The sequence below is a fragment of the Narcine bancroftii genome, chromosome 1 (assembly GCF_036971445.1).
Source record: "Narcine bancroftii isolate sNarBan1 chromosome 1, sNarBan1.hap1, whole genome shotgun sequence".
In the NCBI taxonomy this organism is placed as follows: Eukaryota; Metazoa; Chordata; class Chondrichthyes; order Torpediniformes; family Narcinidae; genus Narcine; species Narcine bancroftii.
In genome coordinates this window covers 387,747,906-387,819,994 of record NC_091469.1, presented here as the reverse complement: position 1 = coordinate 387,819,994, position 72,089 = coordinate 387,747,906, and the positions used below count along the sequence as shown (strand labels likewise).

Below are 72,089 nucleotides of genomic sequence, written 5' to 3'. Positions count from 1 at the left end.
TTCTGAATAATCTCCTATTCCAAATGGTAAAATTTCACTTTTATCTCAATTAACTTTATATCCTGACAATTCTCCAGATTTTGACAAACACTCTTGTAACTATTTCAATGACTGTTCTGTTTCTGTCAAATATATCAATACATCATCTGCAAATAAATTAATCTTATATTCTTCATTCATAGCCTTCACACCTCTAATTTCATCATTTTGTCTAATAGTCTAAACTAATGGTTCAATAGCCAACACAAATAAAGCTGGTGACAATGGACAACCCTACCGAGTTGAACGAGTCAATCTAAATGGTAAATAGATCTGACCATTTGTCACCACCCTAGCAATCGGGTTCGTATATAAAGTTTTAACCCAACCAATAAAAAAAGGGCCGATTTAAAATTTTCTAACACCTTAAATAAAAAATCCCACTCAACCCTATCAAAAGCCTTTTCTGCATCTAGTGCAACCACCATAGTTAGGCTGCTTTCGGTATGCATTGACCAAAGTAATTAATCGAAGAATATTATCTGATGCATTTCTGTTCTTAATAAAACCTGTTTGATCAGTATGTATCAACTTAGGTAAATACATAGCAAGTTTATTAGCTAATACCTTGGCTATAATTTTATAATCTACATTTAATAAAGAAATAGGTCTATATGAAGACACTTTTAATGGATCTCTATCTTTTTTTTGGAATAACAGTTATTAAAGCACTTGATCAAGATTCCGGCAACTTCTGTTCTTCAGTAACTTGTTTTAACACATCTCCAAATACATTAGATAAATCATTGTAAAAAAACATAAAATTCCACAGGAAATCCATCATCCCCTGGGGACTTTCCATTTGGCATTTCCTGTATAGCTTCCTTAATTTCAAAATCTGCAAATAGAGATTGCAATTCCTGAACATCTTTTTCATCTAGTACCAGTAACGTTAATTTAGGTAAATAAGATCCAATAGAACCATTATCCTGCTTCTCCCTCAGAAGTATATAATTTTTGATAGAATGAATAAAACTGATCATTAATTTCCTGAGGCTTATAGGTAATTATTGAATTATTTTTAACAGCATTAATAGTCCAAGATGCCCTTTAGCTTTCAAATGCCAAGCAAGTACTTTATGAGCTCTTTCTCCCAACTCATAATAACATTGTTTAGTTCAATTAATTAAACGCTCAAACGGATAAGTTTGTAAAGTATTATAGCGTAATTTCAATTTCGCTAATGCAGCTTTTTTGTCTTCGGTCACATCCTTCTGAAAATCTTTCTCTAACTCAGCAATCTGATCTTCCAACTTTAAACTTTCTGCCATATGTTGTTTCTTAACTTTCGTAGAATAACTAATACCCTGTCCCCTCAAATAAGCTTTTAATGCATCCCATATACAAAATGACTATCAACAGAATTAATATTCTCAGTCAAAAATAAAGAGATATGCTCTTTAATAAAAGTAACAAACTCTGTTTTTTTCAATATCATTGCATTAAACCTCCATCTTTATGACAAACGTACCACTTCTGAACTTTCACAGGAAAAAAAGTAATAATGAATGGTCTGATAGAACTCTACTTTTATATTCAACTTGCAGTGCTCCACTCTGTAGGTGTCCTGATATATTTTAAAAATCCTAGAATACGAATCATGTCATGATGAATAAAAGAAAAATCTTTCTCTGTAGGATAAACCTTCCTCCAAACATTTACCAGATTTATATATTTCATCAACCCTTTGATCAGTATTGCCATCTTTGATTTCCTTATACTCTTTGGGTTTCTATCCAATAAAGGTTCCAAAACACAATTAAAATCTCCCCAACTAAAATATTTTCATTAGCTTGAGTTAACAATAAAAAAAGCTTCTGAAATAAACTGCTCATCTTCTCCATTAGGCACATAAAGATTAAGCAAAGTCCAACATTCAGCAAAAATTTTATAATTCACCCATAAAAGTCGACCTACATTTCCCTCTGAAGATTCCAATTCAAATGATAAATTTTTATGAATCAAAATCGCCACCCTTCTTGTCTTAGAATTAAAAGAAAAAAAAACACATGTCCAACCCAATTTCTTTTCAATTTCAACTGTTCCTTTTTGGTCAAATGTGTTTCTTGTAAAAAGGCAATATCAATTTTCTTTTTTTTTTAATATAAGCCAATACCCTCTTTCGCTTAATTGGATTATTTAATCCCTGAATATTAAAAGTGGCAAAATTCAAAGTAGACATTTTTACTAAGTACTAATATATTTACACTCTATAAAATAACGCTCCCCTTTATAATCCTTCAAAAACACAAAAAAACAAAACCCACCCCTCAATATTTTTTTAAACCCCCTCAAAATATAAAAACCACCCAAAGGTAGTAACACCCTAAAAATCTGGGTGTGGTAAGCTTTGACAGTCAAAGCTTTCAGTGTCATCCAACCCCAACCCCCCAGCCAAATACATATTCATTATGTAATCAAAAACAATCAAATATAGTAAATATATTCAACCCAATGATTCCAAGCCCAGTGATTGTTCTGGATCTTCAATGTCAAGAAGACTTCATGTCAGCTCTTCTTTCCTTCCATTCTTTCCATACCCATTCCCATTCCCATTTCCATTTCCGTTTACCCTCCTCTTAGGAGACGATGGTGAAGACTGCCCATTTCTTCGCAATTCTAGCAATAAATTAGCAAAAACCAAGGCATCATGATCGTTCTCAAAAAATTGAGATTGAAAGTTTCCGTAAAAAACCTTCAAAATTTCAGGATAACGTAAAGCAAACTTATAGCCCTTTTGCCATAAGACATCCTTAGCTGAATTAAATTCCCGTCATCTTCTAATAACCTCTTAACTCAAATCGGCATAAAAAAGCATTATTATTTTGAATCATCAACAGGAATTGACTCTGCCGCGCTTTCTGTACCGCCATTCGTAGAATCATTTCTCTATCTTGATATTTCAAACAACGAATCAAGACCGCCCTCGGTGTTTGTCCTGGAAGTGGTTTTATCCTCAATGCTCTATGGGCCCGATCCAGTTCCAAACCTTCACGAAAAAGCACTTTACCCAATACCTCTGGGATCCAATGTTTAAAAATTTTTTATTGGATCAGAACCTTCAAAGTTCTCTGGAAGACCAACTATTTTCACATTATTTCTCTGGCTTTGATTTTCCAATGAATCAATTTTCATCAATAAATACCTTCTTTGAATCCCCCAGTCTACAAAAGAACCTTTTACTTTTTCAAATTTTTCTTTATTGCGTTCCACCTGATTTTGACATTCAGAAAAGGCTGTTTCAATTTTTTTTAATTATCTTGTACAATATCAACAGATTTTATACATCTGTTAATATCACTCTTAACTAGTCATTTCTTGTTTCATAGTTGACATTTCTTCACACAAAGTATTCAATTTTGTTTTCACCTCCATAAATCCTTGAGTCATTTGAGTTGACATTTGTTTTGACATATCCCTTCCCAAACAGTGAATACTAAATCCAATCCAGATTCCATAGCCACTTTATGAGGTCTACCTTCTTGAACTGCAGGCTCCTCTTCCTGGGCAAATTCCAATAGGTAAGTTCCTCTTCGCCTTCAGTCACGATAGGTCCTTTAACTGTGCAGCTGCGGGTTTGGACACCCGACGCCACAGCCCTGACTTTGTTGGGGTACCAGCACTCGGGATCCCCCACAGCCCACACTTTTTCCAAAAGGTCACAGACCCGGGATACTCTGTGCATGACCGGCAGAACCGCCAGACACGCAGCAGCATCCTCCGACGCTACACTGCGCGTCCCTGGGCCACCCAGCAATGTCACGGGCCCACGGGCCCCTTTGTCAGTTGGGCCGCCCATGCACATGGCTTCACATGCACACGGGTTGGCTCCGACCGAACTCACAAAAGTGCCGGTGCCATCTTACGACTGCAGGATTGGCGCCGAGGTCAAGCTTGAATGGGCAGGAGTCCTCTGAGGCTTGGAGAATCCCAACAACAACTCCATGGATTCAGCTGTGCGGGTAGGCCTCAGATCATCTATACTTTTATATGGTAATTTCTTCTGAAGTTGAGTTTTAGATTTCTTCACATTGGCAGCCATGATGAATCACTGTTATTCAAAAAACTGTAAATATTATTTTTAACCACTTTTTACTTTTTAAAATCGGGTATTTAATAATCCAGCTGGAGAAAGGTGGAACACACGACTTTATTCTATGCCATCTTGCCATGCCCCCGTCACTATTATCTATTCCTGTTAACATGCAAAGATCTTACCTGACCTTAGCTTACCTGAAAGAAGCTCATCTTCAGCCTCTACTCACCGAAGCCTCAGAGTCCCACTCCTTCACTAGGCCACTCAAAACCTTAAAGGCCTTGGCAACAGAAATGGTAATGCAGCATAGCATGCTTGCTCTCATCGATCAGGGCATTGCACATTAAATAATGAACACGAGTCAGCACACAGGAGGGAGATTGAAAGCTTGGCTGAATGGTGCACCAACAACAACCTGCACTCAATGTCACCAAAACTAAGGGGCTGATTGTTGACTTCAGGAAGGGAAAGCCAGGGGTGTACAATCCTGTGATCATAGGGAGATCAGGGGTGAGATGGTGAGCAAGTTTAAGTTCCTGGGAGTCAATATCTCTGAGGATCTTTCCTAGACCCAACACACTAATGGCATCACGAAGAAAGCACATTAGCATTTCTACTTCCTCTGGAGTTTGCGAAGGTTTGGTATGACAACGGAAACCCTGGCAAATCTCGACAGACATGTGGTAGAAAGTGTGCTGACTGGCTGCATCATGTTTTTGGTATGATGACTCCAATACCCCTGAGCATAAAGCCCTGAAAAAAGTAGTGGACACAGCCCAGGACATCACAGGCAATACTCTCCCCACTATCGAGAATATCTAGAGGGGACATTGCCTTTGGAGAGCAGCAGCAATCATCCAGGATCCACACCACCCAGCAAGCACTCTGTTCTTGCTGCTGCCGTCAGGAAAGAGACTCACACCACCAGGTTCAGGAATAGCAGCTACCCCTTCACTATCAGACTCCTCAACAGCAACTCAATCGAGACTCATTTAAGGAATCTTACTTGTGCACTTTATTGATTTTTTTAATTGTTCTCTATTTCACAGTTAGCTTATTTACATTCATCAGCTATTTGCAGTTCATTATTTGTTTACATGTATAAGTTGCATATGGTTTTTTTGCACTACCCAGTACCAATAAATGGTAATTCTGCCTTGCCCACAGAATAAAAGGGATCTCAGGGTTGCATGTGTTGTCATGTATGTACAGGTACACGGTCCTTCATCCGGACATCTAAAATCTGGAAATCTCCAAAATCCAGAAACTGGGGAGAGAGACGACAGCGCAAGTCAGGTGGGCGAGAGGGAAGGGGGGAGACCAGCAGCGTGAGTCAGGCGAGCGAGTGAGGGTTAAGAGACCGGCAGCGTGAGTTGGGTGGGCAAGGGACTGGCAGCGCAAGCCGGGCGGTCGAGGGGGGGAAGACTGGCAGCGTGATTGGAAGGGGGTAGGAGTGGATACGGCAGCGCGAGCCGAAGAGGCCTGTTTCTGTGCTGTAATATTTTATGGTTCTATGGAATGGCTCCATTTGTTGATTGGCTGCAGCACATTACATTTATAACTGGACAACAGAGAATGGTTTAAAATTGCATTCTATGCTTTGGAGATATGAACTTCTCTGAAGATTCTCCTGCTGGCAATATGATTGTCAAATTAAATGGTCTGATCACTTAGTAAGTACCCAATGTACTGACACTTGAAAGCAAAAATAGCATTTGTTTTGACATGAAGAACTTCTGAAGAGTTCCTGTACGAATGTAAAAAAAAGTAATTTATCCCTATCTTCCTAAAATGCTGAGGAAATCAGCAATTCAAATTTCCACTGCTGGTTTGCAGCCAGGTGACAAACAGGATCTTTGCAATGATGAGGCGTGTGAGGTGCTGAAATGTGAGTTGGCCATTCTATGCATGCTGGAGAGGATAAGTCCAGTGCAAAACCAGGCCAGAAAATTACTGGCCTTGACCTCCCGTCCAACTTCTTCCCATTGTTGCTTTGAGTCTGTTCAGTGTGATTTCCCAAGCCCCAGTGCACTGTCAATGATCCCCACATGAATTTAAAGATCACCCAAGAAGAGACAAGTGTCATCTGCTATTCCTGGCCTGATATAATTTCTCGAAGAGATTCTCAAGATGTATAATGACCTTGATCACCTGCTCTTGAAAAGATAGAGGAATAACTTCAATCAAGATTTGTTCAACAGATATGCAATGCATCACTTCTGAAACCACTGCCCATTATTGTTTGCCAATAAGAAAAGATAACCACCAACACCAATTAAATATAAGTCATGCAGAAACTCATGTGCAGTTAAAACAAAAAATTGGCCTTGGTTCCACTTTTCACAACAGCTACATAAAAAAATGTTCATCCACATTTGATCCATCTATTGTCAGAAAAATCTTTTTAAGTTTGCAGAAGTCATCTGATCAGAACTGTCCATCTCCATGGCAAAGTGGAGATTCCAGATAAGAATGGAAACAACAAAGGATACACAACAGTGGTGGCATTTCCTAAATGAAGCAACCAATTACAAAACCAAATTTGGAGCAGTAGGAGACAGCAAAGCATCTCTCCCAGAAATGCCCAGTTTGACCACCAAAAGAAGGATGAACCATTGTGCACCCCCATGTCCACTGATAATCCTCTGCTGTCAGTATCCAAGGATGACATATGGGCTTCCTTCAGGAGAATGAATACAAGGAAATCATCCGGACCAGACAAAGTACTGAAAACCTGTGCTGACCAACTTGGCAATATATATCTATATATAGATAGATATATATCTATAACAGTTTACCACAGCAGGGTGTGATACTCACCTGTTTCAAACAGGCCCAATCATACCTGTGCTCAAGAAGAGTGCAGTAATCTACCTAAATGACTAGCAACAATGATGAAGTATTTTGAGAGACTTGTGTTGAAGAATTTAACTCTTGTCTAAGTGGCAACATGCATCCATTCCAATTTGCTGTCTAAAGCAACAGGTCTATGACGGGTCCCATCTCACTGGCTCTACTCAAAGCCTTGGAGCACCTCGACAGCAAAGACATATGCATCAGGGTGCTCTTTATTGACTACAGGTCAGCATTTAACAACATCATCCCCTCAATTTGTTGTCCACATCCTTAGCTACTATTTGGAGGTCTGTATATTATCAGCCAACAGTGTCTTTTTACCTTTGCCTTTTCTTAACTCAATCCACAATGATTCCCCAAATCTTCTGATACTATGTCATCCTTTTCTAATAATTTGTTTTTGTTCTTTACCAACAAAGCCACACCACCCCCTCTGCATTCATGCTTATCCTTTCAATATTCTGTGTATCCTGGGGCATTGGGCTCCCAATGACATAATCGTTTAGCTATAACTCCACGGTGGCCACACATACAGTGTACCTGCCAATCTGTAGCTCTATTACAAGGTCATCAACTTATGCTGCATGCCAAACCTTTAGCCATTTATTTCTTACATCTGACTCTGTGTCCCTGCTGCATTGCAATTCATCCCACATTTCAGCTTGAGCCCTTCTTCAAGGTATGACCAAAATATAGGCAGGGCAGGACTTGAACAAAATGGTTGTACGCCAACCACTTCTTCCTCTAATTCTTCACTTTGGTTCTTACCCCCCTCTGAATATAGTTTAACAGGATTAGCAAACCTCCCTGCCAGTATATTAGTTTCCCTCATGTTCAGGTGCAACACATCCTACTTGTAAAGGTCACCCTTCCCCAGAAAAGATTTGAATGATCCAAGAACTTGAAACCTTTCCCTCTGCACCATCTCCTCAGCCACACACTATCTGCACTATCTTCCTTTTCTAACCTTCCCTAGCTTGTGGCACTGAGAGTAATCCAGAAATTGGAGGCTCTTCAGCCTCTTTCCTAACTTCCAAAATATACTTTTCAGGACCTCTACCACACTCCTGCCGATGTCATTGGTTTCCAATATGTAGCACAACTTCTAGCTGCTCACCCTCCCCCTTAAGAATATTCTGCACCTGCTCAGAATGGCCACAGAGGTACCCTTATCTACATGCCTGTCCCCTTTCCCTCTCCTGACTGTCACCTACTTCCTCCTGCCATCCCTATAACTCCTGTCTATCACCCACTCAGTCTCCCAAATGATCTGGAGTTCATTCAATTCCAGCTCCAATTCTTTAACATAGTCTGTCACATTTCCACAGATTAAGTTGTCAGGGATAGTGTTGTCTTTCCTAACTATCCACATTCTGCAAGAGGAGCAAGTCTCTGCCCTGGCCACAGAGGTACCCTTAACTACATGCCTGTCCCCTTTCCCTCTCCTGACTGTCACCTACTTCCTCCTGCCATCCCTATAACTCCTGTCTATCACCCACTCAGTCTCCCAAATGATCTGGAGTTCATTCAATTCCAGCTCCAATTCCTTAACATAGTCTGTCACATTTCCACAGATTAAGTTGTCAGGGATAGTGTTGTCTTTCCTAACTATCCACATTCTGCAAGAGGAGCAAGTCTCTGCCCTGGCTGCCATACCCACTATCTATTCAATAGGTTAAAAAAAGTTAGAAAAATCTGTCCTAACCTTGCCTCAGCCTCTGATCTCTGAAGCCTCATGAGCCAAAGCCTCAAATTCCCACTCCTACACTGAGCCACTCACACACCAGCTGCTCTACACTGGCATTGCCACTTGAGCTTCCCCTGTACTCTGACAATAAATATGAAGACAGAGATGTCTTGGACCCAACTTCATTTGATCTCCAGAAGTCAACAAATCAACATAGGGCATCAAGTTTTCAGAATTTCTTCCACCCAGAACAGACACCCAAGAATTGGATCCACTCAGCTCATTAGAGTCAGTTGTAATTTTTTAACTAATTGTTTTAAATTGTGCTAAAACAAATATAATGGATATCATTGGTATAATTATTATTTAAACAGCTTTGTCACATGCCAGTATGAAGTTGATCTTTCTGCTTCCTGAACCAAAACTATAAAAGTGTACCATTCACTAATGGAAGGTTATGATCCCATACAAGCCTAGATTGCCTATCAAACAATTGCAACAATACCCAGTTCCTCAAAGATTTTGTTAAACTTCCTTATTTTGTTAATTTTCTTTAAATTTTAAATTAAGACATACAGTACGGTAACAGGCCATTTTGGCCCATAAGTTCTTGCCATCCAATTTACACCCAATTAACCTACAGCCCTGGTATGTTTTGAATGGTGGGAGGAAACCAGAGCCCCCGAAGAAATCCCACGCAGACACGGAGAGAACATACAAGCTACTTACCGACAGGACAGGATTCAACCCCCGGACCTGATCTCTGGCGCTGTAAAGATGTTGTGCTAACTGCTACGCCAACTGTGGAACACAATTTGCAATGAAAACAAATATTTTCCACTGCTTCTGCAGGATAATTCCTATTTGAAAATCCAGTCTAATGCTGACCTGAAACTATAACTGACCATTTCTACCCATGGATGCTGCCTGATCTGCTGAGTGCCTCCCGCAGCTCATTGTTGGCTCAAGGTTCCAGCAACTGCAGGTTTTAGTTCTTTAATCCCTTTGCCCATTTGACATGCAACCATTCTGATCTATTTTCACTGTATGATAATAATATTTTTCTCTCTCTTTTCTGAATTTCTTCTTTTCAAATTATAACTGTGCTAATTTAATCTGCCACGAACTCATATAAGCTCTGATTAATTCTCTGCATATCTGAGCCTCAGGATAGGAGCAGATTCTACTTTTCATTTAATTGACAGAATGGATACAATAGTGCAATATTCTACACATTACTGAAATACATACGATAAAATATTATCAGAATCAGAATTTATTGTCAAAAACAAGTCACGAATTTGGTATTTTGTGACAACATCATAGTGAAAACATACATATTATCACCATCTTACAACATTACTATATAAAAAATAAAATTAAAATAATAGTGCATGAAAAGTAAAGTAGTGTCTTTTATTCATTGATTATTCAGGAATCTGATGGCAGCGGGGAAGAAGCTGTCCTTGTGCCGTTGAATGCTTACCTTTTCCCCGATGGTAACAGAGCGAAGAGGGCATGGCCTGGGTGGGGAGGGGGGGTCTTTGAGGATAGAGGCTGCTTTTTTAAGACACCGCCTCATGTAAATGTCCTCAATGGCGTGAAGTCTGATGCCTGTGATGCCGCAGGCTGAGTTAACAACCCTCTGGAGTTTATTTTTGTCCTGAGAGTTGGCGCCTCCATACCAGGCAGTTTTGCAACCAGCCAGAATGCTCTCCACAATGCCCCTGTATTCTCCCTTAAATATACAGTGGAGTTAAAAAAATATACCTTCACAAACCTCTCCTTATGTTTTATTCTGACTCACTAACCTTTCTTTGTCTGCTGCTATCTTTATGAATATCTTCCAATAATCACAGTTTCAGAGTTGAATATTAAATATTCAAAGCTTAAAAGAAAAAAAACTGAAAAGACTAGACATTTGTGGAAGAGAAGCAGCATTAAAATTTCAAGTCAAAAACCTTTTATCAGAGCAGTATTCATTGTTAAAGTGAAACCAGAATCAAGGCTGCTAAGGAAAGATCTAGAAGCATCTTGAATAATTTGGGTGGAGGCTACAATACAGATACCTTTGTATCAACATGCTCGTTCTAAAACTTGGAAGCACAATCAACAATATTGAATTGAGATCGAGTATTTCCTGATTCTACATCCATAAAGTCACAATTTCCATTCTGCCTCAATCAATTTTACTGCTGACTTTTTTGTCCAAACCTTGGCATCTCCAGAATGGACAATACCAACCAATTTCTGATTGACTCCAACATTTAGCACAGCTGCATTTCTGCTGTCCTTATTCAAAACCCTATTACCTCAGCTGACCTCATCTTCCCTTGCTGATAGGCTTTGACTTTTGGACCTTCTGTACCTCAATGTTAAAGCGTGAGGAAGATCATTTTATGTCTTTGTCATGTTTGTTGTATCCTCCTCTTAGCCTGCAGGAGCAGGAATGTCATGGTGCAACTGTACACGACATTGGTGAGACCACACTTGGATGGAATGGGTGAAGAGAAGATTCACAAGAATGTTTTTGGGATGGGTGTGAGGGGGATCTGGCTGTGACATCTATCACCCCATTGATCGCTAGGGATAATTTGGTTGATCTGGCTGGCTAGGCAGGTGTCACCCTTCCATCACAGCACCATATGCATCCCTCCCGAAGCTCAGCGCTCAGTTGTAGAGGATGGCCCCTTACAAGAGGACCGCTCTGCTGGTTTAGGATATATGACATAGCTACTCTCCTGCTAGTTTAAACCTCAAAGAATATTGCTGGGACTCATAGACTTGAATTATAGGAAGAGGCTGGATAAGCTAGGACTTGTGTACAGGAAGATATCAGCTGAATGTAGCTTATCTATGCCCCCTGTGCCCTTATAATGAGGGACATTAATAAGATAAAAAGGGTAGGGGAATCTAAAACTGGAGGGTATAACTTTAAAGTGAGAGGGGAAATATGTAAAAGGGACCTGAAGGGCACTTTTTTCACAGAAGGAATTGGGTTTATGGAACAAGTGACAGAGCAAGTGAAAGGTACAGGCACAATAACAATATTTAAAAGACATTTAGACAGGAACATGAATAGGTAATTTTCAGTAAAATATGGGCTGAATGCAGTCAAGTAAAGCTAGTTTGGATAAACAATTTGGTCAGCATGGACATAGTGGGTTGAATGGTCTGTTTCTGCTCCATAAACTCTGTGCTTCCAATTTTCTCTACCTCTTTCAGTGGCTTTGTGCTCATGTATTCCTTTCCTTCCACCATTGGAGCCTTGGAATCTACAATTTCAGCTGCCTCAAACCCACATCATGAATACCCTTCCCCAAACCCTCCACAACTCCATCTTCACTTTCCTCACTGAAACCCTCTTCTCTGCTCAGATTTTCCATTGCCAACCCTCTCCCCCTGATATTTCACTTGTAAGCTGAAGTTATGTCGGTGATAACCCTTGGGATGTTTCCCGGTGTTAAAGCTTCTATCTAAGCATGCAAAGATGGTGTCAAAATTAATGCTACTATGTTCCCAGGTACCCAATAGAAAAGAAAACAAAGGCATTGGGGGTTAAACTTGAGTTTGTGCTGAAGAAAGGGCTGCCTAAAAATGCTCAGATTGGTTGTTCGCTGAGGTCAGCAATGAACCTGTCAACCTATACTGTATGGAAGTAATGTCCAGCTGGCTATTGACCTTTGCAGTTAAAATGGGCAAGACAGCAAAGGACCAAAATTCTGAACAGCACACCACCTTTAAGAACAGAAAGCACACATGGTTAATGTTAGGATTTTTAACAGTGTGGAAGAACAAAGGGACCTTGGTGTCCAAATCCATAGATCTCTCAAGGTTGCTGAGCAGGTTGATACAGTAGTTGAGAAAGCTTATGGTATGCTGGCCTAAATTAGTCAAGTGATTGAGTTCAAGAGTCAAGAGGTAATGTTGCAGCTCTATAAAATTTGGGTGAGATCACACTTGGAATATTGTGTTCAGTTCTGCTTGCCTCACTACAGGAAGGATGTGGAGGGAGAAGGTCCAGAGGAGATTTACCAGCATGTTCCCTGGATTGGAGAACATGTCTTATGAGGCAGGTTTAGCAGAGCTGGGGCTTTTGTCTTTGGAGCAAAAAAGGATGAGAAGTCAAAAAAGTTATGAGAGACAGATGGAATTTAATGCAGACATGTGTCAGGTGTTGCATTTTGAAAGGACAAACCAAGGTAGGACATACATAGTAAATGGAAGGGCACTGAGGAGTGTGGAAGAACAAAGGGATCTGGGAATTTGGATACATCATTCCCTGAAATAGCGTCACTGGTGGACAAGGGTATGAAGAAATCCTTTGGCATCTTAGCCTTCATAAATCAAAGTATTAAGTACAGGAGTTGGGATGTTATATAAGACATTGGTGAGACTAAATTTGGAGCATTGTGTGCAGTTCTTGTTGCTTAACTACAGGAAGGATATCAGTAAGATTGAAAGAGTGCAGAGAAGATTTACTTGGATGTTGCTGGATTACAGGGAAAGATTAAATAGGTTGGGAGATTTGATAAAGGTTTACAAAATTATGAGGGGAATAGACAGTAAATGTGAGCAAGTTCTTTCCACTTAGATTGAGAAAGAAAAATACCAGAGGACATGGCTTTAGGGTGAAAGGTTTAGGCAGAACATTTGGGGGAACTTCTTCACTCAGATAGTGGTAGGAGCTTGGAATGAGCTGCCATTTAGCATGATACTTGTAGGCTCACTCTTAAGTTTTAAGAATAAATTGGATAGATATATGGATGGGAGAGGTCTGGAGGGTTATGGAATGGATGCAGGTCAGTGGGACTAGAGGAATGATGTTTTGATACAGGCTAGAAGGGCCAAATGGCCTGTATTCTGTGCTGTAGTATTCTATAGGTCTAGGCATAGATAGGGTGGACAGCTAGCAAGCATCTTTTTCCCATGATGAGAGTACCATCACGAGAGGAGATCTGTACAAAGTAAGGGGAGGAAAGTTCAGGCAAGACATCAGGGTTAAGTATTTAATGAAAGAAAAATAGAGGATTATGAGGTTGATCAGGTATAGTTTTCTGAGTAGCTTTATTTGTCAGCATAACATTGTGGGCTGAAGCGTCAATACTCTACTGTAATGTTTGTTCTATGTAAAAGAGAAAATGTGAATGAAGCACAACGTACTTCATTCATTGATCTAAAACTTTCCTATACAGATCAGCTGAAGCAATTGGACGTGACCATGATGTAATTCCCCAAAGAGGCTGCAGATGGATTACTTGCATTTAGATATCTTAGTGCTACTTTCTTTATAATATTACAATTTGTTGAGCTGTAATGATATAGTAAAGTGCAAAAGATTCCTCCTTCTAAATACAAAAAAAATTGTTTTGATGCCTGATACTGCCAGAAATATCTACTAAAGGAAGTGTATTAAATTGCGAGCAAAGGAAATGTCATGACAGTTTTTGTACTTGAAATTGCCTCTGCTCAGAGAAAATAAAAAACGCATCAGTGTCAATGTCTGAAATTAATCAGTGGACCTCACTGAATTGTCCCATCTTTTTCACATAGTGCAGCACCATCTAGTGCATGGCAAGGAGAATATCAGGACATATATGAAAGGAAATAGTATTATTTATAATTAAATTGCTCAAAAATGATCAACCATGTTGCATTTCTCAGAAGATTTTGGGTTTCATGGTTTGTTTTCACGTTGGAAGGATTGTTACATGAAAATAGTAGAAAAGAAACCCAATGAACTACCATATTAAAGTTCCTGTAAAGGCTGATCTTCCAGGACCTTCAAAAAACACTTAAGGTCAGCATCATAAGGGTTCAAACACCAAGTAGAAATTGCTAAAATTTGAAAGCAACAATAAAATGAAATGTTTCACTATAATTTTGATGGTCTAGTTTGGGTTTTGCCAGGTCCATTCTGCTCCAGATCTCATTACAAACTTGGTCCAAACCAGAGAGTTGAATTGATGAGGTAAAAAGAGTTTGACTGTCCTTGACATCATTTGAATGTTGTATCAAGAATCCCTGATAATGCAAAAGCCATGGAGCTTTAAGGGAAAACATCCCACTTGTTGGAATCATTCTTCTCACAGAGGATAGTTACTGGAGGTCAATGTCTCAGGGCCAAAGGTTTTCATCAATGACCTTCCTTCCATCATAAAGTTGTGAGTGGAAATATTTGCTGATGCTCAATCCCTTTCTGAACTCATTAGCAAATGCATGCAGCAAACTTAAGGCTACATTCAGGTACGGGCCAACAAGTGGCAAATAACATTTATGCCGCAAGGTGCCAGACAATGATGATGTCCAACAAGAAAGTGTGCACCACTGTAGTCAATAAAATGACATTTGAAAGAACATGACAAGATAAGATAATGACAAGATAATGCAATTCTAGACATTTCAGACATTACAAAGAGAATAAACTCTCTTGTTCTAATGATAGCAACATTTTTTGAACATTTTAGTTAAAGTTCCATACATGCAGTAACCATACTTGTTATAATAATACAGCTGTTTAAAAAAAATTGATTATATACTTAATGATTTTCACCCCACTCCATAAAACTCCTCCCACCCCCAAAATAATTTCAAAATGAAAAAAAATAACTTTATAGGTAAAAAAAGAAAAGAAAACTTTGGATTGCAGAGAAAGATGTTGCCCACTACAAATCACCAGATACAACATAAAGACAAAGTGGAAAATCCCACAGGTCTAGATACTTAAGAAGGATATCGTTACAAATGTAATCCCATTATTTGGGTATATGGATGCCAAATTTGTAAAAACATAGGATGCTTATTCCTTAAATTATAAGTAATTTTTTTCTAACGGAATATAACTTTGAATTTCAGCATACCACCTTGGCATATTCAAAGATGTATCAGATATCCAAGTAATTGCAATATATTTTCTTGCTACTGCCAATGCTCATTTAACAAATCCCAATTGATAAATTGATAATTTTAATTTAGATCATGTAATTTCAATGTTCCCTAATAGGAATAAATCAGGACTTTACAGAAAAACAATTCCTGTAACTTGGTAACTTGTTCCAAAAAAATTACATATAGCTGCCCAAAAGGGCCTGGCATGAGGACAAGACCACATTGAATTTATAAAAGATCCCACATCTCCACCACACCTAAAACAATGATCTGATAAATCTGATTTCAATCTATTCAGCTTCTGTGGTGTAAGATATAGTTGGTGTAAAAAAATATATGGAACTAATCAAATCTTACATTAATAGTATTAGTCATACAATCCCTACATAAATTTTCCCACATTTGCTGATCAGTTATAATATTGACGTCTGTTTCCCATCTCTGTTTAGATTTGTGTAATCCTAATTCAGAAGATCCTGTTTGTAACAATGAATATATCAAATAAGTAATGTTTTTAAATATCCCATTCCTAATAGGAAGTTCTACTTCAGTACTAGACAGTATTCCTCAAATATGCTCTTAACTGAAAATAAAAAAGTGTTATATAGTATAACATTTCTTTGATTGTTTACATTTATCTCTTTTATATACATCTCTATTTCTCGAGTACACTTTATACTACTAATAAGTAGTTCTACCTTGCCAGCAGTACAACCCTGATTTTCTAAAATAGGATTATCCGAAATCCTCATCTATCAAAAAAAATCCCAAAGCCAAAATGATGTCTTTTCGCCTTGAAAAATTTTCAGACAAATGAAGATATCCATAACAATCAGAAATCCTCAGTTCCCCGAATTTTCTTTGGTGCCATACTGACGTCGCAAATTGAAAAAATGTTGGTATTTTGGAAAAACCTCTGAGTAGAGTTTTGAGTTTTTGGTGTTGGATTCATCTTACTTTGTTCAGATTGGTTTTTTTTTAGTGAGAATTAAACATTATTTTGTGCTTTAAAAATCCTTCCTTTGTGATTTGTTATTGTTTAAACACTGTTACAAGTGATTTGCTGTTGTTACTGGGCTGTTATTAAAAATGAAATAGGCCCAGTCCTGACAATTTTAGATTATCAGAGTTGAACTATATGTGATGTCATGTATGTACTCTGACAATAAATCTGAACTTTGAACTTAAAAACTTTTTTTTAACTCTAGTTAAAATAAAACTGCTAGCAAACATATTGCAATATTTCAAACTTCATCCAAATACATGTGATATTTATATAAAAATGAAAAAAGTAAAGAAATTAAAAAAGAAAAAACCCTATAAATCCCTAACTCCCTACAAACTGAATGAAAAAGAAAAAGAAATGAGACCAAAAAAACCCACAACAGGAGTACTTCACTTTCCAATACCTTAAAATGTATAACTATATATAGCGACCTATAAAAGAAAGAGAAAGTTTGAGATTTGTTTAAATTTTCATACCAACAGTTTGTAAATATGGGCTCCACATTTCACAGAATATATGACGTTTATCTCTTAAATTATAAGTAATTTTCTCAAGCGGAATACAACTCCACGTGCCATCTATCCATTCCCAGATCAGTATCTGACTTCCATGTTATAGCAATACATTTTCTAGCTATAGCCAAAGCAATTTGAACAAATCTAACTTGATACATATTCAGTTTTAATTTAGGTTTAACCCCTCTAATATCTCCCAGTTAAAATAACATTGGATCCTGTGGGAATTTTACTCCCGTTAATTATTCTAATAAATTACTCATTTCAAGCCAAAACAGTTTAATTGTGGAACACTGCCAAGATGAATGCAAAAATGTACCAATTTCTTGTCCACATCTAAAACATAAATTTGAATTAGTATAGTTCATATTATGTAACTTTTGTGGTGCTAAATATAATTGATGAATAAAATTATATTATATTATATTATAAAATTATATTGAACCCCTATCTCACATTTATTGTTTTTCATACTCACTCAATGTATCTGAATTCATCTGAGTTCATCTATTTGCTTATTTAAATCTATCTCCCATTTATGTCTTGATTTATGAACTCCTTTTTGATCCTTCTTTTTTAATAATTTATACATCTCTGAAATGAATTTATTTCAGAGAAATAAATAAATGAATTTATTTACATCCTTAGTACTTCTTTCTCCACTGGTAATACTAAATCTTGACCAAACATTTCACAAAAAAATCTCTTAATTTAATAATAACAAAATTTTGTATTTTCCAATATCTTAAACTTTTCCTTCCTTCTACTAAAAGTAATAAATTTCCTGGCTTTGAAACAATCTTTAATTTTCTTAATACCACAATTTTGCCAAATTTTTAAAAGTGTATTTTCTATTTGAAAAGGAAAAAAATCTATTTTGAAATAAAGGTGTTCTTCCAGACATTAAACCTCTCTTTAACAACTTTATTCTGAAATTCAATTAAATGTTTCAGCATGGGTGTTTCTTTATTTGCTATTAACAATCTTGCATTCTATTTGAATATAAAATGTTGTGGATCTGCTGCTCCTATTTTATCAAGTTCTACATTTAACCATGCTGGAACATTATTTAACTCATACCTTACATTAATAAATCTCAACAGTGCTACTTATAATCAATAAAATTGTTGAGCTATAAACCTCGTAAATCATATTTCCATGTCAATTTCTCCAAAAAAACCCTACCCATTTTCACTTTCCATAAAAATTTTCTAACAGACATTTAATTCCTTAGAAAAATTTGGGGGAATTGAAATTTTTATTTAATTCTTGAAAAAATTTTTGAGGCAATAAAATTGGTAATCCCTGGAAAAGATAGTGTATCCTTAGAAATATATTCATCTTTATACAATTCACTCTTCCAACTAAAGTAATAGGTAGATTTATCCACTTTTTAAATCTTCCTCCATCTTTTTGTAAAGATTGTCTGTCACGATAAATAATTCCATATATATAAATTATTCAAATTACTGTCCATACATATACCTAAATACATATACCTTTTTTGACCATTTAAACTGCATATCCTTTTGACATTGAGTATAATTACCTACAGTTAATGGCATAATATCAATTTTATCCCATTTTATGTTATATCCCAAGACTTTTCCAAATTCTTCCAATTGGACATATAGTCTTCATCTACAAATAAACTAATCTTATGTTCCTCTTGACCTCCCTTAAAGCCTTTAATTTGTAAATCAGAGTGGATTACCTGTGCAACTGGTTCTATAGCTAAAATAAATAAGGCTGGTGATAAAGGATAACCTTGTCTGCTTTATCTCATTAATTTAAATGGCATAGATACTTGTCCATTAGTCACTACTTCAGCTTTATAGCTATTATATAATATAGGAATCAATAAATCCTTAAATTCTTTACAAAACTCCAGTGGAAAACCATCTTCTCCTGGAGATTTGATACTTTGTAATGAGTTCATTGCTTCATTAAATGAAGCATTAAGTTCAGTCTGTTATTCCATACTTAATCTAGGCAATATTGTCTGTGTTAGATCATTATTTATTTTAGCTTCATCTCCTAAAGACTCTGAAGTATTTCATTTAAAGATGTCTAAAAGATTCATTTATTTCTTGCAGTTTATATGTGATTACATTAGTATCTTTTTTAATTGCATTAATTGTTCATGAAGACTGTTCCACTTTTAATTGCCAAGCTAGTACTTTATGTAATTTTTCACCTAATTCAGAATATTTTTGTTTTGTTCTAATAATTGCTTTCTCAGTTCTATGTTTGTAATGTATTATAATAATTTTTTTGATTGATCATATTTACAGATATTAATCTAAAGTTAAAGAATTAAGATTTATTTTGATGGGTTTCTAGTGTAATAAATAAGTTATTCTGTAAATACCTCTTGTTAGGATAATTTTGCCTCTCTGATTTTGGGTTATCAATATTCCATTTTTTAAAATGAAAACTGAAGTGTCTTTTGTAAAAAATATACTTTAAAAAATTAATCACGATTGTAATGTTAAACAAAGATGGATATTTTAGCCTTAGTCAAATGCAAAATTCAACATAAAAAGGATTCACTTGTTTGAATTTATGACTTTTGACTATATGAATTGAGATTAAAATTTTAATGTTCATATTAAAGATCTTTCACAGAATCTTAACTATCCTTTCAAGATGATTTTATACTCAGCTTGTTTTGTGAATCTTGGAGAAAATTCTAGAGGGAAAATGATGCAGACAGTGTGCACGATAGAAACTCAAACACTAAAGCCACAGTAACAGACCAGAGACTGGACCAACATATAAATTATAATGAATGACTAATCAACTGTTTATGATTAAAAACTTGAACATAAGAAGAATAGTGCTCCCGTTACTGGAAAAGTGATTGAATTCAAAGTAAGGTAAAGCAAGAAGCCTTGATCATTACTTATAAAGAGTATAATGAGGCAGTTACTTGTTTTCAAGTGATCTGATTCTGTAATAGAGCTTTTGAATTTTGAGCTGAATTTGACAGTGTCCGCACCAACATACAGCATTAAAGTTATAAATTGTACCTTTAGTTTCAGGCTCTCCAATGATTAAATATATTTTTCTTTCCCCATCCTTGATGTTTCTCTGACTGTACCCCATATCTGCTCGATCACTGGTCAGTTTTTGATCTGTAGAGTGAGTCTGTGAACAGAAAGTTAACTTTAAGAAAGGTCACAGTAGGACATAAATTTTATTTGTAATCAGACTGTAAGAGCTGTTGTCTCACAGATCCTGTGACCTGAATTCATTTCAGACCTCTGGTACCATCAGTTTGAATTTGCATGTTCTCCCCATGACAGGTACTGCTATCAAATCTGCTTCACAGCTACCCTAACAACATATTCTAGGCACCTACCATTCCTGTATAAAAATGTGGCTTATCTTTCTCCTTTAAACTTTAACCACTTACCTTTGAATGCATGCCCTCTGGCACTTGACATTCTTATCCTGAGAAAACAGTTCTAACTGCTTACCCTATCTATACCACTCATCGTTTTAGACACATTTGTTCTGTTTGCCTTCAGCCTCCAGAGCTTAAGCGAAAATATCCCATTTGTTCAACCTCTTCCATACCCTTTAATCCAGACATCATCCTGAAAAATTGCTTCTGTACCCTTTTCAGAGATGACATATCCTTCCCATAAAGGGCCAACCAGAAATGGACAAAGTATTCCAAGTATAGCCTAACCAACATTTTATATAACTGGACTACAGCTTGGCCTTTGATACCATTACTCCCTCAGTGCTGGTCAAGAAGCTACAAATCTGGTCCTCTGTACTCCTCTCTGCAACTGGATCCTTGACTTTCTCATTGAAAGACCACAGTCAGTATGAATTGGAAACAATGTCTCCTCCTCACTAATTATCAACACAGGTACTCCCCAAGGATGCGTGCTCAGTCTACTGCTCTACTTATTATACACCCGTGATTGTGTGGCCAGACACAATTCCAATGCCATCGACAAGTTTGCCGATGTGAGAAACAGAACTACCTTCACAGATTTCGCTCGAGACAAAAATTGAGAACAAAGAACATTTATTGTACAACAGTGCAAAGTTGGGTGCTTCCCCTTACCATGGGAATACACACACATACTGGGACTCACCCAAATTTTATACAGTTCATTTCAGTGTAGAGATAACCCCCCACACCCTCCCCCACCCTTAACATTCTTCTGCCTCCTGGATTGGTTTGGCATTTGGTAATTCTGTCTGCCTACATGCAGTTTCTGTAAACTTGGAAGACCATGGGGTATCCAGTCTGGGTCCCATCATGTCATTGTCCTTATTCATGAATCTGCCTTTGTCCTTATTCACACCTCTCAACCCCCTATATGCAGAACCTGGTAATTCTTTCTATCACTATAAGACTTTTCTTCTATTGTACTTGCGTAACCCTTCCTCACACTCTTATCAGAATTCATCCCTATTCAGCACTTACTTAACTTCCTCTAGTCCTGTCTATTATTCTTTATTTCATTCATACTAACTTTACTTCCTATAATCCATTATCTCTCACAATCCCCACTTTTTATTTAGCTACGCTTAGTAAATTCTCAACTGGAAACTTGGTCTTTTTCCCAGCGAGTCAGTAAACGAACTGTAATCTCAGCTTCATCAGACGGAGTTCAGGAAACATACATCCTTTGGGTTGTAGGGATCTGACAAAAGGTCCATTGAATTAAACACTGCACACAACTCATTAGGCAGGGAAATTTCATGATGGCTAAAGTAATGAGTCCAACTGCTATAAGGGCTGTGAGTATCCACCTCCAGTCACCAGCAAAAAGTTCAACCGCCTGACCATTGTGACCATTGTCATCAATCAATCTTCCACAAACGCTGCCCTCAGCAGCTAACAAGTAATCGAGAGCCAGGCGGTTTTGATAAGCTGTAGCTCGTATCCGTCGTTCTTCTTCAGCCAATAAATCCAAGGCCATCACTGTCTGTTTGGTGAGAATCTTCAAAACTGCCTGGAGTCTGGTTAAACGGTTTAAATGCCAAACAGCTGTGGTAGTCTGGAGCAGCCTGAGCTGTTTACAACTCGAATCACCCTTATAGTGATTGCCTTTAGCCTTGCCTTTAGCCTTCCCTTTAGCCTTCTGAATGCATTCGTGACCCAAAGGGTGATTTACAAGATGCCAAGTTGGGGGGGAGCGTTTATTGTTACCTAACCTTGAGTAGCAGCTTGACTGCGAGTATTAGCATATATACCCACTTCATCCCTACTCCAGGTATAGCCCTGACTAATGTTCTGCCTATCATTTTCCCACCATCTTCTCTGTACCATAATTTTTAGCACTCATCTCTTTAATATCTGTAGAAGCCAGGATGCCAACCCAATCCACTCCCCTAGGGCAGATCTGTTTCCCTGGTCCATGTTGGGATCCTAAATTAAACCATATTAAATAAAGTACCCCACTATGAATACACTCTATACCTGTGCCCTGTCTGCATTCTAAAGGTAAACCTGTCCATTCCTCAAAGTAATTATCACTCTGCTGCCCCTATTCCAGGAGGACTTAATACATTGTGTACAATTGGGTGGTTTCCCAAAAATTGGGAACCAGCAGAAAAACAACACAGCAAATAATAAAAATAATATTACAGCACTTTTTTCCGCCGTAGCGTAACTTTCAGACCAGAAGGATGCGAGACTGCACGCCAGGTGGAGGTTGTATTATCAACATCTTTAGTTCGTGGTTTAGCTTGTTTAATGCATTGATTGTGAATCCACCCCTTTTCTTTTGTTCACACTGCAGTGTCTGTAATCAGAAGTACACAATAAAGGCCGTCCCATATCGGTTTTAGTTTATGGGCTTGCCATGCTTTTACATATACCCAATCACCAGGTTTAACAGAATGAATAGGATAGTCCAAGGGTGGGTTTTGAGCTAATAAACCCTTCTGTCGTAAGTCATAAGAGAAGTAGAAAGTCCCTGTAAATATTTAGATATATACTGGTCATTAGCCTCAGGGGTAGGGGTATCAGTGTGGAATCCCATGTAAGGAAGACCAAACATCATTTCATATGGTGAAACAGCAAAGTCCTTACGAGGAGCTGTGGGAGTCCTAATTAAAGCTAAGGGTAAGCATTTAATCCAGGAGAGGCCAGTTTCCTCATGAAGTCGAGTGAGTTGATTTTTCAGGGTCTGATTCATCCGTTCAACACGGCCTGAACTCTGGGGGTGACATGGGGTATGTAACTGTCAATCTATTCCCAGAATTTTACACACACCCTGGAGTACCTGAGAGGTAAAATGTGTACCTCGATCTGAGTCAATGGTTTGAATAATGCCACAACGTGGAATAACAGACTCTAGTAATATCCGGATAACGATGCTAGCACGATCATTAGGGGTCGGGAAAGCCTCAACCCATCGAGTAAAATGATCCACCACTAGGAGGTATTTATAAACCCCTATCTTAGGTAATTCCGTGAAGTCAATCTGTAGTCGTTGAAACGGGCGTATGGCTATATTGTGACTGCCAGGCATTACCTGGCGCATGACTTTCTTATTCACTCGCTGACAGATTGGGCACCCCCGAGTATTTTGCTTGGCTATGGTGTATATTCCCAAGCAATTAAAGGACCGTACAAAAGCATCAATAAGTGCCTGTGTTCCCCAATGTGTCTGCTGGTGGAGCTGATCAATAATCTGACGAACCAAGGCTTTGTTCAGTACTCTGCCGTCCACCACAACCCATCGGCAGTTTGATGCATTCCCTGGTCTTTCATATAAACCTCCTCTTCCCGTGAAACGATGGGAGTCTTTTGAACCTCATGTGGGGTGGGGAGTAACAGCTGCATGTCTATTTTTTTTGTGAGTGTAGCCTGTTTGGCAGCTTCATCTGCCCGTCTGTTTCCCTGTGCTTCAGGACTGTCAATAAGTTGATGGCCCCATACATGAACTACAGCTATCTCCTCAGGTAACATAAGAGCATCTAAGGATTGAACAATTAAGTTTTCATGGATAAACTTTTGTCCTTTCCCAGTTATCATTCCCCGCTCTTTCCAAATCTTTCCAAAGGTGTGCACTACACCAAAAGCATACTTTGAGTCGGTATAGGTTGAGCCCACCTTTCCCTCTAAACCCTGGAGAGCTCTGCAGAGGGCATATAATTCACAGGATTGTGCCGACCAATGACCGGGAAGCCGACCGGCTTCAATCACAACTCCTTCATTCCCATCCACTATACCATACCTGCTATAACGAATGCCGTCAATGCACCGGGAAGATTCATTAATAAACCATCTTTCACCCTCCCGTAAAGGTTCATCACTTAAATCATCTCTAATTTTTGTCTGTAAATCTATCACTTCTAAACATACATGCTCTAAATCATTGGGGACAGTATCAGAATCTAGAGAAACCAAGAAGGCGGCTGGATTCTGTTCTTTGTTCATAATCAGTGTCAAATCATCCCTATTCATGAGAATCGCTTCATACTTTAAAATTCTTCCGGCACGTTGTAAGAGAATGGTGCGGACTGTGTGAGGGGCATGAACTAACATCGGGGCACCAAATGTAATCTTTCATCCTTCTTTGACTAAAATAGCAGTGGCTGCAATTGCTTGCACACATTCTGGCCAACCACGACAAACGGAATCTAAAATTTTTGAAAGAAAGGCAACTGGTTGTCTAAAGCCTGCCCTCTCTTGCGTTAATACTCCCATGGCCACACCGTCTTTCACATTGGTATATAGATCAAATGGCTTATTTAGGTCGGGTAAAGCCAAAACTTGGGCACTAATAAGACGCTGTTTCACCAAGGTAAAATCTTTAATCTCCTCCTCCGTCCAGACAATAGTTTCGCCCCCTAGAGTCACAAGTTTATCATAAAGAAATTTGACCAGGCTAGAATAGTTCTCAATCCAAATTCTACAGTATCCTACTAAACCAAGGAATTTTCTAAGTTCTCGAGCACTCTTTGGAGGCGGGATCTGCAGAATACCACGTGTTCTCTCTGGACTTATCTTCCTAATTCCTTGACTAACCAGATGGCCTAAGTATTTAACTTCAGATTGAACAAATTGTAACTTTGATTCGCTCACTCTAAGACCCTTATTCCCTAGAAAATTCAGAAATTCAACAGTGTATTGTTTAACCACATCATACATTTTTCCCATGATTAATAAATCATCAACATATTGTATTAATTGACAATTCTCTCTCCGAGGGGCCTCATCTAGTACCTGTTCTAAAACTTGGCCAAACAAATTTGGGGATTCTGTAAAACCCTGGGGAAGGACCGTCCACCGGTATTGATTTTTCCGTCCTGTAAAAGGATTCTCCCACTCAAATGCAAACATGTCCCTACTGTCTATTGCCAATGGACAGGTCCAGAAGGCATCTTTGAGGTCAATTACACTAAACCACTTACTATGGGGATCATTTTTACCCATTATCATATAGGGGTTAGGTACGACCGGATAACGGGTGAGAATGATTTTGTTTAACTCCCTCAAATCCTGCACTAATCGATAGGTACCGTCTGGTTTTTTGGACAGGTAAAATTGGGGTATTAAAAGGTGACATACAAGGTCCGAGTATACCATCTTTCACCAATTGGTCAATTACTGGCTGCAGCCCCTTTCAGCCAGCCGTAGGAATTGGGTACTGTTTTCGTCTAATTACTTGGTCAGGATCTTTTAAAGTAACTTGCAGGGGAGGAACATCTAACCCTCCTCTATTGCCTCTTTTTGCCCATACTCTAGGATTTATTAGTTCCCAATCCTCCTCTGTTAGTACATAAAATTGAACCCCGATACCTGATCCCTGTGGTCTGGTACCGATAGCCAATTGGTCCTGTAAATCTCATCCCAACAGGCAAACTCCAGCTTGGGTAACTAGTAAAATATCCTCTGTTAATACATTTTCTCCTATTTGTATCCTTACATTCTTTAGTATAGGGACCGTAAAATCTCTTCCTCCCACTCCCGAAACCAGCACTGTCCCTTCTGTTTTAACACCCTTGGGCCGTTGTAAAATACTAGACTGGGCCGCCCCTGAATCTATTAAAAATGTCATCTCGTCACCGTGGGGTCCTATGCTTAAATTTACCAATGGTTCTCCGTGCAGCCCCACAGTGTGTATTGACTGAGAACCGTGACCCCCCTATTCATAATCTGCCTCCATCAATGCATAAGATCACGTCTCCCTGGCTCGCATTGGGCATTCGCTCTTAAAGTGTCCCTCCTTTTTACAATAATAGCAAACTAATGCTCCTGTTTCCCAATTTCTACCAGGGTCTCCATGGGGTCCCGGGGATGGTCGTCGTCCCCAGAATTTTCCTCTATCTCTGCCTCTGCTCTGGTCTCTACTTCCCCACTCCTGGCACTCCTCCCAACGTCCAGGAGCTGGCACACAGCTCCTAACATTTCCCTGCTGTCTCTCCATAACTTCCTTGACTGCCTGCATCGAAATCTTAGCCTTTCCTTTCTGTTTGTCTTCAGACCTCTGGACGTATGCCCTTTGTGCGATCTGTAAAAGCTGTGTTATTCCCTGTTCATACCAATTCTCTGTCTTTTGTAATTTCTTCCTGATATCTGGGGCTGAATTAGTAACAAAGCCCGTGAATACCAACTGTTCACCTGCTGGGGATCCTATATCCAACCCCCCATATTGCTGTATGGCCACACGTAATCTATTCAGAAATGTGGAGGGGGTCTCCTCAGGACCTTGGGGATCCTCAAATGCCTTCTTAAAGTTCTGTCCTTTTGGAACCGACTCCTTCATTCCTTTAATTAGATTAACCCTGTACTCATCCATTCGCGTGCGACCATCATTAGTAGTCTTATCCCAATTTGGGTTTGCCAGGGGAAATTTAGCTTCTCCAGGTATCGCCTCTGGTCCCTCTTGGTGTTCCCTATCCCAGACTCTAATCCCTGCCTGGCGAATCATTCCACGCTCATCCAAAGTAAACAGAGTCTTAAAGATAGACATTAATTCATCCCAGGTATATATATTAGGTCCCAAAAATTGATCTAATTGTTCTGCACATCCCTGAGGATCTTCTATCAGAGAGGTCATTTCCTTCTTAAAATTGTGCACCTCCATACTGGTCAAAGGCACATTTATGAATCCGAGACCCCCCACATCCCCTCCCAAGGGAACCTCTCGTAAAGGTCTCATCCAGTTAATTTCTGGCATATCCCCCCCTCTATGATGTTCTGAATGACCCTCATAATCAAAGGCTCCTCCCTCTCGTGTCAAGTGAGGCGGTAATCTTGTACTCTGTGAGCGGGTCACCATACCACCCCTACTTTCTTTTTCTTTCTCTAACTGTGGAGGAAGAGGGGAAGGTGAAAAAGGGTAAAGTGTAGGTGAGAGGGGGAAGATAGGAGCCGGCACAGGGGGAGCATAAAGTGGAGGAAGGGAATGTAACACATCCCATCCTTGTATTTCACGGGCAGAAGGTTCCTCATCCTTCTTGTTCTTACAATCCTTTTCGCTCAAAATCATTTGATCAAACGATCCACTGAGCCAACAGACTGCATATTCTCTGCTCTCGGTATTACCTCCTTGATTTTGGTAGAGCCAGATGTTCAATGCCTGACACATCCAGTCCTCGTCGGATCCGAACTTTGGCCAATATACCGAACTCCCTCTTATCGGATTCTTAACCCATTGCTGATAGCAATACCTGACCATGGTCTGTTTATCCTTTCCACGGGTTTTCCCCGCACCCCAATCTGATAACATTAATCCTAATTGTTAGAGATTAATGTACCTTTAAAGAAATTGCTCAAGACAAAAATTGAGAACAAAGAACATTTATTACAACAACAATGCAAAGTTGGGTGCTTCCCCTTACCCTGGGAATACACACATATACTGGGGCTCACCCAACTTTTATACAGTCTATTTCAGTATAAGAGTGCCCTCCCCCTTACATTCTTCTGCCCCCTGGATGGGTTTGGCATAGGTAATCCTTCCTGCCTATGTGCAGTTTCAGTACACTTGGAGGACCAGGGGGTATCCTGTGGGTGTCCCATCATGTCATTGTCCTTATTCACACCTTCCTGATTCTCGGGGCTACAATCTCTTGGTATGCAGAGTTGACTCATTCTATCTAGGGTTGGCTAATTTCATATGTATAAATCTGTGTATGGTTAGCTAATTAGATATGTAGGACTTGGTACTTCTGTCCAGGGCTAGGAGACCTTTATCTGATCTAGACTACCTCAACTTCCTACATTCTATTGTACCTTACCATTCCTTTTCTTAGTCTTATGGAGGCTCTTGTCACACAGAAGATTCTTATGTTAATCGTGCTGACTCTGCTTTCCTGCATCCTAACCCCCAAGCTTATCCTGTTTGTGCTGGTTACAGCCATTAACTGAAGAATTTTAGTTTCTTCCATGTTTATAATTTTAGATCAATTTTCCCATCTCTCACATAATGGACTATGTTTAGATATCTGATCCTCCCGTCCTTCTCCAGGACTGTTTCCCTTGCTACTTACTCCTCCCATACTAGCAGGTAAATAAATTCCTCTTACAGGGATCCAGTAGCTATTCCTAGCGTGCTTCCTTAACGTCCTCCCATCTTTTGTTCTCAATGCCTCCTCTCGGATATCACTTGCTTCGTCCACTGACCAGTCACCCTTCGTCCAGGAGTCCAGCTGAATAAGCCGGAGTGCACCTACCCCCGTCGTCGGGCACTCTGTCAGTGGAGGGAGTGCGATCCCGGACGAGTCCCCATTTGTGAGAAACAGAAGTATCTTCACAGATTTCGCTTGAGACAAAAATTGAGAACAAAGAACATTTATTGTACAACAGTGCAAAGTTGGGTGCTTCCCCTTACCATGGGAATACACACACATACTGGGGCTCACCCAACTTTTATACAGTTCATTTCAGTGTAGAGATAACCCCCCATGCCCCCTCCCCCCACCCTTAACATTCTTCTGCCTCCTGGATTGGTTTGGCATTTGGTAATTCTGTCTGCCTACGTGCAGTTTCTGTAAACTTAGAAGACCATGAGGTATCCTGTCTGGGTCCCATCTTGTCATTGTCCTTATTCATGAATCTGCCTTTGTCCTTATTCACACCTCTCAACCCCCAGGACTTACTAAATTCTATATGCAGAACCTGCTAATTCTTTCTATCACTATAAGACCTTTCTTCTATTGTACTTGCGTCACCCTTCCTCACACTCTTATCGGAATTCATCCCTATTCAGCACTTACTTAACTTCCTCTAGTCTAGTCTATTATTCTTTATTTCATTCATACTAACTTTACTTCCTATAATCCATTATCTCTCACACCGATGACACCATAGTTGTTGGCAGATCACAAACGGCAATGAGAAAGTGTACAGGAGGGAGATAGATCAGCTCGTTGAATTGTGTAATGACAGCAACCTTGCACTCAAGATCAGCAAACCAAGGAGATGATTATGGACTTCAGGAGGAAGTCAGGGGAACATTGAGGCTCAATAGTGGAGAGGGTCAAGAACTTCTAATTCCTGGGTGCTGTAAGGTAAAACATCATGAGATGGGAATGTGTAGGGAGTTACCCTGTACAGGGCAGTAACAAGAAGGGGAGGTGTCCTTGTACTCCTGTTAGGTAAAACATCATGAGATGGGAATGTACGGGGCAGTAACAAGATGTGAATGCATCCTTGTACTTACAAGATAAGAGAGACATTGATGGATTGAGAGGCAGGAAGCTAGCAGGGAAAGGATAGCAACAGTTTTAGTCATTGGACAAGTAATGATATGATGATGTTCTAAGCACATATCCAAGGGTATAAAAAATCACCATTTTGCTGATAACGGCAGAATGCATTCTCCGACTAACATGTTTAGTCGCAAGTGTTACAATCCGGTAATAAAGAACAAAGAACCCTGATTTCGACTCAGCCTGGTGTTTGTCTCACTCATTCATGAACAAAGCAGACCTAACAATTTGGTGACCCCGACGTGATGGGTGAGTGAACACTGGACGACAGTTTCTGTTTTTTCTGACAATCATCTCAGCCGGCTGATAAAAAGGTCCAGAGAAGCCTGTTTTAACAAAATTCTCTTTTTTTTTTAAAATCTTTATGATTGTCAGTAAGAACTGGAGATCGGACAAATTAGACGACCACAATTGAAGGTCGCATGCCAGGATTGTAACACGTAAGTGATTACAGACAAGATAAAAGTCCTTAAGGTGTTTGAATGACATTTATTAAGTGCTTCGCAAGAAACTACTAGAGTTTAAAAGTCTTTATTGTGTCGTTGCAAAGTCCAATAGAGTGAGAAGGTGGTCTATAAACAATTGAGGACCTGAGCTTTCTACCCTAAACTGGTTATTAAGAGGAGAAATCTCCCACGTGAAGGTTGGGCTTTGAAAGAAAACAAAGGTTCAGGCTTATTGGCCTCAATTGTATCTGAGAGACTGACTTATAAATGTCCGGTAGGTATGATAATGTCTGTACACTTGAGAAGTTAAGAATTTATTTCCCCAATTCGCCGTGGTGGAATACCACAGCAGACACTAGAGACCTTGAGACAACAAAAAAAGTACTCAGGGACGCCTGCCTGGTGAACAAGAACGACGACAGAAGGCTGCGACAGCTGTGTCCGGATCAGGTAGGAGATATTAATGAAAAAGTTGACAAACTCCTAAGAGACACCCAGTTTATTCGAAATACTTTTGATAAGTTAAATGAGGGTATTCCCAACATCACCAAGGAGATAAAGTTACGTAAATTCATAGATTGGTACAGGGAAACAGGACAAAAGTATAGCCCAAATATTTGGTTTTCTAGTTGTAATTTAACTTTCAGACCCCTTTGGGAAAACAGAGAGTGGAAAACGAGCAATCAGAGTATACAGGACAGTCTGAAGTCAATTGGAGGACAAGACTTAGAGACTGTTCTTTTAAAAGATATTAGTCATCCAGCTTGCAAGGAGACATTTTTAAAAGCAATTTTCGTTGACATAGATCCCCTAAACGGACAAGAACCTAAATTAAAACAGGCATTAGAAAGCGGTCCCGCAGCTATGGCTGTACAGTTGCCTGCTAAGACTTTTGACCAAGTTATTAAGGAAATTAATCAGGAATTAGAGGAGCGAAATACCAGTAATGCGGCATTGGAAAAACAAAAAATGCTCCGAAAATGTGTAGACCGCTGGAGGAAGAGGGGTTGGTTACCCGGGGGCACTGAGATGTTCCTGACAGGTGAGGAAAAAAAAATTTTAAAACGTAGAGGCTTAGATAAGCTGGAAGAAACAAAACACAGAAGGGAAAGGAAAAGTGCCTGTTTCCAGTTTCCAGCCACGAAGTGTCCGGGTTTGCTCTCTCCCTCCCTCCTTTCACCCTCCCCCCTCTCTCTTCTCTCCCCCTCTCTCTCTTCTCCCCCCCCCCCCTCCTCTCTCACCCACTCCCCCTCCCAATCCCAATCTGTGGCGGTGCTGCCCTGAAATCCCCAGGTTGGGCAGGGCAGAGAAATACAATTTGGTTTTAATTTTGTGCCCACAATTCCAGCTCCGCATCAAATGGGATCCTGTTTTATCCTCTCTCCCTCCCTTTTTTCCCGCACCCCCACCATTGCGGGATCAGGGCAGACATTGTGGGCTGACGTGTAGCTCACTCGAGGTGGGAGGGAAGGAAGGAGTGATAGTTCCCAGTGGTGGGAGACCCAATCTGATCCAGACCAGTGATCACAGGATGAGAACCTTTTAAAACCTTTGAAACGAAAGTGTTAATCTGAAGACTTTTCTCCCAGTGGGGCCAGTGCAAGGCATTTTCTCTCTATCTCTTGTGCTCTGTGTATCTGCCTCTCTATCTCTTTCTCTCGCTATGCTCTCTCTCTCTCTCTCTCTCTCTCTCTCTCTCTGGCACCCCAGATGGGACACTGGAGTCACGTCCCTTATATCCAGATATTGAGACACTGGGGTGTGACAAGAACCACGGGAATAGGGACACATCAGACGAGGTACAGGCCCCTTTAATAAAAATAGAAGGGGGAGTAATAGATGTAGAGACCCCTCTGGAGTCCAAGAAAATAGAAAAGGAGTTAGAGATACAGAAATGGAACATGAAAAAGGTTCAGGATAACATTAAAAAATTAAACAGAGATATTAATGTGCTGGGGCAGATCAGTGAGGATCAAAAAGAATTAATGGTAGGTGTATTTAAGGAAGTGGAAAAGATAACTACAACACTGTCAGGAGAAATTAAAGCTGAAGGAATGGTAATAGGAGTAAAGGATGAAAAGTGTAGTACAGATGAGGAAACGAGATACGATCCACCATGGGAGGAAAGTACAAGGAAAAGACTCGGGAGGGAGAAAAATAGACATGCCTACCTGGACATAGTTAGGACAAAAGAGAAAGATGTGAAACAACTAAACTATGGCCGAAAAGATTATCTTAGAGATGAACGTGACCAATATACCTTTGACCCTGAGACATTGGAAACTGATAGGGACAGTGACAGTGACAAAGAAGAGTCAGAACAAGGTGGGATAAATAAATGCATGCCAAGGGTAAAGAAGGAGCAGAAATCCCCAAAATTGAGATATCAATGCCCATTACTGATCACGGGACGGGGAACTCAAAAATATGTACCCTGGTCACGAATGGACTTAGAGAGTTTAATGAAAAAACTACCTCCGTTGAGTAATGGGGCTAGTCCATGGATTTCTTGTTTTGAGCGAGAAACCTGCCAAGAACAATTAGCACTCGCAGATGTCAGAACTATCATGATAAAATTAAAGGCAGAAGGGGCCCTGAAGCAAATAGAGAAAATTGTAAGAAGCAGTAAATTGGGGGATGAAATAGAATTTAACCCACTTCGGAATAAATTTTGGGAAGCACTTAGAGAAACATTTCCTACACCCTATAGTTTGGATACCTTGGTAACCCTTCAACTAAAGGAAGGAGAGACTGCACACGAGTATTTCACTCGAGCATGGGACTTATGGGAAACAGGGACTGGAGAAAGACCCGACCACAGCCCCTTAGGAAGGGCTCACTTTCGTAATGGGATAATAAACGGACTACCTGCTACGGTTCAAGCAAAATTAAGGGACATTGTGGGATTAGAGACAATGTCAGAGGATTTGTGGAAAAGACACCTGACACATGCAATCAAACGACATCGTCAATCAGAGCATGCTAAGTCAGAAAGTGCGTCCCAGAAGGAGGTGGACAAGACAACCGATAAATTGGTGAGAGCCATAGAAAATATAGGGGTTAAATTAGCGGCCCAACAGATAGTCCCACAGGTCATGGGGCCAGTGATAAATCCGGGACCCCAAGTAAGAAATGGTTGGGAAAGACAGCTAGGTACAATGTATAGAGGGGAACATGTAGTATGCTGGTACTGCCAAAGTCCTGGACACTACCAGCGGAACTGTCCGGAGGCTGGGAGAGCAAGGGGAAAAAGATTACCCTCTATGAGAGGCTATCGGGGAAGAGGAGGAAACTTAAGAGGACAAGCAAGGGGTAGGGGTGGACACATTGATGGGCCCCAGAGAATCGGGGGGTGGCAGAGTGATCAACAAGTCCAGGCACCTCAGTGTAATGACTATATTGAGGAAGGTGCTGAATTTGATTATTGAAGGTGCCCAGGAGAATCAAAAATCACGCCTCCCTGGGAGCCACCAAAAATTTGGGGGACGGTAAATGGAGAAAAAATTGAATTTATGGTTGACACATGGGCAGCAGTTACGACAGTGATTAAAAAACCCCCAGGGAGCACATTTTCGGGCAAAACATTATCTACAATAGGATTCTCCGGGATAAGGGAAACACAGCCCTATACAGATAACATCGACATGACATTTGGACGACAAAGGGTTAAAACGCCTGTCCTGGTTGTGCCAAGTTGCCCCATTAATTTATTAGCAAGGGACATTCTTACCAAACTAGGAATAACCATACAATGTTCTGAGAAGGGCCTTCGGTTAACATACCCAGGGGATACAATAAGAAGGGAAGGACAGTTTATAGTAATGACCCCATCTAACGCTTCAGAAGACTCTGTGGAGATTAGTATTTTCTGGAGTCGGCTACTGTATGATGAACCAGGCCCAGGGCTGATTAAACAGTTTTTTGAGTGGAGGGCCAGTATTCCTCGGTATGGGGATTACCATTATCCACTAGATCCTATGCATGTTACATTAAACTACACCATCCACCCGGACCAGGAATATGAGGAGAGGTGGGACTCTCTAAAAGAAGGGAAGACAGAAACGATACATTGTCCATTTATCTTTGTAGGTAAGGAGGGAATAGCTGCTATGGTTGTCATGACAGAAGAACAATGGAGTGGTTCTGCTTAGGAGTGGAAAGTGTGCCTCATGTGACCTTGGGTATTGCCAAAGATCATCACGCTCGACAGCTGGGTCCGATGGTAAAGGAAGCGATAGGGTGTGAATACAGGCAGACAGAAATCCCGGGATATTCCACCTCGGAGGGAGGAAAATTTGTCAGACTGAATATTGAAGCATGGGACCAGGTTGTGAATGAGAAAGTAGAAAGAGACCGAGCCATAGAAGGAGAAAATATTGATCACAGAGACTCAGACAAATATCTTTCTAATCTGAGTCCACATATATGGACAACGGGTCCCTATGATGTGGGAGTAATAAAAGGAGAGGTATTTCTAGAATTGGCCAACCCCGGGCAGAAACCAATATGGAGAAAACAATACCGCTTGTCGCCCAGTCAGGAGGAGGGTATTAAAGGAACGATAGAAGGGTTAATGGAGTCAGGGGTTTTAAGGGCGGCACCTGACAGTATGTGGAACACGCCCATCATGCCTGTTCCCAAACAGGGTAGAAAAGACTGGAGGATGGTACACGACCTCCGGGAGATTAACTTGGCTACCAAGACCATCGGGAGACCAGTCCCAGACCCATATGTAGCACTTAGGGCTCTGAGTCCGGAGCACGAATACTATACTGTCATTGATCTGGCAAACGCATTCTTCTGCTTGAAATTAGCTGAGGAATGCCAAGACTGGTTCACTTTCACTTACCAAGCACATCGGTACACATACACTAGATTACCTCAGGGTTATAAGGACAGTCCAGGACTGTTCAATCAGGCCCTTAGTGAAATCCTAATGAAATTAAAGCTCCCGGAAGATGTTACACTGATTCAGTATGTAGACGACCTACTATTAGCAGGGAAAACGCCACATGAGTGCCTGACAGGGACAGCAGTTTTACTCAAGGGGTTAGGCGAGGCTGGATTTAAAGTAAAAAGGTCGAAATGTCAGATCGGAAGGAGGGTGGTAACTTTCCTAGGAAGACTCGTGGGTAAAAACGGTACGGCCATGTCTGAGGCACATAGAGAAATGATACTAGGGTATCGAAAACCTACTACAGTACAAGACATGCTGGCATTCTTGGGGCTTTGCGGGTATAGTCGAACATATGTTCCAGGATATGTGAGTCTAACCCAAGGTCTGAGGGAAATGGTCACAGAAATAGGTCACCGGAGGCTTAAAGAACCAGTCAGGTGGAATGTAGAACGTGAAGCGGTTTTTCTGCGTGTCAAACAAGAACTGGGAAGAACGATCAGCCTGGCTAATCCAGATTACAGTAAAGAATTCTACTTGGACGTGGCTGAAACTGAGAGCATTGTTAGCTCAGTACTGTATCAGAGAGATAGAGGAAGAAGGAAAGTACTAAATTACTATAGTTGCAGACTGGATAATGTAGAGAGAGGAAAAGCCCCATGTCTCCGTTACCTCGCAGCAGTAGCTAGAACGATACAAAAAACCGCGCATATTGTTCTCTGTCATCCCCTAGTTGTTAATACAGACCACAGTGTCTCAGCCCTTTTAATGTCTAATGCTTTCAGCTTTTCGGCCAACAGATCCATTAAGATGGAGGACGCCCTTAAGGGTCCTCACATCACCTTCAGGTCACCCAGGGACAACTATTCCAACATGGCTAGAGGATTGAACTCGGGGTTTATGGAGACGCATGACTGTGTAGCAAGAGTCAAGGTAGATTCCAAGCTGAGGGAAAAGCTATTTGAGGAACCCATGGAGGAGGTGGACTGGGAGTTATTTACAGATGGTAGTTGCCATAAAAATTCTGAGGGTAATGTGGCGGGTTATGCAGTGGTAGGATGGGAGGATGAGGCACCCTATCTAGTAGAGTCCTCTATTATTCCCCAACCGGCATCAGCTCAGTTAGCAGAAGTGATAGGGCTCATACGAGGATTGGAGCTTAGCGAAGGTAAAACAGTTAATATTTATACTGACTCTGCATATGCTTGGAGTGCAGTACATATTGAAGCACCAGGCTGGCTAAGAAGGGATTTTCGGACTGCTGCCGGACAAAACGTCCGTCATGATCTGGTTTTACGGAGACTGGTCAGGGCGGTCATGCTTCCCCGGGCTCTGAGCCTAATTAAGGTGACGGGCCATTCCCCAGATAACACAAAGGAAGGGAAGGGAAACACGGCGGCTGACAGGGCAGCCAAACAGGTTACTGGTTATCATGAACATATACAGGGGATGATTTTGAGGTCCCATAACAAAAAAAATGAATCTGAAACTAAGGAGACTTGTAGCAGATTGAATGACTACACAGATGAGAAGGGAGAGGGACCCCCACCGAATATTGAGCACCTAATAGAAATACAGGAAAAAGCTAGCCCAAGTGAGAAAGAGGAATGGATGAAACGCGGTGCCACTCGACAGGAGATCAGCTATGAAAATCAGACAGTACATGTTTGACGCTCCCCTATAGGTACGATAGTTGCCCCTCGTCAATTACTCCCACTATTATTTGAAGAAACACATGGGCCGACTCACATTAGCGCCACCAAAACTTATAATACGCTTAAACAACATTGGTGGAATCCCCACTTACGCGAGCACATTGACAACTTTAGAGCTGAATGTACTATCTGCAACGGGCATAACCAAAGGATCACCTTACCCCACCCGCTTTTACGATTTCCAGTACCGACAGCCCCGTGGAAAGAGATCTATATTGACTATACAGATATGGGTACTGACCTTAGGACAAAGGAGGGTTACCGATATCTTTTAGTGGCAGTAGATAGGTTCTCACGATGGGTGGAGGCTATTCCAACAAAGAAAGAAGATGCGGATAGTGTAATAGGCTGGCTAACGCGAGAGTTAATACCCCGCTATGGAGTCCCCAGCAGGATATGCTCTGATAATGGGTCTCATTTTAAGAATGAGCTGATCCGACAGGTTGAAGAATACCTAGGGATCAAACATCGTTTTGGTAGTGTCTATAGGCCTGAGAGCCAGGGGTTAGTAGAAAGGGCAAACAGAACGATAAAATCTAAATTAGGGAAAGTTTTAGGGGGGACCAGGTTGAATTGGGTTGAGGCATTGCCATTAGTACTGATGTCTATGCGACAAGAGAAGGCCAAAGATACCTTCCTGTCACCGCATGAGATTCTAACGGGTCGACCCATGCCCGGTCCAAAGACTGATCCAGCATGGGTTAAGTTGTGGGAAGAAAGGGAAGTGGACCTGGATCATTATATGCAGATGCTGGGTAATATGGTTGCTTTAGTTTCACAACAGGTGGCGAATGCTAGTAAGGAGAACCCGGACACCGAAGGAGTTCCAGTAAAGGAGGGAGACCTGGTGTATATCCGTAAACCAGGTAAAGTACATTGGACTGAATTTAGGTGGTCTGGACCATACACTGTTACCGCCGTAACAGATAGGTCGGTAAGAATTGACAAACCAGGGGATCATAATTGGCATCATTTTGCCTACTGTTCCAAGGCAAAACAGCACGTAGCCAGCCTTGATAGAATTGATGAGACTCATGCAGACGATACCGGGGGCCCTATGGGCAGTACTACTAATGGGATGCCGGATAAGTCAGCAGAATAGCTCGGATTCTTGCGGGGCCAAAGTTATTCTAAAGGTAGACAAAGACAGGGATAACACCTTCCAGTTCGATCTATGCAGTATAATAGCGTGTGGTAAGAATGAGGCGTCCTGGAGAGGATATGATATTTACATGTGTGCCTTTAAAATAGGATATCCTAAATGGGGTCTACATGTCTGTCCGTCTTGGGGTGAGGTTTGGTGGTGGACAGGACCCGACACTAGATGGATAAGAAAACCCCTTAACAAAGGGTCCAGCAAACCTTATTATAATTTTTTCACTAAAATCTCCCTGATACGTGGTGCTGTGACCTATTCAATGAAAGGAGAGAATCCCCTGATTTTGACAGTAAAGGCGGGGCTGCGCAACCCGTGGAATATGAAGGGATGGAGCTCTAAGACATGCGAGGGGGGCACAGGGAGAGAACATGGTGTCGGAGACCTCTTCTATCTAATGATTGGAGTGTCTATTAGTGGAAAAGATCCTTGGGGAGTGGTGAGGTTCGACTTACAAACATACACAAAGGACATAATTAAACCCACTTCGAAAGAGGGGGAAGTGAGAAAATTCGACAGTACGAAGATGACCAGGGGAGAGAAGATAGCAATTGAGACAGGTATTGATGAGTCAAACTCCTGGATAGATCAGATGGGTAAATATGCGGACCAAGCAGGGTATGGGAACTGCTGGGTCTGTGCCCGAGGAAGGCCATTATTACGGATGAGCAGATCAATTTTTGAGGAGACAGATGCTATGGACTGCGCCTTGAACCTGTCAGAATCCAACCCACTGAATAGGTGTCTGATATGGGAACAGACGTTTCCCATAGCTCCGGCTAATGTAGCTCCCCCTGTCTTTAGATCCACAGGCATAACTAATGTTACTTGTTTTGCCAACAACAACACAGCAGCGCACGTTTTCCATGTGGGTTGGCTGCCCAGCGACTCGTGCAGGACTCATGTTGATCTCTCACATAGCAGTAGTGCAACCCGCTTGACCCAGGCTAGGGCGGATATTTGGTGGTTTTGTGGAGGAAGAGTGCTGTACAACTGGCTCCCCGCTAACTGGGATGGTCGGTGTGCTCTAGTAACCCTTAATGCGCCAGTGCTGATTGTCAAAAGGCAGGAGGGAGACGAGGATTCCCTAGAATTGCGCCACACAGAGAGTTGGCTGTGGAGGAAAAGGAGGAGTGTTGGACTCTTGGGGCCGGGAGGAAGGAACCCTGATGGGGTATGGATTGATGCCATTGGCCAAGCCCGGAATATTCCGGACGAATTTAAATTAGCCGATGAGATTGCAGCTGGGTTTGAAAGTTTTCCTGTTTTTAGTGCAATTTTTCCCATCACTGTAAATAAGAATGTTAATAGGATCAACCTTATTCACTATAATGTCCAGCGCCTTGCAAATTTGACCAGGGACGTTGTTGAGGCAATACATCAACAACTGTCAGAAACTTCCCTTATGACACTTCAGAATAGGATAGCGATTGATATGGTCCTGGCAGAGAAAGGTGGAGTGTGTGCTATGTTTGGAGATCTATGCTGCACTTCTATCTCTAATAACACAGGGCCAGATGGATCACTCACTAAGGGGTTAACGAAACTTAGGGCATTGGCGAAAGAATTAAAAGCCCAGTCTGGAGTCTCCAATCCTGTTTTATCCTGGTTACAGGGAGTGTTTAGGAGATGGAGCACATTGTTAGGACAACTTTTGCTGGGTTTGTTCATTTCTGTATCAATTTTTATCACTTGTGGCTGTTGTTGTATTCCATGCATTCGAACGCTGGTCACGAGGACCATAGAGAAAGCCTTTGCTGACCGTGATGAACTGCCTCCGAAATATCAAGCTGTGCAGGCTGTGGAGCAAGACTATCTCACATTACAGGAGACGGAGAAAGTTGCTGAGATCGATCTGGAGTCTGATTGGGAATGTGATGGAAAGGAGGGATTGTGAATTAGATTGTTACACATATAATTTTAACCTTGCTTGTAACCTAAATATTATAACCTTGATTGTAGAACAAATATTATAACATTGATTGTAACACAAACATTATTAATCAGATTGTAGACCATATGTTAACTTGGGTATTTACTAATGTACGGGGGGTTAGCTAGTTTTTTGCTTGGGGGCAAATGGGATGAAACTTGTAAACGGGCAATGGGATCGGGGTGACGGATGGGGGGTGTACGCAAAGGAGGGTTGGGGGAGCCCTCGCCCACCAGCCGAACTGCCCTGTGAACAGAACCCGTATAGAGCTTGGCAATAATAGGCGAACTAATGTAACGCGGTGGTAGCATAGTCAGGGCGAGATTGTCCTCTAAAGAGGACAAAGGAGGGATTGTAAGGTAAAACATCATGAGATGGGAATGTGTAGGGAGTTACCCTGTACAGGGCAGAAACAAGAAGGGGAGGTGTCCTTGTACTCCTGTTAGGTAAAACATCATGAGATGGGAATGTACGGGGCAGTAACAAGATGTGAATGCATCCTTGTACTTACAAGATAAGAGAGACATTGATGGATTGAGAGGCAGGAAGCTAGCAGGGAAAGGATAGCAACAGTTTTAGTCATTGGACAAGTAATGATATGATGATGTTCTAAGCACATATCCAAGGGTATAAAAAATCACCATTTTGCTGATAACGGCAGAATGCATTCTCCGACTAACATGTTTAGTCGCAAGTGTTACAATCCGGTAATAAAGAACAAAGAACCCTGATTTCGACTCAGCCTGGTGTTTGTCTCACTCATTCATGAACAAAGCAGACCTAACAGTGCTAACATCTCCAAGGATCTGTCCTGGGGCCTCCATGTTGATGCAATCATAAAGAAGGCTCGCCAGTGGCTATACTTTGTGAGGTGCCTGAGGAGGTTTGGTATGTCACCAAAAAGTCTCGTAAACTTCTACAGGTGTACCACGGAGAGCATTCTGGCTGGTTGCATCACTGCCTGGTATGGAGGCGCCAACTCTCAGGACAAGAATAAAATCCAGAGGGTTATTATCTCGGCCTGCAACATCACAGGCACCAGACTACACTCCTTTAAGGGCATCTACATGAGGCAATGACAAAAAAGCAGCCTCTATCCTCAAAGACCCCCACCACCCAGGCCATGTCCTCTTCACTCTGCTACCATCGGAGTAAAGGAACAGGAGCCTAAATATGAGCCCTCAACAGCTCAAGGACAAGTTCTTCCCCACTGCCATCAGATTCCTGAATAATCCATGAACCAAGGACACTGCCTCACCTTTTGTGCATTATTCTTTTTATTTTTTACAGTAATGTTGTAAGATGGTTATTATATGAACGTTTTCACTATGACACTGCCACAAAACACCAAGTTTCATGTCTTGTTCATGACAATAAATCTTGATTCTGAAATCCTGATTCTGACAGCAGAGAGAGGGGTTGAGCTGCGGAGCAGAGGGCACATAGGCTGCTGGAAAAGAGATCAAAAGATTGCAGGAAGAGTGCACTCAGCAGAAGCCTTACTGCGGGAACAATCCTTTTTAAATTTTAAATTTAAATTTCGACATACAAGCACTGTAAAAGCCCATTTCAGCCACCCAATTTAGACCTCATTAACCTACACCCACAGTACATTTTTAAAAGGTGGGAGGAAACTGGAGCCTCCAGGGAAAACCCATGCAGACACGGGGAGAATGTACAAACTACTTACCACAGCTCAAACCCCACTCCGGTCCCGATCACTGCCACTGTGAAGGCGTGGTGCTAACCACTACGTTAACCTTGTCGCTCTTTGTGTCACAAATTGAAAAAAAAATGCATGTTTAAAAAAAAGAGAAAATTAAATCAATCATTATCAAGGTGGCATATTCTGATGAACTGCTGGCAAAACTCAAATAAAGGGCTAACTGACAAACATGTGTTTGAAATCAGCAGATGGTTACTGAAGGTTTCTTGTTCCAAATGTTCCTCCAGAAGTTTTTAACCAGTCAGTTGCAGGAAAGATAAATAGTGGCAAAGGTCCATCAGAATCTAAACTGCTTACCCTTCAATTACTCAAATGAAATCACAACCCTTAATATAAAATTACTTTCATTCTTATTCCTCATTGGCTTGTAATCCAATACTATTTTCCTTTGTAAAATAAATGTGTGTCTGTGTTTCCTTTAATGAGACTATTCTACTTTTTCAGTATAAGTCTGTAAATCAGATAAGATAGTAACGCTGCCAGATCTGCTAGAGCAGGAGAGCAGAGAGAAGAGAAACATTGCTGCTCCAAAGGGTTGCACTGCCTGGTCCTCATGCCAGCATCTCCAGACAGGCCTATTAAAGGAGCCAACTATTTGTAGATAAAATTCTGCAACCTCAATGCCTCTGCCCAAGACGATGGCACCTGTGCTTGGCAATGCCCACAAAGGGTTTCAGATTCTGGGGGAGTAGTGGAATGGCGCTGGGTGTCATAAACAGGAAGAGCACCCCCTCCCCCGCTTGAGAAGGAGAATTAGAGGAGATGACACTGCATGGAAGGTGACTTTGGTGATTGAGCAGAAAGGAGCTCAGCAGATAAAGGACTCGACAGGACAGTGACCACACCCACACAGGCTGAGGGCGACTTGCGAATGGAGGTCTGACTCGGGCAGTGGGCTGCTGGAGACTGGCTCATGGGAGCCAGGATTCGAGAGATGCTGAGGGCAACAAGGGCTCCCCATGGGCCTTGGGTGCTGACAGCTCCCAGATAAGATTGGAGGTTTGGATCTGGAGCTTGGATTGCTGATGAATCGAACAGGAGTGTGTGTGGCTGCAGAAGATGGGGGTGGGGGGGTGGGGGCGCTAGAGGTGAACCCACAGATAATCAGTGACTCTGAAGGAACTCTTTTTTGCTTCTATTTTTCTCTTACTGCAAGGGGCGCCGGGCAACACTAATGTGACTCTTTGTCTAGTTTACGTCAGGCAGAAGTCAACTTCGTATAATATAATTCTGTACTATTATATGACAATAAAGGAATCTTGAATTTATCATTTTTCATGTTATACTTTTGATCTTGAAGTATATAATCAAGAAATCATCTTCTGCCAACATCTTCTACCTCTAAATACTCTGTTATATCTTACCCCTTTAAAGGGAATTTTAACTCAAGTTAAAATTCAGTTAAAACTAAACCGTCTTAAAATCACTAAAGACATAACAATACACAATTGTTAACATGTTATCGTACAGTAATTCAATTTCGAGAGTATTTCTATAAATGATTAATTTTAACCATTAGACTTACGTACAGAATTAGACCATTCAGCCCTTTTTTATATTTTATTTATTTTCCTTTCAACCCCTTTTTTCCTGCCTTCTCCCCATTTTCTTTCATGCTCTTACTGATCAAAAAACTGATCAACCTCCGCTATAAATTTACCTGATGACTTGGCCTCCACAGCCAACTGTGGCAATGAATTCGACAGGTTCCTAATGGTCTGAAGGAAGAAATTTTTCATCACCTGTGTTCTGAAAGGATGTCCTTTATTTCTGAGTCTGTGACTTCAGTTCTAGAAATAATCTCTCCAGAAAGGAAGTCTGCTGGCAATCACTTTATTCATACCCCTCATCTCTAAAATCATCACTCGGCCTCCGTCAGTCTTGGGAACAAAGTTCCATCCTTTTCATCCTTATAACTCAATCCTCCAGTTTTGACATCATTGTGGTAAATCTTTGCCTCGCTTCCAATTTACTGATGCTCCTCCTATAGCTGGATGACCAGACTGCTTCATACTCCAAGCGTGGTCTCACCAACATCTTGAACAGCTGAATCATGAGTACCCATCTTTTTGTACTCTATCCCCTGCCCAATATAAGGTACAAGAAAAACTCACAACCACAAGAGTGGTTGATTGACCGTTCTGGCAGGACATCACACTTAGAATCATAAAGTTGGTTTGAAAGGTTTACTTTGTGCTGGCCTTAATGTTTGTGTTTGTGGCTAAGCAAATATTGAGATAGCCAGTAATAGAGGAAAACTGAAGTGTGGAACTGCTGGTGTCAGAGCATTGAGCAGATATCAAGGACATGCTGGGCAGAGGGGAATGCTTTGGCTTCCCACGTTCTTCCTCCTCTCTTCCCTGTTCCTTTTACCCCACAGCAGCCAACCAACATAGTTACTGATAATGTTGTACTGCATACATCAAACAACCATGAGTTTTGACACCTTCCCGCACCCCCAGTGTTGGAGTCCCACTGCAGAGCAATTCAGGCAATGTGCTTGCCCAAGCTGGTGTTTGTGTACCCTCACATTACCTCACGTTGTGCCTTGCGATGAGGATCGACAAGCCGAACTCTAGAGTCAGGAGCCACATCATCAGACCTGGTTATTTAATAGTCACTTTTTTGTTTCCAATGATGTTTCAAATGCATTTGACACTCAAAACAACTGCAGAGAAAATGATATCATTTACTGCCAGCAGGATACCAGACATTGATCTTTCTGACACACTGCCAATGGTGAATGCTGAGGGAATGTAATCCCTTCTAGTTGTTTAACATCTCAGATTTGGTATCTGGCACCCAAGAACAACACAGACAGTTTATATCACATTGCACTATGGGGAAGCCTATTGCTCGCTCCATCTGCTGGATGCTTGCAAGGTGGAAGGAAATGAGGTGGCCGCCCTTAAACTGCAGCAGATGGAAAGATATGAGGTGTTCTGGATATCCACACATGTAGCCCCAGAGACCTATTGGTGGAAATCATAAATTTATAACAGTGAAACACTGGGTGAAGCATTTGGGCTTCAGGACACCATGACAGGCACTTGCTTTGTCCAGAGATTGTCATTGCGGTTGCAGCAGGTGATGGATTTAAGTGAGAACATCCCTGCAAAGTGCAAACACTTTAAATTAACTTAATTGTTATTGTCATGTGTACAGATGTACAGCAAAAAGCTTTGTTTAGCATGTTATTCAGTAAATCCACACTTCAGTACAACATGTAGCACAATAATGAAACAGAATTGCATAATATGGTGTTATAGTAAGACAAAGTGTGAAGGGTAAACTGTTAGAAATACAAAGTGTAAGGGAAGAGAAAAATATAATGGTGTAGCGAGTTGCTACAGCAGAGAGTGGAGGAATAACACATACAAGGTGGGATTTTAGTCAAGACTGATTTATTGCTCTCTCTGCTCCTGCTTACATCGGCTCAGTTTCCCACCACTGGGCCAGCGGAAGTGACATCAACGGCATTCTGGCCACAGATTGGATGGCTTTCCCGCCACAGGGGCAGTCAGCTGGGGAGAAAGGCCATTAGCCTGCACAGGCCTTGAAAGATCGCCAGGTTCGTCTGCCATTTTGTGTATCAGGACGCCTCCCGGGTACCGGCCTGTGAACAATGGCATAATATTTTACCAGTAAGTTGTCCATTTAAGCGTCTGGTAAGAGCAGGAAAGAAACTGTTCTTGAATCTGAAGGTTCACATTTTCAAGTTCCTGTATCTTCTGCCTGACTGAAGGTGAAGAAGAGTGCGACAATGTTTCCCCAGCCTAACTCAGTGTCCTCATCACTCTGTGGCATTGAGTCACAGAGTCCCACACCATGCAAATAGGCCCTTCAACCCAACTTGCCCATGCTGATCAATGTGCCTCACTCATACGAGACTCGCTTGCCTGCATTTGGCCTATATCCCACTGAACCTCCCCTATCCATGCATCATCCAAAATTTCTTAGACCTTGCAATAATATCTTCCTCAAATGCCTCCTCTGGTAGCTTCTTCCACCACCCTCCGTGTGAAAATATTGCACCAGTTATATATACAGTGCTCCAAGGAAAACATCTACTGATACACCTATGCTTGGGAGCGACTCCTCATACAAAGGCCTTCAAATTAGATGTCCTCAACATCTGCTACATCATTTATTTCTTGCAGATTTGGAAATGTTAAAGTGGGTGTTTAGCAATAGCCATTAGATTCTAATCAACTAATAAATGAAGGTAGTTGATGTTCCCTTTAAATAGTACTCACAGTGGCTCCTTAAGAAGGTGCATTAGCTGAAGTTTTGAGCTCCAATCAGTATCCTGGAGCAGGCAGCTTGCATTTTTTTCTTTTGCCTTCTTAAATGTCAAAACCACGAGCAAAACAATAGATGAGTGCCTCAATATTTTGGGAATAAATGCACTATAAATTTGATACCATCACCTATCGAAAGGTGTAAAATAGCAGAGAGCAAACCAAGAAATTTCCTTTATTCTTTACAGTGGGTTTAAGAACAATACACAATAAAATGGCAGCCCTACCGGAACTGCTGTAACAGTAGTGTTCCCCTCTGCTGCAGACACGGGAGAGCAGAAGACACAGCGCTGTTCTCGAGGGTTAAACTGCCCAGTCCTAATACCAGCTCAAGGGCTTTAAATTGCCAGTTAAAGGAGCCAATGACAATTTTGCACTAGAATTCTGCAACCACAGAGTCTGAGCTCAAGATGGTGGCGTCCGTGCTCGGCAGTGGCCACAAGAGGATTGCAGACTCCAGGGGAGCAGGGTACCAGAAATGGGGAGAACACCCCTGTTGAGAAGATGACCCTCTAGGATGGTGACCACGGTGGCGGACCAGCGGCTGAAGGACTCTAAAGGGAAAATGACCATGACAGAAGACCAGTGAGGGGCTAATTGGCTTGGGGACCCACACAGGCTGCGACCAACGTGTTTTGGGGGCCGGCCTGGGCTGCGGGCTCATGAAGACTGGCTCATGGGAACCAGGATTCAAGAGGGTGGTGAGGGCAAGAAAGGCTCCTGAAGGACCTCAAGCACTGCAGGCTTCTTGATCGTATCGGAGCTTTGGATCTAGAGCTCGATGAATCGAACAGGAGTCTGTGTGGCTGCAGATGCTGCGGGAGCACTGGAGACTAATTCACGGACACTAGTAACTAAAAAGGGACTCTCTTTTGCTTCTCTTTCTCTTACTGTAAGGGGTGCCAGTTGACAATAATGGCAACGCTTTGTCTGCTTTATGACATGCAGAAGGCAATTTTGTGTAATATCACATGTCTATACTATTACATGACAATAAAAGGAATTTTGAATCTTGATCTTGAAGAACCTCACCAGTGTTTGCAGTAGCAATACATAAATCAGTATAAGATGAATGGCTCATCAGTATTCAGATCAAGAACAGACTTTTAATATCTTTAATGTAGAGCAGGTTAATCACCTGGTCTGGAGATTAATCTCATGGTGTAATGTTTCTTTTTGATATAAATTTGTGCAAAAGTGCTGCAATATATGTCACCAACTTTACACCTTCTTTGTACTAACTCTGAATATTTATCTTTTTAATGGTTCTAGTGTTGTAATTTAATTTATATTTATTGCTTCATAGTGTATTTAAAGTACCTCTGTATCTGTGGCAAGAATAATCTATACGACAATAAATTCCCATCTCAATTCAATTACATAAAAGAACATTCTTTTGAAAAGAAGGTTGTTAAATGGAATGCCAGCTTGTACTGTATTAATGTTTCAGACACCCAGATGATAAAAGTAATTAGCAATTACCGTAAATATTTGTGTATAATGCGTTCTGTGTATAATGCGAATCCCCCATTTTTGAGGGGGAAAGGGGGAATAATTTTACCCCCGTCTATAATACAACCCCCCCTCCCCTCACCCACCTGAGTCGTGCTGGCGTCTCTCTGTTCGCTCAGCCTCCTGAGTCACGTTGCTGACTACCACTCGCCTGGACGGCTGCCGACTACCGCTTGCCCACCTGCCTGCAGAAAAAACATTTAAAATTTTACTTTCATGAATAATGTGACCCCCCCTATTTTTGAGGGGAAAAAGGGGGAATTTTTTTTGCATTTTACACGAATATTTACAGTAGTGTTTATTGGATTTACTTGAGCTAAAATGTCATCTGTTATCAGAATTTGAGTGACATCTCTCTATTTCCCCATCATTTCTTCCCACCCTGGAGTTTAGTTCCTTGAAATGGGTACATTTTCAGTCATCACAAGTGACCTTGGCTTAGTTAACATCTTAAGGCTCTTTGGTTACAATGGTTACCACAAGCAAACAAACCAAAGATGATCATCACCTGCCACAAATATCCACATATTGCCAGCAGGGGTCACTACACAATCAATAAATGGAACAGGAGCTGTGATTTTTTTTTAAGCCCAGCCTAAAGGCAGGTCAATGCAAATCAATTGCAGAGCTGATGCACCAGATGCAATCAGTTAACTGTCATCTTCTTTCTTTGGCTTGGCTTCGCGGACGAAAATTTATGGAGGGGTATGTCCACGTCTGCTGCAGGCTCGTTGGTGACTGACAAGTCCGATGCGGGACAGGCAGGCATGGTTGCAGCGGTTGCAAGGGAAAATTGGTTGGTTGGGGTTGGGTGTTGGGTTTTTCCTCCTTTGTCTTTTGTCAGTGAGGTGGGCTCTGCGGTCTTCTTCAAAGGAGGTTGCTGCCCGCCGAACTGTGAGGCACCAAGATGCACGGTTGGAGGCAATATCAGCCCACTGGCGGTGGTTAATGTGGCAGGCACCAAGAGATTTCCTTAAGCAGTCCTTGTACCTCTTCTTTGGTGCACCTCTGTCTCGGTGGCCAGTGGAGAGCTCACCATAGAACACGATCTTGGGAAGGCGATGGTCCTCCATTCTGGTGACCCACCCAGCACTTGCAATCTGTATGGCTGTAACCCAAATAAAAGCTCTCACGACTGAGGGAGAACAAACACGTTTATTAGCTTATAACTATGGGTAGGGTCTCACAGTAGTCTTTGGATGGTTTCTGGGTTTAGGTGGGAAACGAGGGTTATATGTGAGAAGATGGGGCAGAGCTGGGAGGCGGGGCCAGCCATCAGCACAACACAGTTCACTGCATTCATCCCTTCCTATAGAATTTAGAGGCTGTGAATGAAGACAGAGAACATGGGTTCAGAAAAAAAATGATTGAAAAATATAGTTATTTACAAATTTACAGATGTAAGTGGTCTGGGGGATTTGGAGATCATGGTGGAGCACCTTAGCACTGGGGACCTTGGATTCCTTGGGTCTCCTGGTCCTCTTGTGGGGGAGGAGAGGCAGGCTGGGTCTCCAGCTCAAAGGTGGAGAGGGATGCACTTTCCTCCTGAACCAGATCCCCCGAGGCTCTGACTGGGGGCAGAGAGAGTGAGCTCCATGGCTTGCAGAGCACTTGAGGCAACAGACCCTCTGTTCTGGCAGGTGCCAGGTCCACGATGGAGACGGTGTCGTCCCTGCCATTTGGGTATACCACATAGACGTACGTGGTATTGGCGTGGAGCAGTTTCACCCTCTCCACCAGGGGATCGGTCTTGCTTCTCTTCACGTGCTTCCTGAGAAGGACTGGACCAGGAATGGTGAGCCAGGTTGGGAGTGTAGTTCCCGATGCTGACCTTTTTTCAAAATTGAATAGGAGCTCATCAGGAGTAGCGTCGGTCACAATACATAGTAGCTACCGGATGGAATGGAGTGCCATAGGGAGGACTTCCTGCCAGTGTGAGTCTGGAAGGCCTTTGGACTTCGGGGCCAGTGTGACAGCCTTCCAGACCATGGTGTTCTCCTTTTCAACCTCCACGTTCCCCCGGGGGTTGTAGCTAGTAGTCCTGCTGATGCAATGCCCCTCACCAGCAGGTACTGACATAGCTCATCACTCATAAAGGATGAGCTCCATTTGCTATGAATATAGCTAGGATACCCGAACAAAGTGAAAATGGAACCTAGGGCCTTTATGACTGAAGAAGTGGACTTGTCTGGATGTGGAATGGTGAACAGGAAGTGGGAGTACTCATCAATGAGAGAGAGGAAGAAGATGTTCCCGTTCGTGGAGGGGAGAGGTCCCTTAAAATCAACACTGAGCCATTCAAAGGGCCTTGATGACTTGATCAGGTGTGCCTTTGCAGGGCATTAGAAGTGTGGCTTGCACTCCGCACAGACCTGGTCATTTCCCTGATGTCCAGATTGAGCTCCTTGACAAAATGATCCATGGGGGTAATCCCTGGATGGCAGAGCTCAATGTGCCAAGACCGCAGTTGGCTGGTGTGTACAGAGGCACAGCTTCCTCTGGATAAGTCATCTGGAGGGTCATTAAGAGCTCCTAGCTGATAGACAATGTCATAATTGTAGGTGGAGAGCTCGATCCTCCACCTAGCAATCATGTCATTTTTGATTTTGACCCTCTTGACATTTTTAAACATGAAAGTGACTGAGCGCTGGTCAGTGAGGAGCCAGGTAGTGCCTCCAGTGCCTCAGCTTCTACAATGGTTTGAGCCTCCTTTTCCACAGATGGATTCTGGAGCTTGTGCCTTTTAATGTCTGAGAGAAAATGCAACTGGCCTTCCCACCTGGTTGAGGGTAGTGGCCAGGGCTACGACCGAAGCATCACTTTCCACCTGGAAAGGTACATTCCCATCTGCCATGTGCATGGCAGCTTTCGCAATGTGGTTCCAGAGGTAGTAAAAAGCCATTTGGTCATCAGCCGAGAGGGGGATATTAGTGGCTTTTAAGAAAGGGCGAACCTTATCAGTGTATTGAAGGATCCATTGGGCGTAATATGAGAAAAAACCCAGGCGTCTCCTCAAAGCTTTTGTGGTCCTGGGAAGGGGGAGCTCTAAAAGGGGGCGCATCCTATCAGGATCAGGGCCAATGATGCCATTCTCCACCACGTATCCAAGGATAGCTAGATCTTTAGTCCTGAACACGCACTTGTCAGTTATAAGTGAGATTCAGGGCTTTTACCGAGTGGAGAAAACTCTGGAGGTTGGTGTCATGGTCTTCCAGGGTGTGGCCACAGATGGTGAAATCATCGTTGTAGGGGAAGGTAGCATTCAACTCAGACTCGTCCACCATTCTATTCATCTGCCTCTGGTAGATAGAAACCTCATTAGTGATACCGAAAGGGACCCTCCTGAATTGATAGAGATGACTGTTAGCCTCAAATGCTGCCTTGGGACTGGAATTGGATCCGGGAGCGATGCAACCTGTTGACTTCCCCTTGTGCGGCAAACCCTCGCACAATGTCCTTTCTTACCACAGCTGGAACACACTGAGTCTTTAGCCGGGCAACGAGATCGGGGATGTTGGTTCTTGCCGTAGAAAAAGCACTCCCTAGCAGGGGAAGCACTTAGGTTGGGGTAGTGGGAGCAGTTGATCCTTGGAAGGGGGGTCACCTGAGTGAGCGAGCTCACTAGCTTCGACGTCGTTGTGTTTTCGAGCTTGGCCTGTTCCAACAAATTGACCCATTCAACGTGGCTACTCAGGTCCTTCTTATCCGACTCAAGCAGTCGCTGCCTCATATACCTCGAGTGGACCCCCGCAACTAGAGTGTCCCGGATCTGTCCTTCTTCATGAATATGGTCCATAGAAGCTTCATACCTGCCCTTCTTGGCAAGCATCCACAGATCCAGCGGGTAGTCGTCGATGGTCTCTCCTGGCCGTTGACGATGTAGAGCGAGTCAGTGCCTCACTAAGATGTCATTTTGTGACTTCAGGTATCTAGCCTTCAACGCCTCGATGGCAGCATCATATGTGGTGCAGTCCCTGATGACTAAATACCCTTTCATTCCTACCCTCGAAACGAGTGAGGACCTCCTGAGTTCATCGGTGTTGACGACTTCTCTGGTCGCGTTCAGGTAGGCCTGGAAGCAGTCCAGCCAGCACATGAACTCTTCAGCCACGTCAGGGGACAGAAGGTCTATCAGCAGCTCCCCTGGCTTGAGTCACGCTTATATAAAATTGTAGCGTGAATAAAAGCTTTTATTAGAACAAATGCTTTTATTAGCTTATAACTATGGGTAGGGTCTCAAAGTAGTCTTCAAGAAGGGTTCTGGGTTTAGGCGGGAAACCAGGGTAATATGTGAGCAGATGGGGGTGGAGCCAGCCATCAGCACAACACACTGCCTATGAATCCCAGTTCACTGCAATGGCTACATTATTCATTGGGTATATTTGAAATGTTTTGTCACCAAGTAAGAACCCAAATGCAGTGGTTGCTTTACTCTGTATTGGAGAAACTGAGCCAAAAGTCAAAACACCGAAATGCTAGAGGAACTCAGCAAGTCTTGCAGGGTCCATAGGAGATAAAGGTATACCACCGATGTTTCGGGCCTTTTGACTACAATCACAGCATCTGCAGACTCTTGCGTCTCACTCAGAAAGGAGCCAAAAGATTGCTATAGTTAATACTAAAATAGAAATATGGCTGAGTTCCTGGGACAGATCATTATCAGTGGTCTTCGGAATATTAGATGAGCGATAGCTTGTATTCAATTATAAGACGTCTTTCTTTTTCAAGGAAGTAACTGACATGCTCAACATGTGTCCAAGACAGCAGGAAGGAGATGTTTCTTTTATTCATACATGGGAAGTAGATGTACCAGCACGAACAACACTTATTTCTCATCCCTCAATGAAATGCGGAGTCTGGTTACAATATTGGTATTGGCCATGGCCCATTTAATCCATAATTAAATCAATGATGCAGAGCCACCTTCTTTAACCACTGCACTGCATGCAGTCAAGTTCTCATTATCATTCTGTAGGTGAAAGGATCTTGGATTTTGATTTTGTGAAAATGAAGGGCATGGCAAATTTCATATTGTCAGAGTACCTACATAACAATACATATATCCCTGAGTTCTTTTTCCTGTGGTCCAGGTAGAATTTCTTATTAGCGGTGTTATGAGCCCAAAGGACCCCAAAACCCAGCAGCAAGAGACATTCACCAAGACAAGTGGTTTTTGAAACATAAGTTATTTTTAATTATCTTTAAACATGAAAACAGAATCAAGGTTTAACTTATCTCTATACTTAACTAACCCAAATTAACCCCCTTCTAATTCTAAGGGCACATGTATGAAATGTGTGTGTAAACTTAAGAAAAGTCCTTTGGTTCACAGTTCAATCTCACTTCTTCTTCCAGGTTCTCTGGATGCAGGCAATTCTTATACTGTGCACAGAATTTAACATGTATAAAGTTCACTAGGCTTTGGTGCTCAAAAGGTAAATGTTTACTGCTCAGGAAGATTCTTATAGGGTTTGCAGAGAGATATTTGTTGTTCCAGGAATTCCACAACTGAGGTACAACCATTAGTCACCTCAAGGTTCTCGCTAATGAAACTCGCCCCATCAGGGATTTCCAGATGGTAACTCCTTTCTTCAAGCTACCACAGAGTTCCTTTCTGTTCCCTTATTCCAAGAGAGACATCAAACAGATAGCACTTCCAGCCGTCTGCCGCTCTGGAACTTCTCATCAGTTTCAACCAGCTTACTGGCTTGTACTGTTTGGCTGCTTTTCAGTGTCACCCGAACAAGCTGAGAGAGCTTGCTCAACTTGTCTTATCTTTCTCTCTCTCTCTCCAACTGCCAGAAAGCCCATGTGACTCTCTCACTTGCAAAAACCCCCACCTTCTTCAGCAAACAACAGGAGATCTTCTCCTTGGTCAAGATGTTGTCTTAGGTAAACAAAACCCAGGAGTGACTTTTCTGTGAGCACTTTGCAGAAAGGTACTTGTAGCCAGTTTGTCTCCAGTCCATTCATTTTATGTCGCCAGTTCAATTAGCACCTACTTGTGAAATGTGCACCACATTCTCCAGATATCCTGCAATGTTATTGAATATGAATTCTTCAGTCTTTCAAATAAGATCTGTTTTAAAATGTGTGCATGTATGTAACTTCACTCTAAATCTTACAAATGCCCCAAAATATTTATCCTTTACACCGGCAACTGTAAAGCTGTACTCAATAAAAAAAAAGAAATATATACAAAAGAAAGAAATGTAAACAAACTGACTATGCAAATACAGAAAAATAAATATTCAGTAATAAATAACGAGGAAAGTAAGAGGCCTGAAATGAGCCCTGATTGAGTCTGTTGATTTGATTTGGAATCTGATGGTTGAGAGTTAACAATTATTCCGGAACCTGGTGGTATGAGTCTTGTGACAGCTATACCTCTTTTCTGATGGCACCAGTGAGAATTGTGCATGTCCTGGGTGGTGTGAATCCTTGATGATTGCTACTGCTCACCGATGGCAGCGTTCCATGGAGATTTTCTTGATGGCGGGGAGAGTTTTGCTGGTGATGTACTGGATTGTGTCCATTTCCTTTCACAGAGCTTTTCGCTCAGAAGTATCCACTTATTGGCACTTCCACACCAGGACGAGATGAAGTCAAGTCAGCACACTTTTCACTGCACATCTGTAGAAGTTTTCCCATGTTTCCAATGTAATACTGAACCTCTGCAAACTCCTGAGGAATGGGTCTAGGAAAAGTCCTCCAATAATGACTTCCAAGAATTTAAATTTCTTCACCCTCCACCTCTTGATGCTCCAATGATAACTGGTTTTCCCTTCCTAAAGACAGGATGTGTGTCTAAGAAGAAAGAATGCAGCCGATGTTTCTGTGTCCTTGTCTATTTTGGTGGCTATTGTGTCAGGCTTGAGAGGTGTTGCAATAGTTTTGATGAAGTTCTACGGTATACCACATAACTGGTATATAATGCAGCCACATTGTGACCAAGGAGGAGAGAATGAATACAGAAAATGCTGGAAATATTCAGCAGGTCAGAGAGTATCTGTGGAAAGAGCAACAGCTTTTATTTGGGATTTCCAGCATGTGCAGTTTTTGATTTGCTGGAGGGATGAGTGTTGTAAGTGAATGAATCGAAGAGACCAAGCTGATTTGTTCTGGCTTTGAGCTTTTGTATTGTTGAGAACAAACTGTCGAGTCCAACTACAATACTGGCATCAGCGATGGCCTATGCGTTATAGAAATTTTAGTGTGTTTGAGTGAAAACCCCTTTATTACATGACCAAATAGAAATTGTAACAACATTGTAAAACTGACGGTGTGTGGCAGCACGCCATTAGGCAGGCGAGCCAGCCCCGCATGTCACGCACGCGGCAGGGCAGCTGGCCAAAATGGCACCATCAGGGGTTTCTCCTCATCCTCGGCACCAGGCTCAGAAGCCCGCGCTCTGCAGCCCACGTGATGCCCCGGTGACGTGAGGGCCCCCGGCGCGGTTCTCAGCCAGGTCTGAGCTGGGAGCATATGACCAGCCAGGCAGACCTCAATAAAGGAGTTTATGCTCACTGAACTCAACCTGTCTGGTTGTGAGATCATTCAGTAACAGAGTAGCCATCGCTACATTGGTGACCCCAACAGGTTCAAACGCCTTTGAACCCAATATGAACGACTCTTTGATCAATGCTACGGCCATCAAGCTTCCTGGCTTCTGGGTTCAGGAGCCTGAGACCTGGTTCAGCCATGCAGAGGTTCAGTTTCACCTCTGCCAGATTTCATCAGATACGACCAAGTTTTATCATGTGGTTGCCGCCCTGGACCAGGCCACTGCCAAACGAGTGCTGCACCTCGTTCAGTACCCACCCGCAAAAGATAAATACGGAACCATCAAGCGGGTGCTCACTGGCTCCCTCGGCCTCTCCAGGCACCAGCATGCCGCTCGGATGCTGTGCTTTGATGCCTTGGGGAACATAACTCCAATCGAGTTGATGGACAAGATGCTCGCACTCATGGGCGATCACACCAACTGCCCACTCTTTGAGTGCATCTTCCTTGACCATATGCTCAAAGACATCCAGCTGTTACTGTCCTAGGAGAGCTTCGACGACCCTAGGACGGTCGCTCAAAAGGCTCAGGAGCTATGGCTTGAACGATTCCCAGAGGGCTCAACAGTCCAGCAAGTTACGAGTTCCAGCCATGACCATGCCAAGCCTTCCTCTAGTGCTGCAGAGGAACACTTGGCCCCTCCAGGGGCCTCAAAGAGCATAGCCAGAAGCAAGCCATCCAGTTCAGGCCTCTGCTTCTTCCACAAGTGCTGGGGAGCCAAGGTTCAGAAGTGTCTTCAGCCCTGCTCGTTCCGGGGAAACGAGCAGGATGGCCATTGTTAATGGCTGCGGCAGCTGGCCAAGAACACAGCCTTCTCTACCTGTGTGATGCAATCAGCAGCCTTCCTCGTCGACACCAGGGCCAAGATCAGCATCATCCCGGCCACAGCCATCAAGTCCCTGGTCCGGCCTTGAGGACCTCCACTCCATGCAACCAATTTGATGGCAATCCAAACGTATGGTAACAAGTCCGTCCACTTCCAGATCGGCCAGCAGAAGTTCTCGTGGAGGTTCACCATTTCATCCCTCCCAACATCCATCCTGGGTGTCGACTTCCTCCTCGCCCACAGACTCCTGGTCGACCCCTGAAGTAGGCGACTTGTCGATTCCCATACCTTCCAATCCGTTCACCTCAACACCTCCCGCACAGAGATGGCCACGGTCAGCGCACACAAGGATGAGTTTCAGCACATCCTGGACGAGTTCCCATCCCTACTCAAGCTGCAGTTCTCCGCCGCCTCACCATGCCATGGGGTGTTTCATTATATCCCCACCCAAGGCCCGCCGGTCCATGCCAAGGCATGCCAGCTCAAGTCGGAGAAGCTCCAGATAGCGAAAGAGGAGTTTTCGCATCTACGGGAACTGGGGATCATTCGACGCTCCGACTGTCCTTGGGCCTCGCCGTTCTACCTGGTCCCAAAAGCCTCCGGTCGCTGATTATCTATGGCTTAACGACACAACAGTACCTGACCATTACCCCATCCCTCTCATTCAGGACTTTACGGCCAACCTGCATGGCGCGAGCATGTTCTCCAAGGTCAACCTGGTGCGCAGGTATCATTAAATCCTGGTGCACCCTGAGGACATCCCTAAAACAACCATCATCACCCCCTTTGGCTTATTCGAATTTCTACGCATGCCTTTCAGGCTCAAGAACACTCTGCACAGACCTTCCAGTGCCTCATGGATATGGTGGGCAGGGATTTGAATTTTGTGTTCATTTACCTGGATGACATTCTTGTCCGCCAGCAGAGATCGGGCACAACACAAATCTCACCTGCGCACCCTCTTCTCCCGACTGGTCGACTTCGGACTAACGATCAACCTGGCCAAATGCCAGTTCAGGAAAGACTCCATGCAGTTCCTGGGCCATATCATCAAGGCCGCTGCAATCAGAGAGTTTCCACGCCCGGACAACCTCAAGGGGCTACAAGAGTTTGTGGGTATGGTCAACTTCTATAATCGATACAGTCCAGGCACTGTATGCATGCAACCGCTCTTTGCCCTCATCGTCACCAAGGACAAGACACTCGCCTGGACTCCAGTGGCCAACAGGGCATTCGAAGCCATGAAAGTTGCCCTCACGAAGGCTACCCTGCTCATCCACACACACACCAACCTTCATATGGCGCTCTCCATCGATGTCTCTGCCACCGCTGTCGGTGCCATCCTGGAGCAGCAGCTTAACAGACAGTGGAAACCACTGGCATTCTTTTGCTGACTTCTTCGTCCGCCAGAGCGCAAGTATAGTGCTTTTGACTGTGAGTTGCTGGGCACGTACCTCGCTGTGTGTCATTTTCGCTATTTCTTGGAGGGGAGGCCTTTCACCATTTTTACCGACCACAAACCCCTCACTCAGGCGCTCGCTATGGCTAGAGATCCCTGGTCGGCCCACCAACAGTGTCACCTGTCCTTTGTGTCGGAGTTCACCACCAGCATTCGGCACAAGGCGGGGAAAGACAACGTAGTTGCCGACACGCTCTCCTGACTGGCCATTTGCTTGCTGACACCCGGCCTAGACTACGACCAGCTTGCCCGGGATCAGAAGTCCGACGAGGAGACGCAGGCCTTCAGGACTGCCATCATGGGCCTGTGGTTCCAGGACCTCCTGACTCTTCATGGTAAGGGCACGTTCTGTGCGATGTCTCCATGAGCATCCTGCAGTGGCGCAAGCAAGTCTTCCACCATATCCATGACCTTTCCCACCCTTCCATCAGATCCATGGTTCGTATGGTGGAAAAACGCTTCGTCTGGCATGGGCTTCGAAAGCAGATTGCTGACTGGGCCAGAATCTGCACACATTGCCAACTTTCCAAGGTAGACGGGTACACCAGAGCACCCATGCAGGATTTTGAACACATCTGAGAACGTTTCAGCCACATACATGTGGATATTGTCAGCCCCTTACCTGTTTTCTGAGGTAACCTTACCTTTTCACGGTGGTAGACTGCACCACTCGTTGGCCCGAGGCGATCCCGATGCCAGATGCCTCCACGGACTCCTGCTCCCGAGCACTTTTGACCAGTTGGGTTGCCTGGTTTGCCATCCCAACCCACCTCACCAGCAACCGTGGCACGCAGTTCACCTCCGCGCTCTGGGCACAGCTTGCCAACAGACTGGGAATCGAGCTGCATCACACAACAGCTTATTACCCACAGGCCAATGGACTGGTCGAGTGATTGCACCATCACCTTAAGTCGGCATTTATGGCCCTCCTCACTGGCCCCGACTGGGTGGATGAGCTGCCTTGAGTACTCCTGGGGATCCCCTCGACACCAAAAAAGACCTACAGGCATCATCGGCCGAGCTGGTCTACGGTGCACCGCTAGCCCTGCCCGGTGAGTTTATCAATGCACCTCACAACCCGCAACAGTCACCACACGGTTTACTTCCCCGCCTCTGGACCCAGTTGGACTCCTTCACACCCCCACCACGCCCAGACATGGCACATGGGCCTCTTACATCCCCAGTGAGCTGTATTCTGCAGAGTATGTTTTTATCAGTGCTTGTTATCAATGCCAACCTTCCCATCACTGACATGCTCTTTAGCAGCCCCTCCAATTAAATACTGTGGCCTTGAAACCAAGTAAAATATTGATATATCCTAAAGTTGGAGTTTCATTCCCTAATACCACAAAGCCTTCTCACCATCAACAAGACAAGCATGTGAAAGAATATTCTTCACTTGCTTGGACGAGCATAGATTCACTACGAAAGAAGCTTTAATGCAATCCCACAGAAAACAGCTGGGCTAATTGGAACCCCATCCATCTACTTGAATGTTCATTTGTTCTACAACTGGAACAACATGGCTACATCATGTTCAGAATGTACATTATCAATTCACAATTTCTTCATCAACAATATCCTCCAAGCCTGCCGCAAAGAGAACAAAACCATCAGGTGCATTGCAACATAAGCATGAGGAGTTCCCTCTAAATTGCACACCATCCAGATTTATGAACATATCATTTCTTCAGTATTGTTGAGTCACTGTGGCCTTTACCAACATTGTGAGGGTAACACAATGCACTTTAAAAAAAAGTGACCCATTAGCAATGAATGAATAAATAAAACAAACCACCCTAGTCTTCCATGTTAAACCAAAACCAGAGGGTAGGCAGAGGGTACAAAAACAAAGGCGAGAAATCAGACTGCTCAAACTACAGGGGAATCACGCTGCTCTCCAATGCAGGCAAAATCTTCGCTCGGATTCTCCTAAATAGAATAATACCTAGTGTCGCCGAAAATGTTCTCCCAGAATCACAGTGCGGCTTTCGCGCAAACAGAGGAACTACTGACATGGTCTTTGCCCTCAGACAGCTCCAAGAAAAGTGCAGAGAACAAAACAAAGGACTCTACATCACCTTTGTTGACCTCACCAATGCCTTCGATACCGTGAGTAAGAAAGGGCTTTGGCAAATACTAGAGCGCCTCGGAAGCCCCCCAAAGTTCCTCAACATGGTTATCCAACTGCACAAAAACCAACAAGGTTGGGTCAGATACAGCAATGAGCTCTCTGAACCTTTCTCCATTAACAATGGCGTGAAGCAAGGCTGTGTTCTCGCACCAACCCTCTTTTCGATCTTCTTCAGCATGATGCTGAAACAAGCCATGAAAGAACGCAACAATGAAGACGCTGTTTACATCCGGTACCGCACGGAAACTATAGAGAAACTATAGAGAATGCAATGCACATTTCACAAGTAGGTGCTAATTGAAATAATATCATGAATGAATGGAGTGTTGTCTTTTAGCAACAAGCAGGAGACACACTGTCTATTGATAGTTCTTTGCAAGGGTTTTGACAGAGTGCACAGAAAGTTCAATCTTGTTGACCTAAAACAACAGATTGACCGAGGAGACTAACTTTTATTGTTTGCTGGACAAGGTCAGGGGTTTTTGCAAGTGAGAGAGAAGAGCATGTGGCTGGCAGTTGGAATCTCAGAGAGAGGGAGAGACTGAACAGTGTCAGCCAGGAGAAGCTTGTCAGAACTGAAACAGAAGCTCCAGAGTGGCGGATGGCTGGAAGTGCTATCTGTCTGATGTTTTTCTTGGAATAAGAGGAACAGAAAGGTACTCTATGGTCGCCTGAAAGAAAGAGGTTATCATCTGGAAATCCCTGAAGGGGCAAGTTTCATCAGCGAGATCTTGAGGTGACTAATGGTTGTGGAAATCCTGGAACAACAAATATCTCTCTGCAAACCCTATAAGAACCTTCCTGAGCAGTAAACATTTACCTTTTGAGCACCAAAGCCTGGTGAACTTTATACATGTTAAATTCTGTGCACAGTATAAAAATTGCCTGCATCCAGAGAACCTGGAAGAAGAAGTGAGATTGAACTGTGAACCAAAGAACTTTTCTTAAGTTTACACACACATTTCATACATGTGCACTTAGAATTAGAAGGGGGTTAATTTGGATTAGTTAAGTATAGAGATAAGTTAAACCTTGATTCATGTTTATAGTTATTTAAAAACAACTTTTGTTTAAGTAATCATTTGTCTTGGTGAATGTCTATTGCTGCTGGGTTTTGGGGTCCTTTGGGCTCGTAACAACCCTTAAAGAGGCCAAGTTCCCAGCACACCTCCCCCCCTTTACCAAACAGTAACTGTTCCAGTTCCGCAGCAGAGAGGCTGACCTCCCAAATGTACAAACTGTGAACTCAGCACCTCCGAACACCAGTTCTGTGGGGGAGGGGGTCATGTAGTGGGCTACACTGATCCACAAGTGAACTGGATCATGGAGGTGTAGGCTTGCACTGGCCTGACATCATAATGGGCCCAATGGGAGGGACTGAAAAGGATCATGGGAGTGGGGCTGATAAGCTCTGTGAGAGTTCCAGTCAAGTCAGTTGGTTGGTTCAACTCACTCACAGCTTCTGTGTGGTTTTTCTTTCATTCGCTCCACAGCACACCGACCACAGGCTCATCATTTTTCCCCTTATTTTAATGCTGCATTCTGTTGTCTTGCACTTTACAAATTAGATTAATCCTCCCTACATACTGCTACTGATTATTGCAGATCTTCTGATGTATTCAAGTCAGCTCCCACAATTCTCAGGCCTACTCCCTTTCCACACTTTATACTTGGTTAGTCTATTTTCCCTCAGGTCCACTTCCAGGAAATGTATCAGCATGGAAGTAAAATGCTGAAAGCCTGTGGCTCTGAATCAATACCAACCACTTCCTCCAGAGCCACCATTCCTATACAACTAATCAACAGCCTTTTCTGAACGTTCAACACCTTCACTATTTCATTCCTAAAGTCGGATGCCCACATTCAGCAGGCAATTGTACTAGATTACACAAAAGTCAGTTTACTTGTCACCATAAATTAATGCAACACGACAAAAATAAATAAATATAAATTCAAGTCAATATGTGCACATATAACCCTGGTTTCCCGCCTAAACCCAGAACCCTTCCAAAAACTACTGTCAGACCCTACCCATAGTTATAAGCTAATAAAAGGATTTGTGCTCCCTCCAGTCGTGAGAGCTTCTTTTTGCGCTACAATTTTATTAATTTATTCCCAAAACGATGGAAGTGCTACTCAAGCCAGGGGTGCTGCTGATAGACCTTCTGTCCCCCGACACGGCTGACGAGTTTATGTACTGGCTGGACTCCTTCCAGGCCTACCTGAATGCGACCAGAGATGTCTTCCGCTCCGATGAACTCAGGAGGCCCACACTCATTTCAAGGGTAGGAACATAGGGGTATGTAGTCATCAAGGATGGCACTACATATGATGCTGCCGTCAAGGCTTTGAAGGTTCGGTACCTGAAGTCACAGAACGAGGTCCTAGCGAGGCACTGACTTGCCAGTGGCCAAGAGAGACCATCGATGACTACCTGCTGGATCTGTGGACGCTTGCCAAGAAGTGTAGGTTTGAAACGGCGACAGGCCACATCCATGAGAAGAACAAATCTGGGACACGCTAGTTGTGGGGGTCCGCTCCAAGAACCTGAGGCAGTGACAGCTAAAGTCGGGAAAGAAGTACCTGGGTAGCCACGTTGAACTGGCCAAAACACTGGATCAGGCCAAGCTTGAGAACGATGACCTCGAAGCCAGCGAGCTCACTCACCCAGATGATTCCTTCCAAGGACCGGCTGCTGCCACAACCCCAGCCCTTACAGCTGCTGCTTCCTGTGCTAGGGAGTGCTTTTTCTGCGGCAAGAGCCAGTGGCCCCGATCTCATTGCCTGGCTAAAGACTCAGTGTGTTCCAGCTGTGGAAAGAAAGGGCATTGGGCAAGGGTTTGCTATGAATGGGGAAGTAAGTCCATGACCTGCACTTCTCCCTGATCCGATTCCAGCCCCATGTTGTCTGCCCTGAATTCACCCAAACCTACTTGCTGTGCTACACACCAATGGAGGGTGGCAATGAGGAAACAGTGCAAAAAGGCTCGCCACCATCTTGCCGTGACCTGAATTCAAACTCATCGCTAACATTGTCAGAGGAGGAAGGAGGGTAGCCATCTTGCCACACCCTGAGGTTGACACCATCTTACCTACACAGGGCAACCCAGGACGATGGGGGCTACTTGAATGAGGAGTATGGAGTCTCTGGGGTCCTAGCCTCAATGGTCCTTGATCAGGACAGACCTCACCAGCTCAGCAATTCCACAGTGAGTGAGAAGGTAAACGGACATTCCACTAAATGCCTAATCGACACAGGCTCTACTGAAAGCTTCATACATTCATGGACTGTGCAAAAATACAATCTAAAGATGTATCCTTCCAAGTATTGCATATTCCTTGCATCTCATTCACATTCTACGTGTATTCAACAACATTGTACAGTACATCTGTCGTTTGAGGGGATGGGGGGGGGGGGGGATATTCTGTAAGATTCACCTGTATATACTTGATGAATTGTGTGCTCCAGTGTTGTTTGGTCTGGAATTCCTGTGTCACCTTCAAAGCGTGATCTTGGAGTACTCTGGTTCCCTCCCCGAAAGAGTTTGGTCGCTAAAATCAGAACCCACAATCAGCCTCTCAACACTGAATATTGACTCCTCGCCTGTCTTCCTGAATAGGTCCTCGGATTGCTAACCTATTGCTACCAAGAGCAGGTGGTAAAGCACAGCAGACCAAGATTTCATAATGTCTGAGACCATGTCTACTTGATGAAGGTATCATCGAACCTAGCACCAGCCCATGGAGAGAGTAAGTGGTAGTGGTAAAAGGGGAAAACGAGTCCAGGCTAATAATTGACTATAGCCAAACTATTAACCAGTACACACTCCTGGACACATACCCCCCTCCCCGAAATTTCAGACGAGGTGAATGATATTGCACTGTATTGGGTCTACTCAATCATCGACCTGAAAGCTGCTTATCACCAGCTGCCAATCCTTCAGAGGACCGTCCATATACGGCATTTGAGCTAAAGGTCATCTCTATCAATTCTGGAGGGTTCCTTTCAGTATCACTAATGGGGTTTCTATCTTCCAGATGCAGATGGACAGAATGGTGGGCAAGTATAGGTTGAAGGCTACCTTCCCCTACCTTGATAATGTTACCATCTGTGGCCACACCTTGGAAGACTTTGATGCCAACCTCCAGAGTTTTATCCACGTAGCCAAAGCCCTGAACCTCACTTATAATTCTGACTATGGCGTATTCAGGACTAAACAGCTAGCTATCCTTGGCTACGTGGTGGAGAATGGCATCATTGGCCCCAATCCTGATAGGATGGGCCCCCTGTTCCCAGGACCACAAAGGCTTTGAGATGCCTGGGGTTTTTCTCATATTATGTCCAGTGGATCCCTCAATACGGTGATAAGGTTTGTCCTCTCTTAATAGTCACTAATTTCCCCCTCTCGACTGATACCCAAATGGCTTTTCACTACCTCCAGAACCACATTGCACTACTATGTACCACGACCAACGCTACTCCTCACGAGCGCCTATTCAATTTCAAAAGAATGTTGGCATTGGGAACTACACTCCCAACCTGGCTCACCACTCCTGGTCCAGTCTTTCTCAAGAAGCACATGAGGAGAAGCAAGACCAATGCCCTGGTGGAAAGGGTGAAACTGCTCCACAATAATCTCACGTATGCCTATGTGGAGTACCCGGATTGCAGGGAGGACACCAACTCCATCAGGGACCTGGCACCTACTGGAACAGAGGATCCATTGCCTCAGGTGCCCTGCAAGCCATTGAACTCATTCTCACCCACCCCCCCCCACCCACCCAGTAAGGGCCTCAGGGGATCCAGTTCAGGAGGTAAGTACATCCCTGTGCACCTTTGAGACAGAGACCCAGCCTGCCTCTTCTCCTTCACAAAGGGACCAGGAGACCCAAGGAGTCCAAGGCCTCCCAGTGATAAGGTGCTCCACCAGGATCTCGAGACTGCTTAAGTCTGTAAATCTGTAAATCACTGTATAACTTTTTTTTCTGAATCCATAGTCTCTGTCTTCATTCATAGACCCGATTCTGGAGGAAGGGGTGAATGCAGTAAGAGAATGGGATTCACTGTGCGTTGTGCTGATGGCTGTCCCTGCCTCCCAGCTCCACCCCCATCTTCTCACATATAACCCTGGTATTCCACCTAAACCCAGAACTCTTCCAAAGGCTACTGTGTAACCCTAGAAGCTTATAAAAAGAGTATGTTCTCCTTCCAGTCATGAGAGCTTTTATTCACACTACAATATGAAGATGTAAACAGAGATATTTGATACACCCCACAGGAGAACAAATTATATCCTGCTTTAATAAAGCTACGCAACAAAACAATGTGAGTATTAGCAAGATTCTTCAAAAAAATGAAAACTAACAAAACTTGCAAATGCTAGAAGTCTGAACCAAAAACAAAGAAAACATTGGAAAGCAGATTAGACAGGAATACTGGTCAGAATGATCGTTAACATTTCAGATGAAAGGCCCTTCATCAGAACTGAAGTGTAAAAATAGGTTGAAGTTACAGAAAGGGTGGGTAATGGATGGCCAATCAAAGGACAAGGATGAAGCTACAGCCACCATGATGTAAATTGCTAATAAAGTCATCTGACTGACAGCATTGCAAGGATGATTTGAGACAAGGGGAGAGCACAAATAGACATAGATGAGCAAAGAAAGGGAGGTCATACTGGAACCCAATATGGAGTCCTGAAGCCTAAAATGGGCCCAACTGGCAGTTGGAGTGCAGACTCTCAATTTTACACTAGACCTCATTACAACAGTGTAGGTGAGTAGAGCGATAGGCCAGAGTGGGAGTGGGATAAATAATTCAAAAGGCAGGCAACAGGAAACTCTGTATTCAGGTCGGCTCCCACAAGTCTCAGGCCTCCTCCACTTCCACACTTTGTACTTGGTTAGTCTATTCTCCCTCAGGTCCATTTCCACTAAATGTATCAGCATGGCAGTTGAAAGACAGGTTACCCTGTCAACTAAATCAGGTATTCTGTAAAGCAATCACCCAATGTGTTTCTTCCAACAGATGTCAACTTCCCTGCTGATATAAATTAGATAAATGGAAAAGCACAAAAGAATGATTTTAAGAATCAATGCATTCATGATGAATACAGATAAACTTTAGATTCAATGTAATAGATAACAACCAAACAAATTCTAGAGCAGTGGTTCTCCACCTTTTCCTTTCCACTTACGTACCACTTTAAGTATTCCGTATACCGTAGGTGCTCTGTGATTAGTGAGGGATTGCTTAAGGTGGCATGTGAATGGAAAGAAAAAGTTTGAAAACTACTGTTTTAATCGTACCTCACTGACTTGCTATGCGCACGGTGTTATAACTCCAAAGGAAATGGGCCAATGACAATTTTTCTCAAGCAAAATATTTCAGTAACAATTGGGCCTAGAGCAGTGGTTCTCAACCTTCCCTTCCCACTCACATACCACCTTAAGCAATCCCTTACTAATCACAGAGCACTGATGGCATAGGGATTACTTAAAGTGGTATGTGAATGGAAAGAAAAAAGGTTGAGAACCACTGTTCTAGAGTGTTTGTTGACAGCAGCACATCAGACAGTCAGAAGCAGGGAGGAGGAGGCACATTCTTGGTTAACAAACGGAAAACAAACTAAAAGGTAGATTCAGTCAAGAATGATATTGAATTAAAATAAATGGCAAACAACAGTCCCAAGACTGAAGTGGCAGGCCAGAGTAATGGGGACATTTTTGAAACCAATCAAGAATTACTTTTTTAAAAAATGAAGAGGTAGGAAACAGATTATGAGAGTAGGGAATGTGTAAAAACAGAAATTCTTAAGTTTCTAAAAAGGGATTGTCAGACATAAATGTTGGACTCTTAATGAATGAATAAGGAAATGACATTCAAACAATTTTTTAGTCTACAGAGTTGAAGTCAACCTTGTATCACTAAAGTGAAATTGTGCTCAATTGCTTGAGAATTCTTGGAGGATGCAACAAGCAGGGAGGATAAAGAGAAACCCATAGACCTAGCACACTGTCTAGTAGGCATTTGCTGAGGTGCATGAGATATGAGCTGATTGCATTGGTAGAGTCATCGACATACAGCAGAAATACAGGCCTTTCAGCCCATCAAGTGAAGCCAACCAGCTGGTACCTCCATACCAGACAAAGAGCTCAGACCCAAAACATAGGTTACCTTTTACTATGTATGTAATATGACTTGCTGAGTTTCTGCAGCATTTTTGTGTATGGCACTTGATCCCAGCATCTACAGATTTTCTTGTTTCCATCTACACCTTTCCTATCCACATACCATACATCCAAATGTTATTGAAATTGTACCCACCCACCTCTTGGTGCAAAAACATTGCATTTTGCATTTTTCCTCTCTCACCTTAAACCTGTTGTCCTTGACAATATTCCAGGGGGGGAAAAAAATCAACTGTTCTTTCCACGCCCATTATAGTTTTATCAACCTTTGCCACATCACCCCTTTGTCTCTTATATCCAGTGCAAGTAAACAAACACAGGCAACATCATATTGAATTTCTTCTGCCCTCTGTCTATTCAGTATATTCAGGATTATAAGACACTTAGATAGGTGGCACAGCCAGCATATTTTTCCTGGGGTGACAGTAACAAATACCAGAGGACATGAATTTAAGATGAATGGTGGAACATTTAGGGGAGATGTCAATAGTGTGTTTTTGTAGAGTGGTGGATGCCAGTAATGGATTGCCTGGGGTGATGGTGGAGGCTGGTACAATAGAGACATTCAAAACACTCTAAGATAGGCACATGGATGTAAGAAAAATAGAGGGTGTGAGATAGGGAAGAATTAGATTGTGGAGTAGGGTTCCCTAGGCCAGCACAACATCATGGACTGAAGAGCCTGTACTGCACTGAAATGCTCTGAATTATATTGCTATCAGCCTTCCCGTAGCCTGGCAATCAGAATTGTGCACAATGCTCCCAAGTCCTCACATTTTGTAGTGGCTATGAAGGCAAGAATGGCAAATGGATTTCTCACATATATAGGCCAGATAGGACACCTGGTTTGATTGGGAGATTCTAAGTTAGGGATTCTCTCATGATCACAGAATGATTGAATTTCTCATACAAAGGGTCCAATAGTTCAGTGTAAAACCACTGTGTATTACTTAAACAAGACAAAAATGGGATGAATGAGGAATTGGCAAGCACATAATGGGAAAATAGGCTATGTGGAGGTCCAGTGGAATATTTTCAGAGATTTATCACAGTGTTCAACAGAAGTATATTCCATTTAAAAACAAGGACAGTGAGAAGGAAGAGATGATCATGGATAACCAAGGAAATAAAGGAAGGCATTAAACTAAAATATTATGTGTACAATGCTGCTAAGAATGGTAGGAAACTAGAAGATTGGGATTTTTTTTAAAGTGCAAAAAGGGAAAGAGATTACAAATGTAAACTGGCACAATCATGATCACTGGAGGTAGTGCTAAACAAACCAGTAATCTTGAAGGTCCCTTGATCCTAGTGGAAAACACCCCAGTATACTGAATGAAATGGGAGGTTACTGTAGGAGTGTCTGTGATCATTTACTAAGTTTCTTTGGACAAGTCCTGGCAGGCGGATAGCGCAAGAAGATTGATCTGCCTGAAACTATACTCATTGAAATTCAGATGAGGGGATCTTACAGAAATAGATAAAGAAAGGGATATCAGAGGCAGGAAAGCTGTCACCTCTGACAACTGGGCAACAGAGCAGCAAGGTTCAGAGGAGTAGTTTAGGATGGAGGTGAGGAGCAACTGCTTTTCCCAGTGAATTTGTGGAATTGTGTGCCAAGGAAACAAGCAGCAGCAATGGTATCAGAATCAGAATTTATTGTCATGAACTTGTCATAAAATTTGTGGTTTTGCAGTAGTATTACAGGTGCAAATATTCATTACATGTACATTTTAAAGCTATAAATTACTTTTTTTTTTAAAGTGTTAAAAGAAGAGAAAATGAGGTAGTGTCTGTGGGTCATTGACCATTCAGAAATCTGATGGTGGAGGGGAAGAGTTGTTTTTGTAATGTTGGGTGTTCATCTTGGGCCTCCTGGATCTCCTTCCTGATGATAGCAGTGTGAAGAGGGCATGGCCTGGGTAGTGAAGGTCATTAAAGATAAAGGCTGCTTTCTTTGTATATGTACTTGATGAGGTAAAGACAGATGCCATGAAGATGTTATCATGCATTTTAGACCACAGTTAAATTCCCTGCTATACATAAATCTAAGTATTATAGGGAAAAGGCAAGTAGATGGTGCTGAATCCCAGCCAGATCACCCACAATCTTCCCATATTTCAATTTCTTAAGTTTGTATACAAGTGCAATTTTGAATGTTTGTTCTTCACTGACTGGTCATGCTCAGGGACTTCCAGGTAACTGGAGATGTTGCACTCCTCAATAAAATTTAGAGAATATCCTTGAATCTTTTCCCTTCTTCCCTTAGTAATTTCATTTGGAGGCAGTCCAGAATAGAGTGTCTTCTTTGGGAATTGCCAGAAGTCTTGTCAACTAAAACCAAGCTTAAATTATTTGACAAACCGATGTTTGTATTTCTTTAGCTCACCCTAGACTACAAGAATATGATGGAAGATTTCCCCAAGTTGACTGGCCTACAACCCAGATTTTCAGGTGTGATTAACAAAGGCCTTATATAGGTTCACCATGATGAACAGATAGTCTGAAAAATTACACAGCTCACAACGTTGATGGTTTCATTCAATTCCCGGCAATTTTTATTGCTGAAGAAAACTTTTATACCATTTTAAAAGATCATTACAACAATTCCCATAAAAGTGTCCAACATATATACCCAAAAGCATCAAAAGAACAGATTCAGGTGTACCTGATTTTATAAAGTGCAAGAAACACCTTGTTGAAAAAAAAGTTAAACAATGGAGAATTCAAGAGCGTTCTCTGAAATTTCTCCAACATTTGTGAAACAGATAATGGTGTTGTGTCCATTCTCAAAATGGTATTGAAACATCAGAGAAATTAATGTCAATAGACTTCCCCTCTTTGATCAGAATGTAACAAATCTAGTTAGCCCGCCAGCGAGCTCGCAACGGCAGAACAAAAATATCCTCTTTTTCATGGAACCGATGTTAGTGCATCTGTGGGCAACTAACCAATATATAATTCAACCACTAAGGGGTCATGTATTGACTTCATTGCTGTTCTCCAGCATTTTACTTGAATCTCAATGCTGCAATAATTTACAAAATGTTGATTAGAAAATTAGTTTGTTAATCAAAAATCATTTTTATTTATTGATTTGAAAAAAAGAGCAATTCTTTTCCCACTTAGATCATAAAACCATAAGATATAGGAGAAGTTGGCCATTCAGCCCATCGAGTCCACTATGCCATTCCATCATGAGCTGATCTATTTTCCTACTCAGTCCCACTCCCCTGCCTTCTTCCCATAACCTTTGATACAATAACTATTCAGATAGCCTTAAACCTCTGCCTTAAATACACCCAACAAACTGGCCTCCACAGCCAACCATGACAGGAAACTCCAGAGGTTCACTACACTCTGGCTAAAGAAAATTAAATGGGCGCTCTTCACTTCTGAAGTTGTGCCCCTTGTCCTTGACTCCCTTACCATAGGAATTAACTTTGTCACATCTTCTCTGAAATGGCCTTTCGACATTCAAAATGCTTCGATGAAGTCACCCCTCATTCTTCGGAGCTTAAGAGTCAAAGTAATTATTTTCACCTGCTAAGATAAAATACAATTCCGTCCATACGGCAGCTTGACATTTCAACTTCATCTTACCTAAACTTCAGAAACACCATAAAGCCTCTTAGAACAAGAACACAAACAGATATAAATATTCCCTCAATAATAATGCAAAAATAGTCTTAATCAAAATATGACACACTATGGAAGCCCAAGATATAATTATATTTTTATAGGTTAAAAAGCCCTTTGGTCATTTTAGGGCAGTATCTATCAAAAACAGTTTAAAATAATTTATTCCCCAATTTTCTGGATTCAGTTAATTTTTCTGTCATATGTTTAAATTAGGGAAGCCATTCAATGTGTTCTGATCTACCACTTGATGACCATGTATGTATATATATGTAGCATTTGTAAATTTTATACATATTTCTGGCTACTTTATGTCATAAGAAATAAAAATAGACCATATTTTCTCCACAAAAATCCTCAATTCTAGAATGCTACAAGATAATCACATTTTGCAATTGTGTAAAAATAGAGCTTCTTCAAATCTTATATCAAAATAGCAGTCTTCTGTATTCAAATAAGCCATTGCACATTAGCTTTTCTCTTGTAACATACAAAATCACAGTTCTAATGTCTAAAATGAGCCCACATAAAAGGAGATAAAAAAAATCATGTAAGCCAATAAAATTTTAAATCAACTTTAACTCATTGTTCAAACATCTTTTGATACATTTCAAAAAGATAACTTTACATCATACAAATCAGAATCCATAGTAATCTGGTCCATTGTTGAAATTCTGCCAATTACCCATTTGTATAATCAGTTCCAAATCAAGGATAAATTGGCACAGTGGTATTTAATGAACGGTGGAGAAAGCAAACTATCATGCAAATGATTACACATCTTGTCCCCATTTTACATCTAAGAAAGTCAGAAAGATATAGCTTGGAAACAGGCCCTTTGGCTCACCAAGTCCACACCAACCATCAAGCATCTTTTACACTAATCCTACCTGAACCCCATTTCATTTCCTCCAAATTTTAATCAATTCACCTACATTCTGTCACTTATCTTTAGATTTGAAGCAAATTACAGTGGCCCATTCATCTATCAAGCAATGTCATTTTTGGGATGTAGAAGAAAACTGGAGCACCCAAGGGAAATTCCACGCAGACACAGGAGTACATACAAGCTCCGTACAGACAGTACTGGAAGTCGGGACTGAACCTGGGTCATTGGAGTGGTGATTCAGTAGCTTCACAATCAGTGACACTCTTCCACCTTAATTTAGTTTGCAAGCTTACATTTTGAAATGGTTTACAAAAAATGGAAAGAACTGGGAAGATATTAAGTTCCACACATGTACTGGCTTGTTTTAATGGTAGAACTCTTGCCTTGGTGTTCATTTTAGTCTGAACATGAAAGCTGCATTGATAATTATGTACTGTACAATAAATACAATAAAGAGGGCCTCTCATGACAAGGAATCACATCAAAAACTCAACACTGTTCAGCTGGAGTCAATGGCCCCCAAGATGCCATCTGAAACAAGGCAGTTTTTCCAACCTTGGCCAACTTTTATCCCTCTTCTCATAGTCTAAATCAAAGATGCATGCACTTAAAAAAAAAACAATTCTCATCATGAAGTAAAATGCAAAGTTAATTGAGCCTACAAAAGCAGATTGAATGTTTCCTTGACCCACTTACGCTCCATATACTGAATGCATAACTTTTTTAAAATTTACCAGTATTTAAAAAGGAAAAAAAATTCCCAGTTAAATTTAAAAATAAAAAAAATCAGTATTTTTTTTCTCCTTCCACTCCCTTCTGTACCATATTAATATGCTATTTCAAGTCATCTCTAAATAAATTTGGCTTGAACTTCAAATCTCCCACTCGCTTCAACCTGATTGTTGACATGAGAGTCCGTTGCAAATAACAATAATTCAGTGGAAAGAGGCAAGACTAGAAACAAAGAATTTGAAATCAT

At 42.2% G+C, this 72,089-nt stretch overlaps 1 protein-coding gene and 1 long non-coding RNA gene across 2 annotated transcripts in view; both read right to left on the bottom strand.

Moving 5' to 3' along the window:
• Positions 1-44,983: 44,983 nt before the first annotated feature.
• On the bottom strand, positions 44,984-60,718 carry LOC138753009 (uncharacterized). The gene is made up of 3 exons (XR_011351005.1): positions 60,614-60,718; positions 47,496-47,594; positions 44,984-45,212 (listed from the first exon to the last, which is right to left on the bottom strand). It is a non-coding gene; the product is annotated as an uncharacterized lncRNA (long non-coding RNA).
• An 8,392-nt stretch (positions 60,719-69,110) lies between these two features.
• The window catches only part of galnt12 (UDP-N-acetyl-alpha-D-galactosamine:polypeptide N-acetylgalactosaminyltransferase 12), an 88,838-nt gene continuing 85,859 nt past the window's right edge, over positions 69,111-72,089 (bottom strand). Inside the window, exon 10 of the mRNA XM_069913628.1 lies at positions 69,111-72,089. This exon is cut by the window's right edge and continues 916 nt beyond it. The gene's annotated coding sequence lies outside the window, so the exon portion shown is untranslated.